The 53,543-nt window shown below is 43.3% G+C and overlaps 2 protein-coding genes across 3 annotated transcripts; one reads left to right on the forward strand and one right to left on the reverse strand.

Moving 5' to 3' along the window:
• Nucleotides 1-8,342: 8,342 nt before the first annotated feature.
• Nucleotides 8,343-10,690, reverse strand: LOC147364992 (seminal ribonuclease). Its single transcript, XM_086322163.1, has 2 exons — nucleotides 10,639-10,690; nucleotides 8,343-9,176 (listed from the first exon to the last, which is right to left on the reverse strand). The coding sequence occupies exon 2, from the start codon at nucleotides 9,149-9,151 to the stop codon at nucleotides 8,699-8,701; it is 453 nt and encodes a 150-aa protein (XP_086178289.1). The 5' UTR covers nucleotides 9,152-9,176; nucleotides 10,639-10,690; the 3' UTR covers nucleotides 8,343-8,698.
• Nucleotides 10,691-32,350: 21,660 nt separating this feature from the next.
• On the forward strand, nucleotides 32,351-33,423 carry LOC147364993 (eosinophil cationic protein-like). 2 transcript variants are annotated; one of them, XM_086322164.1, is made up of 2 exons: nucleotides 32,351-32,580; nucleotides 32,755-33,423. In XM_086322164.1, exons 1-2 carry the CDS (start codon nucleotides 32,508-32,510, stop codon nucleotides 33,234-33,236), a joined length of 555 nt encoding a protein of 184 aa, XP_086178290.1. In that variant the 5' UTR covers nucleotides 32,351-32,507; the 3' UTR covers nucleotides 33,237-33,423. The 2 variants fall into 2 exon arrangements, with proteins under 2 accessions (XP_086178290.1, XP_086178291.1); XM_086322165.1 differs by having other exon boundaries at nucleotides 32,450-32,587.
• Nucleotides 33,424-53,543: the final 20,120 nt, after the last annotated feature.

Consider the following 53,543-nt stretch of genomic DNA (forward strand, 5'->3'; position numbering starts at 1 on the left):
TTTTCATTCTAATTCCAAAGAAGGGCAATGTCAAAGAATGTTCAGACTACTGCACAAATGCACTCATTTCACACACTAGCAAAGTAATGCTCAAAATTCTCCAAGCGAGACTTCAACAGACATGAACTGAGAACTTCCAGATGTTCAAGCTGATTTAGAAAAGGCAGAGGAACCAGAGATTAAATTACCAACATCCATTGGATCATAGAAAAAGCGAGAGAATTCCAGAAGCATGTCTACTTCTTCTTCAGTGACTACACTAAAGCCTTTAACTGTGTAAATCACACCAAACTGTGGAACATTCTTAATGAGATAGAATACCAGACCACCTGACCTGCCTCCTGAGAAATCTGTATGCAGGTCAAGAAGCAACAGTTAGAACTGGACATGGAACAGCAGACTGGTTTCAAATGGGAAAGGAGTCCATCAAGGCTGTTTGTCACCTTGCTTATTTAACTTATATGCAGAGTATATCATGCGAAATGCTGGACTGGATGAAGCACAAGCTGGAATCAAAATTGCCAAGAGAAATATCAATAACCTCAGATAATGCAGATGACACCACCCTAAGGCAGAAAGTGAAGAACTAAGAGCCTCTTGATGAAAGTGAAAGAGGAGAGTAAAAAAGTTGGCTTAAAACTCAACATTCAAAAAACTAAGATCATGACATCCAGTCCCATCACTTCATGGCAAATAGATGGGGAAACAATGGAAGCAGTGACAGACTTTATATTTTGGGCTCCAAAATCACTGCAGATGGTAACTGCAGCCATGAAATTAAAAGACAGTTGCTTCTTGGAAGAAAAGTTATGACAAACCTGCAGAACATATTAAAAAGCAGAGACATTACTGACAAAGGTCCATCTAGTCAAAACTATAGTTTTTCCAGTAGTCATGTATAGATATGAGAGTTGGACCATAAAGAAAGCTGAGCACTGAAGAATTGATGCTTTTGAACTGTGGTGTTGGAGAAGACTCTTGAGAGTCCCTTGGTCAGCAAGGAGATCAAACCAGTAGATCCTAAAGGAAATCAGTACTGTATATTCATTGGAAGGACTGATGCTGAAGCTGAAGCTTCAATAATTTGGCCACCAGTCAAAGAATTGACTCCTTGGAAAAGACCTTGATGCTGGGAAAGATTGAAGGCAGGAGAAGAAGGGGATGACAGAGGATGAGATGGTTGGATGGCATCACTGACTCAGTGTTCATGAGTTTGAGCAAGCTCCTGGAATTGGTGATAGACAGTGAAGCCTGGCATGCTGCAGTCCATGGGGTCATAAAAAGTCAAACATGACTCAGTGACTGAACTGAACTGCTACCTCTAACAATAAATATGCTTAAAGTGTTGTTAGATTTTGTGTGTGTGTGTGTGTATGTGTGTGTGTGTACATGTACTATATATATATACACATACATACATATATTTGTTACTTGGCCTATGGGATCTTAGTCTCACAACAAAGGGTCAAACCTGTGTCCCCTCAAAGTGTGGCATCTTAGTCACCATTCGTGACTAAGCATGCTAAGTCGCTTCAGTGGTGTACCATACTTTGCAACCTTATAGAATGTAGCCCGCCAGGCTCCTCTGTCCATGGGATTCTCCAGGCAGAAATACTGGAGTGGGTTGCCATGTCCCCTTCCAGGGAATCTTCCTGACCCAGGGATGGACCCAGGCAGATTCGATCTTACATCTCTGAGTCTACCCCCATAAGAAGGTGGGTTCTTTACCACTAGCGCCACCTGTAATCCTAGGGAAGTCCTTAGAACTAGAATTATATTTTCAATTGTTGGTTTCTAAGTAACTGACCAAATTTTAGTTTGTTCTTTTTAATATTATTAGTTTGTATGGCTGTATCAAGTTCTTACTTCTGGCATTCAAGATCTTCATTGCCACACATAGACTCTCTAGTTGCAGTACGTGGGCTTAGCTGTCCCCAGCATGTGGGATCTTAGTTCCTCAACAAGGGATTGAACTTTCATCCCCTGCATTGCAAGTGATAATCTTAACCACTGGACAATGAGGTTCTCCGTGACTAAACTTCAGTTCAACTCTTTGCGACCCCGTGAATTGCAGCACGCCAGGCTTCCCTGTCCGTCACCAACTCCCAGAGTTTACCCAAACTCATGTCCATTGAGTCAGTGATTCCATCTAACCATGTCATCTTCTGTTGTCCCCTTCTCCTCATGCCTTCAACCTTTCCCAGCATCAGATTCTTTTCAAATGAGTCAGCTCTTCGCATCAGGTGGCCAAAATATTGAAGTTTCAGCTTCAACATCAGTCCTTCCAGTGAATACCCAGGACTGATCTCCTTTAGGATGGACTTGTTGGATCTCCTTGCAGTCCAAGGGACTCTCAAGAGTCTTCTCCAACACCACAGTTCAAAAGCATCAATTCTTCAGCACTCAGTTTTCTTTATAGTCCAACTCTCACATCCATACATGACTACTGGAAAAGCCATAGCCTTAACTAGACGGACCTTTGTTGACAAAGTAATGTCTCTGCTTTTTAATATGCTACCTAGGTTGGTCATAACCTCAGGTATGCAAATGATACCACCCTTATGGCAGAAAGTGAAGAGGAACTCAAAAGCCTCTTGATGAAAGTGAAAGTGGAGAGTGAAAAAGTTGGCTTAAAGCTCAACATTCAGAAAATGAAGATCATGGCATCCGGTCCTATCACTTCATGGCAAATAGATGGGGAAACAGTGGAAACAGTGTCAGTCTTTATTTTGGGGGGCTCCAAAATCACTGCAGATGGTGACTGCAGCCATGAAATTAAAAGATGCTTACTCCTTGGAAGGAAAGTTATGACCAACCTAGATAGCATATTCAAAAGCAGAGACATTACTTTGCCAACAAAGGTCCGTCTAGTCAAGGCTATTGTTTTTCCAGTAGTCATGTATGGATGTGAGAGTTGGACAGTGAAGAAGGCTGAGAACTGAAGAATTGCTGCTTTTGAACTGTGGTGTTGGAGAAGACTCTTGAGAGTCCCTTGAACTGCAAGGAGATCCAACCAGTCCATTCTGAAGGAGATCAGCCCTGGGATTTCTTTGGAGGGAATGATGCTAAAGCTGAAACCCAGTACTTTGGCCACCTCATGTGAAGAGTTGACTCATTGGAAAAGACTCTGATGCTGGGAGGGATTGGGGGCAGGAGGAGAAGGGGAGGACGGAGGATGAGATGGCTGGATGGTATCACTGACTCGATGGACTCTGAGTGAACTCCGGGAGTTGGTGATGGACAGGGAGGCCTGGCGTGCTGCGATTCATGGGGTGGCAAAGCGTCGGACACGACTGAGCAACTGAACTGAACTGAACTGAATCCCAAATTTTCATTTATTCCTTCCCCAACCCCTTTCACCACAAGTTTGTTTTCTATGTCTGTGAATCTGTTTCTGTTTTCTATTATATTTTCTATTCCACTGTTTTACAATTTTTATGCATCAAGCACCACTATTCACAAGAAGGCCTCCCCTTGCCTGCTCTCCCCCAGATTGCTGGTATCTGCATATAGAGGCCCTTGCGGCTATGGAACCTTAAGGAGAGGCTTTTTAGACATGGAATGCTCTCTGGCATCAGGGAATAGAGGCACATCAAGAAAGAAGGTTCTCACAAATTTTCACATGGGCTAACTTCCTTCTGCAACTTCACTCACAAGTCCCCTCAGTTCAGACTCTGACTCCCATCATTCTAACAATCTGCATCTCAGAAGAAGCATGAGACTTCTATGAGGAAAGGAGTGGGAGTAAGCTCTGACATTTATACTAGAAAAGGAAGGCTATAGGAAGTTTCTTCCTGCTTTTTTGTAGGTCCTTGTGCCATGAAGGTAAATGGCATGGCATTTCCATCAGTATTTGAAAGCTTCTATCTGGCAAGGCTCTGTGACCTGTGGGCACCATCAGTTCTGTTCAGAACTGTGTGTCCTCCTGATTTTCAACCCCGAAATAGCAACCCACTCCAGTATTTTGCCTGGTGAATTCCATGGACAGAGGAGCCTGGCAGGCTACAGTCCATGGGGTCACAAACAGTCAGACACACTAAACGACTAACACACACACACACACACACACACACATCACTCTCAGGACAATAAAAAGTGGAAGAAGTGAAGGTCAAAGAAGAAATGGCTTTATTTCCTTTACATCCTCTGAATATCCTTAACAATGGTTTTATATAAAGTCTTAACCTGTAACCATTGACTAATGTGAATCAGTCAATGTGTTTGATCCCTTAGAGGACCTTGTGGAATCTTCCTTCCTGCAATGTTGATCATCTAAGATAATGGGGGAATTAAAGACATTTGAGATAGACTCTTCCAGAGAAGAAAAGAAATGCAAACCAAATGAATGTGACAGTTCCATTTTTTACTCTCATGAATGGTGTTACTAACTTTTTAGATACCTTTCTAAAGCCTTGTTAACCATAGTAGCTGAGCATTAATCTGGGTTAGAATCAAGCATTCCATCACAGCATCAGTTTTCAGAGGATCCATTATAATGCCTAACCTAACCTCAAGCAAAGTGCTTGTACTTTTTTTTGGTGCTTGAAAGACCGTCTGTAAGGACCCCTCTGTAGCTAATACAAGCTGCTCTGGGGTGACTCAGAAGAAGATAGAAGTACTTTGCTTGAGGTCACACAGCTTAAAAGTATCAGAGCTTTTAATGAAACTTTAAAAAATTAGTATTTACCATCTTATTTTCTAGCTGTGCTGAGTTTTTGTTGCTGCATGTGGGCTTGCAGTGAGTCCACTCTACTTGCAGTGAGCAGGAGTTACTTTCTAGCTGTCATGCATGGACTTCTAACTCCACTGGCTTCTCTTGTTGCAGAGCACAGGTTCTACGGCCTGGGCTTCTGTAGTAGCGGCTCTCGGGCTCTGGAGGGCAGGCTTTGCAGCTGTGGTGCACAGGCTTATTTGTACCCTGGCATGTGGAATCTTCCTGGACCAGGGATAGAAGTGGTGTTCCCTGCTTTGGCAGCCAGATTGTTAACCACTGGGGCCACCAGGAAGTCCTTAATAGAACTTTTAATTATACCTTTATATGTATTCACACAAAGATCCTGCTTTCTTGCTGACATCAAGCTTCTTTGACTTTTCTTAGAGTGGATGGCAGGACACCAAGGGAGAAGTCAGTGGCAATTCTTCTTAGAAAAAATATTGTTGCATTAAAATAAAGATACCCTGGAAGGTATATGTTACCAATCAGTCTTCTGAAGGACAACAGATGGGAAACTGCAGTTATAAGGAGGGGGAAACATTTTACCTGGAGGGTTCTTGGGAGAAAGGTGTGGATTGACCACATAAAAAGTAGTCAGGAATTCTCTGAGCAGCCCTGGAATTCCAAACATTCCCCCATCCTTATCACCTTCCTGAGGAGGAGTCCAGAATTCCAGGTAAGTGTGCAGTCTTCACTGCAGCAAGCAGAGGACTGGAGAGAACCTCAGAATGTCTGATTTAAGGGGCAACTATTTTAAATGACATTTTAAATTTGTTTCTAGTTTTAAAAAGTAGCACATATTCAGTAAATAAACGTTAGAAAATTTGGAAAAATTCCAAATCTAGTCAGTTGTAATCTCACCAACCAAAAGACAAATGCTTTTAGGTATTTGCAAATTTCCAACCAGTACTTTTCCTGATTACACTTAGAAGTAAAATGTGTGGGGAGATACATACTATTCCATGTTCTGCTTTTTCACTCAGCAACATAAAAGGAATGTTTTCCACTCCTATGTAGTTCTCCTAGGGTAGAATTTATGGCAGCAAAATGTGCCATCCTGCATTGGTGCCATCACTTGTTTAACCTGTGTCCTCCTGCTGAATATTTCAGTTATTTTCCCTTTTCAGGATGGCAGCCTGAGAGCTGATAACTTTGAAATGTTGCCCTCAGTGGTGAACTATCCTGATGAGCCCTTTCAAGTGCACCTGATGAGAAGGGTAGGGACTTGTCCTTAAAGTTCTTGGGTTTTGTTTCAGTTTAGAGCGTCAACTCTAAAGCGCCACAGTGGCTCAGACCGTAAAGTGTCTGCCTGCGGTGTAGGAGACCTGGTTTCCATCCCTGGCTTGGGAAGATCCCCTGGAGAAGGAAATGGCAATCAACTCCAGTACTCTTGGCTGGAAAACCCCATGGATGGAGGAGCCTGGTAGGCTACAGTCCATGGGGTCGCGAAGAGTCAGACATGACCAAGCGACTTCACTTACATTACCTTACCTTAGAGTGTTAACACATCTCACTGCTGGTGAAACAAAATGCACATTCTTCTAACCAAAGGCCCTTATTTACCAATCCATGGAGGGATATCTGGGCCAGCCTCAGTGACTGTTGGTATTTCATAGACAAAACCCTGAAAGCTCAGGCTTGACTTCACCTACTTTCTAGTTCATTTTTCTAAAACTTTTCTCAAAGTGATCAAATTATGAAATGGATGACTGTTCCAGAATTTTCTATTATTTATTTTATAAAAATGGCTTTTATTTTTCACTTTCTACCAGATTCCAGAGATGACAGCACAGTTTGACTGAGTGAGGGGTGTCCACCAGTGTAGCAATATTGTTGCAGGGCAATCCCTCCCATCTTAGAAGAATCACAGGATATAGTCATTTCTGTCTTTGTACAGATGCCCATCTTCACAGTTAGCACCTCAATTTTAAGATTAATCTGCCTGAGTTAGTCTCCTGGAAGAGGTTAGTACTCCTTTATTTGTGGGGCAGCAATACTCTCTCCACAGAAGAGAAACCTCTGGTTTTTGTTGGTGGTGGTGTTTGGTTTTTTTGGTCCCACCATGTGGCCTCTTAGTTCCCCAACCAGGGAGGGAACACTGCCCCCTGCAGTGGAAAAGTGGAACCCAAAGAAGGAGGCTCACATGGTCCCCTGGCCCAGAACATGCAGAGAACCAGTAGCCAGAACTGGTGACTCTACAGAGTAGGTGCAGCAAAACTCCAAGTGAGTGTTTGAACCTCCACTAAAGTGCTCTCTTAGCTCTAGCTCAGCAGGATTAATGAGGAACTTCCAGTTTGGAAGCAAGAGTTAAATGAACTTAGGGAAAATTCTATCTACAGAAAATAGATCTAGAAACAGCTTCCCTTTTTTTCCCTCCTCCATCCTCACTGTAAGTAGTGAGATCCCTACTACCACTGAATCAGCTGTCCGCCCCTCACACCACAGACTCCAAGGTTAAGCACTCACTTTACCTAAAAACACACAATTGATTCCACTATTTATAAATGTACACATGATGACAGCACTGGTTAAATTGGTTGGCAGTAGGAAGGCAATGGCACCCCACTCCAGCACTCTTGCCTGAGAAATCACATGGACAGAGGAGCCTGGTAGGCTTGCAGTCCATGGGGTCACTAAGAGTCGGACACGACTGAGCGACTTCACTTTCATTTTTCACTTTCATGCAATGGAGAAGGAAGTGGCAACCCACTCCAGTGTTCTTGCCTGGAGAATCCCAGGGACCAGGGACCTGGTGAGCTGCCGGCTATGGGGTTGCACAGAGTCAGACATGACTGCCGCGACTTAGCAGCAGCAGCAGCAGGATCTCTCTCTGGTTCTGTGAACTTGTCTAGAACCGGATGCAAGTGTGCACAGAGGATCATATGAAAGGATTACATGCTGACAGAAGCCGAGTCTAGTCTTTTCAATGATGTAAGCAAGGGTTGTGGAGAACTGAGTAGCCTCACAGGTGCACTGGGAACCTGTGACAGCTACCAACAACTCGGGCAAAGAAAGCTATGACTCCACAGCTCTCCGTGAAGGAGGGAGACTGGGGGATTTCCCCCTTGTGGCAGACTCCAGTACTGGAAGGAGCAACAACTGAGTGGTCAGGACACCCAGGGTCTGGTCTCAGTCAGACGCTAACTAACAGATGCCAGGAGCAGGTCACTTAACCTCTCTAAGACTCAGGGTGCCCTCCTGTAAAAGGCAGGGGTTTCATTAGCTCAGGGATTGCCAATGGATGACACGAACACCCTCCCCTCCCTTAAGCCTTTGGTGGAGACCACTGCTCCATCACATCACTGTTTAGGCATTTTTCTACAACATTCTAGGCAGGCATTTCCACTTAGAGTTGGTCCACAAGCTGAAATCTACTTATCACCCCCTCATTTGGTGATCTCTGAAGTCCTTTCTAGCCTCTGAAAGGAGAGTTCCAAGTTTCCAAGTGAGAGCGAAGCATCTTTCTGATTTGGCAATAGCTCCTCAAAAAAAAGTAAAATGGAGACATCCCTGGTGGCACTGCCTGTCAATGCAGGGGATATGAGTTCAATCGCTGGGTCAGGAAGATTCCACAAGCCCTGGAGCAACTAAGCCTATGCACCACAACCACTGAAGCCCTCATGCATGGGGACAGCATCAGTAATTCAGGTGGTTGCAAGTGTGTTTTATTGAAAGTAGCAGTGATTAGGTTAACATGGGTCCCATATTACAACCCACTTCTCAATCCCCAAACTACACAGGGGCAAGCCTCAGGCCAGGGGAGCATGTGTATGTTGGATAAGAGCCCTAACTAGCTTGAGTTATTGCCCTCATGCCAGGGAAATATGGGTGTGTGTGTGTGGGTGGGTGTGTGTGGTGGGGGTTGCAGGGATAAAAACCTTAACTAACTTGAGTTATTGCCCTCAGGGTAAGGAAACAAGAGGGAGAGGCAGATGCCTTTGTGATGAAGCGGTGCATCTCACTGTTCTGGCCTCAGGTGGAGATCTACTCTGAAGCATCGAAGTGGACTGGCACAGACGGTTTACCACCACAAGCCACTATGATGTGTTTCTCCACCTGGGTGGTCTTGTAGGCACAGTTGGGGTACTTGGAGCTGCCAGTCTCGCGGCAGTCTGTGATGCGCATAGTGGATTTGCTCTGGTAGCAGTTGGTCTGCCCATTCTTGCAAGTGACTTTCTTCTGGGAGCACACGGCCTTAACATCGGCCAGGGACTCATGCACAAAGGTGTTCACTGGCTTGCATTTCCCCTGGGTCATCTTCCGGCAGCACATCATCAGGTTGCAGTAGTTGGAGCTGCTGCTGGGGGAGTTGCCAGAGTCCATGTGCTGCCGCTCAAACTTGGCAGCTGCAGATTCCTTGCCCAGGGAAGGCTGGACCCGCACCAGCAGCAGCACCAGGACCAGCAGTGGCAACAAGACTAGAGACTTCAGAGCCATGATGACCTCACTCCACTGGAGGAATCTGAATGAGAAAAGGGGGAGAGGAGGAAAAGCATCACCTTAGAAAGAGAACCCCAGCTCCCACCTGTAGCCTCCCTGGCTTACAGTCAACCAGAAAGATGTCTGTCCTCCTAAGAGTTTTTCTAAGTAAGGAGATACTCACATATACTCTTCCCACAAACATTTGACCCCCACTTCCTACAGAGGGGTCGTCCGCCTCTCTAGGTGGTGACCTCAGAAATGACCTAAAATCCTAGAAGTCCTGTCTTTGAATATAGAAAGTCTTTTGATATGAAATATATTTGGAAAATAAAATACACTCATGCAGCTCATTAGGTGATCCTTTTGAATAAACCATTAATAAGAAAGATTTTGAGTAAGACAAGCTGTACCCCTGAAATAACCACCCAGTATTCACCCAGGATCACAGTTGATAGAGCCCTCTTGTCCTCCAATGCAAGGGAAGCTCAGCTCCGTGTCTGACACCACAACATAGGGACGCCATTGTGTTCCTAAGAGAGATTTGAGCCTCCCCAGCCAGAGTGCTGTCCCTTCTCCAGCCTCATGGGTTCCCTGCAGCCTGCGTCTTCCTTTCCTGACCCCAGCTCTACCCACTGCTCATGTCTGCCCATCCTGATTCTCAGGCTAGTCTCGGTCATTCTGGAACCCCCTTCTCAAACCCTCAAGCAGAAGCAGCCTCTGAAACCAACTCTTGGGCTTCTTACCTAAGTCTCTAGCTTGGTCTCTGAGGGAGAAAGCAGTTTCTGCAATCAGTCTATCCCAGGAATGTGGACCTTATACAAATTAAAAGGGGATTGGGTTTCAAGAAGAGCAGGGTGGGAGGAACATCTTGGTCTCAGTCCACAGGAAAACAAGGTCATGTTAGGAAGGGATTGGGAATTGCCCAAGGCACCCTCTTTGGGGGCTGCCAATAAGAACCTTTCTTTCTATAAGCAGCAGAGAAAGTCACTATGGCACTGATGCTTGAACCCCAACCAAGTCTTTGTTCTGCACTAAATAGCCCTTGCTGCTGGTGCTAAGTCACTTCAGTCGTGTCCGACTCTGTGTGACCCCATAGACCGCAGCCCACCAGGCTCCCCCGTCCCTGGGATCCTCCAGGCAAGAACACCGGAGTGGGTTGCCATTTCCTTCTCCAATGCATGAAAGTGAAAAGTGAAAGTGAAGTCTCTCAGTCGCGTCCGACTCCTAGAGACCCCATGGACTGCAGCCTACCAGGCTCCTCTGTCCATGGGATTTTCCAGGCAAGAATACTGGAGTGGGTTGCCATGAGTTTAGCAAAAGGCACATCACATATGATCACAGAAAGGGGAGAAAAAGGAAGGTCCTTTCTCTCCCCAGAAGTCCTGGAGCTGCTTTGGCCAGAATTCCACATCTCCTGCCAGCACCTCTGCAAGGGGAAAGGCAAGAGGTGTCCAGTTGCCCCCAGCTGGAAGGATCCCTAGATCTGGAGAAGGGATGATTACCTGAACACGGAGGAGAAGGAAGCCTCTGTGTGACTCACCCAGTTCTGGCCAATTCTATACTCCTGGGATGACGACAAACAGTGTGTGGCCGATCTTATCTACACTGACCTATCCTTCCACAGGCCAGAGTAGAGGAAAGGAACTTGAGAAAAGCCAAAATGCAAAATCCCCTCTAGAGAAGAAATAGAGAACTGCGGGGAGCCGGCGGGAGGACCTCCACCCGTGGCAAAGGTCATGAGGAAGGAGGCTCGACATACGCAAAGGCGGGATCGAGCCTCAGGAGTCCCCCTGGAAATTCCCGAACATCTACCCCCAAAACCAGAGCCTGCCTACTTTACTACTTTGTGCTCTCACCTACACCTCTGACTTTACAGGGACTGTCCCCCACCACCTCTTTCGGATAAGGAGTTAACTTAGAGTTCCAGTTAATAATAATTCCTGGGTATGACAGGAGTGTTCCAAACTTACAAACTCCTCTGAAGGTTCTCTAGCCTACCTGACAGGCTTGTCCGGCCACATGTGATTGCTCACAGCCTCCCAACCGTGAGAGGCACGAGATGCTTTAAACCTTCTAAAAACAGGTTCTTTAGAGAAGTTAGAAAACTATTAGTATAGTATAGTGGGCTGATTAGAAATTGTATTGGTGAAGGGTTTTTCATTTGTTGAGCCAATGTTTGTTGCTAAGTCTCCACATCCCCTGCCCTTACACACATTAATGAATATATACAAGAAATAAGTATTAACCTTTGATATTAATCACGTTAGACCTTAGGCTAAGTAAATTCTTTCCTTAATTAAAACACACTACACCCTCACCCTATAGGAATGTAACTTTATCTGGTACCTTCGGAAGGTGGAGTCTTTTTTAAGAATAATCACCCCTGGAGAAATAAGTGTCCTGGTTGACTGACCACTGTCACAAGGAGAGGGTCATAAATTGTCAGCAGGCCCCCCTGGCCAGAAGATGATGTAACACCCCTAAGACCTCTGTAGACATTTGTATGAAGCACCTGACTTTGATAAACGTCAGGACGGCTGACCCCGCGTGACTTTTGTATAACACCTCAGTGTATAAAAACAGACTCTGGAAAATAAAGAATTGGGATCAGTTTCTCGAAATACTGGTCTCCCCATGTCACTCTCTCTCTCAAACTCTGGCTGAGTCTCCATCTGGAGCGCGGAACCCACCAAGCTTACTAATTTTGCCTGGGCTTCTAAGATCCAACTGGGGAGGCCTCAGAGTCTCCTCTCCTTCGGGAGAACGGAAGGATGCCTGCGGCCTACGTAAGTGGTGCAAACTTCTTGTCTTGAAGTTTTATTGGTCTCCTGCGTAAACCAAGCTACTCAGCCTCTTTTCTCCACTGAATTTTCCTACTGAGCTATCCTCATTCTATTACTATTTATATCTCTAATTAATATCTAATTGAAGCTATTGTATCCTGATCCTTGCCGACGCCGTCCCCGCTTCGAACTCCCTGGATCAGCCAGGGCTGGACCTCGGCAGAGAACATCATATTTCTTGGCAATAGACTTTCCTCCCAGAAAGAGACCTGTATTTGCTGGAAGACAATTTTATTTTTATTATTTACTTTTAAGATACAGTTGATTTACATTATGGTGTTAGTTTTAGGTGTATAACAAAGTGACTCAGACATATATGAGTATATATATATGTGTGTGTATATATATATATTCTTTACCACTAATGCCGCCTGGGAAGCGCACACACACATATATATTTGTTGTTATTATCATTGTTTATTCGCTAAGCCATGTCCAACTCTTCTGTGATCCCATGGTCTGCAGCCTGCCAGGGTCCTCTGTCCATGTGATTTCCCAGTCAAGAATACTGGAGTTGGTGCCATTTCCTCCTCCAGGGTATCTTCCCAACCCAGGGATCGAATTTGCATCTCTGACATTGCAGGCGGGTTGTTTACCACAAAGCAACCAGGGAAACCCCCTACTAATATATATGTAGGGGGCTATGTGGTAAGAATCTGCCTGCTAGTGCAGGAGACGGGTTGGATCCCTGGGTCAGGAAGATCCCCTGGAGTAGGAAATGGCACCCCACTCCAGCATTCTTGCTGAAAAATTTCATGGGCAAAGGAGCCTGGAAGGCTAGAGTCCATGGGGTTGCAAAGAGTTGGACATGACTGAGCACACTATGCCTATATTGCAAAGTTACAAAATATTCACAACCTAAAAGTTGAGAGCTAAGTTTAATTCAGCAGAAATATTTAGGACTTCAAGCCCAGGAGATAGTATCCCAAGTCACCCTGAGAGAACTACTCTGAGGAGGCGAGGGGAAGAGCCAGGTTGTATAGAAGTTTTGCAGCAAAGGGCAGGTAGTGTGAACATGAAAAGATTATTGTTAATTAAAGAACACTGGATGTCCCAAGTAAAGGAATTTAGTGCTTTTCTATGTGTAGGAAGACTCAGAGTGGGCTCGCTGACATCATTCCTTTCATAAGCATCTCAGCTATCCTGGGCCAGTATCTTATGTTGTTCACATCCTGAGCTCCCTTCAGGCTCACCGTAGGGAGTGGCTTCAGTCTGATGGCTACCAGACCGCAGTTATTCTTCTCCTTGCTGGGTGCCCTTAGGGCTCACCAGCTCATATTGGAGAGCTAAAATCACTGGTGACTGTGACATCCATGTTTACTGAAATATTTCATTTCTCAATATATAAATATAAATATATATATATATATATATATATATATATATATATATATATATATTGCAGGGAAAAATCAATTCAAACTCCATGTTGGAACTGTTTCTTCGACTTGTTTTTGTTGTTATAATCATATGTAAAGGCCTGCCTCAGCGAATCCTGCCCCTCTGCCTGACTGTTAAAATAAAGTGCCTTGTTCAGAACCCTGTCTACCTACAGATGGCAGGAAGGAAGAAATTAACACATCACCCTGCCTGAGACTTGCCGTTCTAGAAACACTTGCAAGATTAATGGCCTTTTTACCTTGTTTATTCACCTTCCCCCATCTCTGATCCATAAAGAAACCTGACATCCAGACCAAAGGAAGATAACTGTTTTGAGACATTAGTCAGCCAACTTTTCAAATAAAGTCATATTCTTTGATTCAATGCCTCAGCTCTTGGATTCATTGGCCTGTCATGCAGTGAGCTGGATGAAGCACAAGCTGGAATCAAGATTGCCAGGAGAAATATCAATAACCTCGGATACGCAGATGACACCACACTTATGACAGAAAGTGAAGAAGAACTAAAGAGCCTCTTGATGAAAGTGAAAGAGGAGAGTGAAAAGTTGGCTTGAAACTCATCATTCAGAAAATTAAGATCATGGCATCCACTCCCATCACTTCATGGCAAATAGATGGGGAAACAATGAAAATGGTGGGAGACTTTATTTTGGGGGGCTCCCAAATCACTGCAGATGGTGACTGCAGCCGTGAAATTAAAAGACAGTTGCTCCTTGGAAGAAAAGCTAGACAACATAGACCAACCTAGACAGCATATTAAAAAGCAGAGACATTACTTTGCCAACAAAGGTCCATCTAGTCAAGGCTATGGTTTTTCCAGTAGTCATGTATGGATGTGAGAGTTGGACTATAAAGAAAGCTGAGCACAAAGAATTTATGCTTTTGAACTGTGGTGTTGGAGAAGATGCTTGAGAGTCCCTTGGACTGCAAGGAGATCCAACCAATCCATCCTAAAGGAAATCAGTCCTGAATTTCATTGGAAGAACTGATGTTGAAGCTGAAACTCCAATACTTTGGCCACCTGATGTGAAGAACTGAATCACTAAAAAAGACCCTGATGCTGGGAAAGGTTGAAGGTGGGAGGAGAAGGGGACAACAGAGGATGAGATGGTTGGATGGCATCATTGACTCGATGGACATGAGTTTTAGTAAGCTCCAGGAGTTGGTGATGAACAGGGAAGCCTGGCATGCTGCAGCCCATGGGGTCACAAAGAGTTGGACATGACTGAGTGACTGAACTGAATTGAACTCAGTGTGTGGGGGGGAGCAAATAGGGATTCTACAGGAAATAAATGAGATTTTAAGGGAATAAATGGGATGGAAAATAATTTGTGATAATGTCTGTCCATGCAAATGTGAGAGGTCTATCTTTTCCCAGGCTGTAAAACTCCCATGAGTAGATTTATAGCAACTTTACCCTCAGAAGATTCTGCTTTTATTCATATACAAGATGCTCCAAAAAAGCTTCTTTCTGCATCTGCTGGGTCTCAAATATCTTGTTTAAAATAACCTTCATATCACCTCTGTAGATCTGAGTGGGTACCCACACTAACCAGTTTAGAATTTGATCTTTCATTCATTCATTCAACAATGGGAGTACAAAAATAAGTTAGAGGGCCTGCCCTAAAAGGGCCTCATAGGATGCTTTGCATTCCTCAGGTGAGTCCCACCAAAGCGTTGGGCATGGCTGCATGAAAACGGTCATTCTTGTGGCACTTTTTCAGTGCCAGAATTTCAAGGAGTTGGTCCAACAAGAACATTTCAGGGTCACAGCTCAAGTATGAACAAGCTTTCTAAAACCCAAAGAAGATTCTTCAATAGCCTACCATGTAGGTATCTCTAAGTATTGTTACCAAAAAGTGAGGTTGGGCTGCTCACCACCCAAGAGGCATTAAAGAGGCCCAGGTTGGTGAAAGGAAAGTTTGTTCTGTTGCCAGTGCTGGCAACTGCGGGGTGGGGAGGGCAGACATCTGTCTAAAGGCCAACTCCCCCACTGTCAATCAGTGGGCAGGAACCTTTATAGGCTGAAGGGGAGGGCTACCTGTAGAAACATTTATGCTGTCAAGGATATTATTGGGCCAACTGATAAATTTGTATACAAAAACAGGAAGCAAACTAACATGGGGTACTGTGTTTTGCTTCCTTTCACCTCCTTGACTTCTCTTAAGACAGATGTTCACTATAATTAACTTCTTTGACAATTATTTACCATGCATCTACTACACACTAGTTCTTATTACCACACAGAGATGAGACACAGTATTTGCCTTCAAGGTACTCACAGTTCTATGCTGCTGCTAAGTCACTTTAGTCATGCCAAACTATTACAAAAAGTTTTCAATGTGCAAGGAGCCTAAGGAAAGGAAGAGGAATTGTTCCAAGGAGGGCTCCGCAGAGTAGCTGACCTTTAAACTGAGACTTGGAATGTGTGTAGGTATTCACAGGTGGACAGGTCTCCCTATGATACACAGCTGGGAGGGCGTGGATGGCACAGGAAAGGAATCTGTATAGCCTCCAGGTCCGCGACTCTAGACCTTTGCATGAGTGACACAAGCCTCAGGCTGCGCCATGGAGACAGCTGAAAAGCACACAAAAGAGAGGAGCAGGTGGGTGACCTCAGGAGACTGAAGCCTTTGCTGGAGAAACTACAGTGGGGGCAGGGGTTCAGGGTTTGCACCAGGCAGGGAAATGAGAAGGAAGCCTTGATATTGATCAGGAACATGTAAAGGTCTGTGAGATAGGGTTCAATGAATCCATCCTGAGAACAAGCTATCAGGCACTTAGGCAGGCTGAACCCAGTAGCCATGCACCTAGAGAGGAGGGGCTGACTGCTCCCTGCACAGATAGATTGATTGCCGCTGCTGCTGCTAAGTCACTTCAGTCATGTCCAACTCTGTGCGACCCCAGAGACAGCAGCCCCCCAGGCTCCCCCGTCCCTGGGATTCTCCAGGCAAGAACACTGGAGTGGGTTGCCACTTCCTTCTCCAATGCATGAAAGTGAAAAGTGAAAGTGAAGTCGCTTAGTCGTGTCTGACTGTTAGCGACCACATGGACTGCAGCCTACCAGGCTCCTCTGTCCATGGGATTTTCCAGGCAAGAGTACTGGAGTGGGGTACCATTGCACGATAAATGATGTCAATAAAGGAAAAAAACTGGACCACTGATAGAGAAAGGGGAAATCAAATGGAAGTTCTTTATTCTATCAGTGATCTCTCATTGCCATTAATGTATGGGATAATTGATTAATTTAGAGATTGGTCTACCTCTTCCTCTTTTTTTGCAAAAAGGAAACCTACATAGGAAACTAATGAAATGAGTTTCAACATCTATACTTAGTAATCCAGCAGACCACTTCACATCCCTTTTTGGCAGCTCGGTAATAATGTTAAATCTCTGTGTTTGCATTCTGCTTTCTCCCTCTCTTTTTGGCCAAGAACTGTGATCTTAGTTCCTTGACAAGGGATGAAACCTGTGCCTTCTGCAGTGAGAGCATGGAGTCCTAAATATTGGACTGTCAGGGAATTTCCTCTGTTCTTACTACTTATGAGAAAGTAACATCTGAATAGAATTCATCATTACTTAATACAGTCTGTTGTGTGGCTGCTGCTGGTATTTCAATGAATACTCCTCACGACGGCCACTGATGTTAGAAATGTTAGCATGGTCCTCCATGGAAAGTATCACTCAACTTCTCTGTCAGTAATGAGACTCATTACATCACTCTTTCCTCTGAAGAAGGACCTCAGAAGCTCATAAATACACTCCCAACTTTGAGGGGCCCTGTGGACAGAGAGGGAGAAGACAATGGCACCCCACTCCAGTACTTTTGCCTAGAAAATCCCATGGACGGAGGAGCCTGGTAGGCTGCAGTTCATGGGGTCGCTAGAGTCGGACACGACTGAGCGACTTCACTTTCACTTTTCACTTTCATGCATTGGAGAAGGAAATGGCAACCCACTCCAGTGTTCTTGCCTGGAGAATCCCAGGGAGGGGAAGCCTGGTTGGCTGCCATCTATGGGGTTGCACAGAGTTGGACACGACTGAATCGACGCAGCAGCAGCAGTGGACAGAGAGCTCCTCAGCTGCTGTGCACTAGTTTGGGTCACATCTTGCATAGCTCCTTCTTGTGAGCTGATCCCTAATTCATTCCAATGATAGTCTGCAGTCAACATTGTCTCTTTCTTTAAGAAATTGGGGATTTCTCTCTATCATTTTCCTGAGGCCAAGCCAACTCTGTGACAGGAAATCTATTCCCTGGAGAATCCCCTGCTAACCCTTCTGCTGACTCTTCTATTACGTACGTCTTCTCTTTTCATATCTCCTTCATCATTTAACACCCACTGACTTCACCAAAAGATGAGAAGCTTTTGCCTGGCTCTGGACTTCTGCACTTTCTGCATGAAATGTTCTTTTATATTTCTGTTTGAATATTTCAGGTTATATTTCAGGTTTCAGTTTAAATTTCCCTTCATTAGAGGTTCTTTTCTGACCACCCTCTCTATAGTCCTTGTCTTAGGGCCTCCAGATGGCTACAAGAAACTTCCACAGACTGGGCGGCTTATGAACAACAGAAATTCATCTCTCATGGTCCTGAAGGCTGAGAAGTCTGAAATCACGGCACCAGCACCTTTGATGTCTAGGGAGAGCCTGCTTTCTGGTTCATAGATAGCTCTTTTTGCCAGGGTTTTCTTGGTGAAAAATGAAAGTAAAGTCCCTCAGTCATGTCTGACTCTTTGCGACCCCATGGACTGTAGCCCAGACTCCTCCGTCCATGGAATTTTCTAGGCAAGAGTACTGGAGAGGGTTGCCATTTCCTTCTCCAGGAGATCTTCCCAACCCAGGAATCAAACCTGGGTCTACCGCACTGTAGGCAGATGCTTTGGCTCAGCAGTAAAGAATCTGCCTGCAATGTGGGAGGCCTGGGTTGAAGACCTGGGTTCGATCCCTGGGTTGGGAAGATCCATGGGGCGGGCATGGCAACCCACTCCAGTATTCTTGCCTGAAGAATCCCCATGAGGAGCCTGGTGGGCTACAGTCCATGGGATCTCAAAGAGCTGGACATGACTGAACAACTAAGCACACTGCGCACATAGTAGAAGAGGCAGGGGACTCTCCAAAGTCTCTTTTAAAAGGACACAAATAAAAAAAAATAAATAAAAAGACATTTAATATCATCCGTGAGGGCTCCACCCTCATGACCAATCACCCTAAAGGCCTCACCTCCTAACACTATCCCATTTGGGATAGGATTTCAGCATAGGAATTGGGGGAGGTTGAAAAACTTCAGTCTGTAGCAATTCTCTTCTTTTCATCCACCAGCTCCTCAATCCAATCATCTTACTTTTTCCTTCATAGCTCTTATTAGAAACTTCAATTATTTATTTGTTACTTCTTTAACATTTCCCTGCCTCCACTACTGTTCAGTTCAGTTCAGCTCAGTCGCTCAGTCGTGTCCGACTCTTTGCCACCCCATGAATCGCAGCACGCCAGGCCTCCCTGTCCATCACCAGCTCCTGGAGTTCACTCAGACTCACGTCCATCGAGTCAGTGATGCCATCCAGCCATCTCATCCTCTGTCGTCCCCTTCTCCTCTTGCCCCCAATCCCTCCCAGCATCAGAGTCTTTTCCAATGAGTCAACTCTTCGCATGAGGTGGCCAAAGGACTGGAGTTTCAGCTTTAGCATCATTCCTTCCAAAGAAATCCCAGGGCTCATCTCCTTTAGAATGGACTGGTTGGATCTCCTTGCAGTTCAAGGGACTCTCAAGAGTCTTCTCCAACACCACAGTTCAAAAGCATCAATTCTTCGGCACTCAGCTTTCTTCACAGTCCAACTCTCACATCCATACATGACTACTGGAAAAAACCATAGCCTTGACTAGACAGACCTTTGTTGGCAAAGTGATGTCTCTGCTTTTCAATATGCTGTCTAGGTTGGTCATAACTTTCCTTCCAAGGAGTAAGCGTCCTTTAATATCATGGCTACAATCACCATCTGCAGTGATTTTGGAGCCCCAAAAAATAAAGTCTGATACTGTTTCCACTGTTCCCCATCTATTTCCCATGAAGTGATGGGACCAGATGCCATGATCTTCGTTTTCTGAATGTTGAGCTTTAAGCTAAAAAAGCTTTTTTTAGCTTTTTGTACTTTTTTTTTTTAAGTAAAAAAGCTTTAAGCTTTTTTTACTCTCTTCTTTCACTTTCATCAAGAGGCTTTTTAGTTCCTCTTCACTTTCTGCCATAAGGGTGGTGTCATCTGCATATCTGAGGTTATTGATATTTCTCCCTGCAACCTTGATTCCAGCCTGTGCTTCTTCCAGCCCAGCGTTTCTCATGATGTACTCTGCATGTAAGTTAAATAAGCAGGGTGACAATATACAGCCTTGACATACTCCTTTTCCTATTTGGAACCAGTCTGTTTTTCCATGTCCAGTTCTAACTGTTGCTTCCTGACCTGCATACAAATTTTTCAAGAGGCAGGTCAGGTGGTCTGGTAGTCCCATCTCTTTCAGAATTTTCCACAGTTTATTGTGATCCACACAGTCAAAGGCTTTGGCATAGTCAATAAAGCAGAAATAGATGTTTTTCTGGAACTCTCTTGCTTTTTCAATGATCCAGTGGATGTTGGCAATTTGATCTCTGGTTCCTCTGCCTTTTCTAAAACCAGCTTGAACATCAGTAAGTGATTATACACCCACTCTTTACAAAAGAGTAGATCTGGGGCAAATGTCTTTTTCTAAAACTTTCCTTGGAAGTGAAATGCTAAAGGGAAGAATGAGTGGATATCTGTTGGGAGTTCCCATATAGAGGCCCTTCAGGCTATGAAAACTTAAAGAGACACTTTCTGGACTCAGAATGCTCAGTGGCATCAGGGAATAGATGTACATTAAGAAAGAAGGTTTTCTCAATTTTTCCTTCTGCAACTTCATTCACAAGCCCCCTCAGTTCAGACGTTTCCTGCATTCCAACAATCCACATCTCAGAAGCATGAGGCTTTTATGAGGAAAAGAGTGAGAATATGTTCTCGCATTTATCCTGGAGAAGGAAGGCTACAGGAAGTTTCTTCCTGTTTTTTTGTAGGTCCTTGTGTCGTGAAGGTAAATGGCATGACCTTTCCATCAGTGTTTGAAAGCTTCTATCTGGCAAAGCTCTGTGACCTGTGGGCACCATCAGTTCTGTTCAGAACTGTGACTCTTCCTGATTTTCAGGTTCACTGCCTAGTGGACCAAGACTACAGTGACACTTAAGAGCAAACATGAGAAGGTAAAGACTCCCAGCACCCAAAGGAGACCATAAAATATTTCAAGAGCATTTTTCAAAATTTATCAGGAGCCATGGGGAAAGGGGATAAACATGTGAGGATAAAGAACAAGTGAAGTGAAAGTCACTCAGTTGTGTCCGACTCTTTATGACCCCATGGACTAGGCCAGAATACTGGAGTGGGTAACTTTTCCCTTCTCCAGGGGATCTTTCCAACCCAGGGATTAAACCCAGGTCTCCCGCATTGCAGGCAGATTCTTTACCAGCTGAGCCACAAGGGAAGCCCCTTATAAGAGCTTTTCATATTCTAACATGTATTGCAAATATCTTAGAACCAACTATGATAAGCAGATTTCTTAAAGTCTCCTCAACCCATAGGAGCTATTCTTTCTCCCCAGGAAAGCATCTGATCAGACTAATGTTTCTGCAGTACTGATCTTCTAAAGTACAAAGTGATTAGAGATCCTTACATGTCACTATCAAGATAATCAAGAACAAAAGAAATGAAGGTCAAAGAGAGAAATGGCTTTATTTACTCTTACCTCCTCTGAATGGACTTAACAATGGTTTCAGTTATAACGTCTTAACCTGTAAGCATTGACTAATGTGAATCAGTAAACATGTTTGATCCCTTAGAGCACTCTGTGGAATCTTCCTTCCTGCACTATTGATCATCTAAGATAATGGGGGGGATTGAAGATCTGTGAGATCAATTTTTCAGGAGAAGAAAAGAAATGCAAACCAAATGTATTACAAGTGATGGTTCCATTTTTAACTCCCCTGGATGGTTCTGCTTTTTAGATACTCCTCTCTAAAGCCTTGTTAACCATAGGAACTGAGCGTTAATGTGGATTACAATCAGACATTCCATCACAGCATCAGTTTTCAGAGGATCCATAATCTAATCACATTTGCCAACTTTCCCTCTGTCATGTCCCTATTTGACTGTCAGTCACTCAGAAACCCCTGAGTTAGGCCACTGAGTAAAAGAAGAAACTGGTATTTTCCAAATATATTGATCTGGCTAAAGAGCTAGTTCCCAAGGAGAGGCACCAGGAGTCCAGAGTAAAATGCCCAGTTGATTCAGGCTGATGTCAAAATTCTAGAAGAGCCAACACAGTGGAAAGGCAGATCCGTGTGTCACTCCTGACTCTTTGTGACCCCATGGCCTTTAGCCCTCCAGTCTCCTCTGTCCTCTGAATTTTCCTGCCAAGAATACTGGAGTGCATTACCATCTCCTTCTCCAGAGGATCGTCCAGACCCAGGGATCAAATCCGCTTTTCTTGCGTCTCCTGCTTTGGCAGGGAGACTCTTTACCACTGTGCTACCTCAGAAAGCAGGTACCACTGGCTGTATTGGTCAGGTGGTAATGTTTGCATGAACAGTGGAGAGAAGGCTCTTGTCTACAGCCAAAGGGGCTAGGAAACAAGCCAGCTCTCGATGGGAGAGTGCTGGTGAGACATATGAATCTCTGGGGTTCCAGTCATGGTTCCGATCCTAGAGGACAGCTAAAGTTCAAAGCAGAAAACCCAGACAGATGATCACTGAGATCATAACAGAAAGTAGGATAACATGTGACTAGTAGAATATTCTGACCCATATATTAAATGACTTTTATGAAACTCGGTGTTTGGAAGGACAGGGCATCCTTCCATTCACCCATCAAACATTTCTGAGCATGGACTGTGTGCCAGGTATTGGGGATTCAAAGACACACCGGTCCCAGGGAGCCCCCAGCAGATGTGACCACTCATCTGTCTCCATGCCTGGCCAACTTTCTGCCCTGGGGGGAGAAAGAGAAGCTTCTAGAAACTTCACTTTCTCATGAAGTCTTCACTTGTCTCCCCTTATACTCCTGCCCTTTCCTCCTGCTTTTTTCTTCTTCTTGACTCCTTTTCTTCCTTCAGATATTCCATACCCTTGTCACCATGAACTCACCTAACTCCAGGTGTCAGGTGTCCTGGTTGAGGTTAACTGACGACAAGTTTAGTTCCTCTGGGCACTCAGTTCGGTGTGCATTTGCATGTGTATTTGCATATGCATGTGTATACGTGCACACGTGTACGTGTGCATGTGGTTTGAGATAAGACTGTCTCTCTAGCTGGACAGGAATACAGGGAAATTCACTTCCGTAAATAAATGTGGAAGTCTGCCCTGTGTCAAACACAGATCTAAGTACAGAGGATAACTGTACAAATATGCATGGATCTTTCTCCTGATGGTTTCTCAATTAAGCTGAAGCTGAGAGTCTGGATATGACAGACCTAATGAGAGTGTATTTTCCGTAGAATAATGGGCAGACCCCGTAGTTACCGCTCTCTGTCCCATAACCCTACATAAGAGAAAGTTCTTTTTTTTTAATAAGCATTTAATGGTGAAAATACATCAAATCTGACAATAATTTTAAGCAATGTTGCTTAAAAGAGTTAATGTCATGTTTACTTTTTCACAGGTATAATGTTGATTCCATCACATAATGTGATATTTGCACAGATGGTTTTATTTCCCATATAGCCATGGGAAAGGAAGGTAATCTGGATTGGGCTCCTGTTCTTTCATTTGTTAAGCAAGAGCTTAACAAATTCCCTTCCTTTTTGCGGTGCTTGAAAGACTTTGTCTGCAAGGACCCCTCTGTAGCTAATACAAGCTGCTCTGGGGTGACTCAGAAGAAGGTACAAGCACTTGGCTTGAGGTCACACAGCTTTAAAGGATCAGGGCTTTTCATGAAACTTTTAAAATTTTTATATTTATTTACTTATTTTATTTTGGGGCTGCATTGGGCTTTTGCTGCTGCATGTGGGCTTACTCCAGTTAGTGAGCAGGAGTTACTTTCTAGTACTCATGCATGGACTTCTTACTGTGCTGGCTTCTCTGGTTGCAGAGCACAGGCTCTAGGGCCTGGGCTTCAGTAGTTGCGGCTCTCGGGCTCTAGAGGGTAGGCTGTGTAGTTGTGGTGCACAGGCTTATTTGTACACTGGTATGTGGAATCTTCCTGGACATGGAAGCCATGTCCCCTGCTTTGGTGGATTCATGACCACTGAACCACCAGAGAAATCCTTTATGGAACTTTTCATTATACCTCTATCTGTATTCACACAAAGCTCCTGCTTTCTTTTTTACCTTGAACTTTGCCTTTTTTTTTTTTTTTTTTAAAGAAAGAATGTCAAGAGACCAAGGGAAAAGTCAATTCTTCTAAGAAAAACTATTGTTGCATCAAAATAGTGATTCCCTGGATGCTGTGTGTTACCAATCAGTCTTCTGAAGGACAACAAAGGGGAAATTGCACTTATTCACAGGGCAAAGCATTTTACCTGGAGGATTCTTAGGAGAAAGGGGTATTGACCCCATGAAAAGTAGTCAAGAATTCTCTGAGCAGCCCTGGGATTCCAAATACTCCCCCATCAATATCACGTACCTGAGAAGTCCAAGATTCTAGACAAAGGCGCAGTCCCCACTGCAGCAAGCAGAGGGCTGGAAAGGACCTCAGAATGTCTGATTTAAGGGACAACTATTTTAAATGACATTTTAAAATTTTTCTAAAGAAGTAACATACATTCAATAAAGAAACGTGAGAAAATTTGGAAAAATCTGAAATCTACTCAGCTGTAATCTCACCAACCAAAAGGCAAATGTGTGGTGTGTTCTGCTTTTGCACTCATTATAAAAGGAATTTTTCCACTCCCGTATGGTTTCTCCTAGGGTGGACTTCATAGCACTATAGTCTGTCATCCTACATGGGTCCCATCACTTGTTTAACCTTTCTCCTATGAGTATTTCAGTTACTTTCCCTTCTCAGGACAGCAGCCTGACAGCTCATGGCTGTTTGAAATGTTGCCCTCAGAGGTGGTGGCCTTTCCTGATGAGCTCCCTCAAGTGCACCTGATGAGAAAGGTAGGGACTCGTTCTCCTTGAAGTTCTTGATTTTTGTTTCAGTTTAGAGTGTTAACAACACACCTCACTGCTGGTGAAACAAAAATACATGCTTTTCTAACCTAAGTCTCTTATTTACCAACCCATGGAGGGAGATTTGGGCTAGACTCAATGACTGCTGGCATGTCACAGACAAAACCCTGAGAGGGCAGGATGAATGGAGCAAAAGAACCTTGGACTTACTATGTGCTTGCTGACTTCAGCTACTCTCAATTTCATTTTTCTAAAACTTTTCTCAAGGTGTTGTTCAATTGCTTGGTCGTGTCCGACTCCTTGTGACCCCATGGACTGCAGAACTCCAGGTTTCCCTGTCCTTTACTGTCTCCCAGAGTTTGCTCAAACTCATGTCCATTGAGTCAGTGATGCTATCCAATCATCTCATCCTCTGTCATCCCCTTTTCCTCCTGCCTTTAATCTTTCCTAGCAGGGGGTCTCTGCCAGTGAGTCAGCTCTTTGTATCAGGTGACCAAAGTATTGGAGTTTTAGCTTCAGCATCAGTCCTTCCAATGAATATTCAAGATTGATTGCCTTTAGGATTGACTGCTTTGATTTCCTTGCAGTCCAAGGGACTCTCAAGAGTCTTCTCCAGCACCACAATTTGAAAGCATCAGTTCTTCAGTGTTCAGCCTTCTTTACAGTCCAACTCTCACATCCATACATAACTACTGGAAAAACCACAGCTTTGACTATATGGACCCTTGTCAGCAAAATGATGTCTCTGCTTTTTAATATGTTGTCTAGGTTTGTCATAGTTTTTCTTCCAAGGAAGAAGCATCTTTTAATTTCATGGGTGCAGTCACCATCTGCAAGGATTTTGCAGCCCAAGAAAATAAAATCTGTCACTGTTTCCATTGTTTCCCCATCTATTTGCCATGGAGTGATGGGACTGGATGCCATGATCATAGATTTTTGAATGTTGAGTTTTAAGCCAGCTTTTTTACTCTGCTCTTTCACTTTCATCAAGAGGTTCTTAGTTTCTCTTCATTTTCTGCCATAAGGGTGGTGTCATCAGCATATCAGAGGTTGTTGATATTTCTCCCTGCAATCTTGATTCCAACTTGGACTTCATCTAGCCTGACATTTCACATGATCTACTCTGCATATATAACAAGCAGGGTGACCATATACAGCCTTGATATACTCCTTTCCCAATATGGAACCAGTCTGTTGTTCCATGTCCGGTTCTAACTTGTTTCTTGACCTGCGTGCAGGTTTCTCTGAAGACAGGTAAGGTGGTCTGGTATTCCCATCTCTTTCAAGAATTTTCCAAGGTTTGTTTTGGCCCACACAGACAAAGGCTTTAGCATAGTCAGTGAAGCAGAAGTAGATATTTTTCTGGAATTCCCTTGCTTTCCCTATGATTCAGCTTAACCATCTGGAAGTTCTCAGTTCACTTGCTATTGAAGCCTAGCATGGAGAATTTTGACCATTTGCTACTTTGCTAGCATGTGAAATGAGTGCAATTGTATGCCCTTCTTTGGGACTGTAATGAAAACTGACCTTTTCCAGTCCTGTGGTCACTGCTGAGTTTGAGTGCAGCACTTTAACAGCATCATCTTTTAGGATTTGAAATAGCTCAGCTGGAATTCTATCACCTCCATTAGCTTTGCTCGTAGTGATGCTCCCTAAAGCCCACTTGACTTTGCACTCCAGGATGTCTGGCTCTAGGACAGTGACCACACTATCCTGGTTATCCCAGTCATTAAGACCTTTTTTGTATAGTTCTTCTGTGTATTCTTGCCACCTCTTCTTAATCTTCTCTGCTTCTGTTAGGTCCATACCATTTCTGTCCTTTATTGTGCCCATGCTTTGCATGAAATGTTCCCTTGATATCTCTATTTTCTTAAAGAGATCTCTGGTCTTTCCAATTCTATTGTTTTCTTCTATTTCTTTGCACTGTTCACTTAAGAAGGCTCTCATCTCTTCTTGTTGTTCTTCAGCACTCTGCATTCAGATGGGTATCTTTCCTTTTCTTCTCTGCCTTTCACTTCCCTTCTTTTCTCAGCTATTGGTAAGGCCTCCTTGGACAACTATTTTGACTTTTCGCGTTTCTTTTTTTTGAGGATGTTTTTGATCACTGCCTCCTGTACAATGTTACAACCTCTGTCCATAGTTCTTCAGGCACTCTATCTATCAGATCTAATCCCTTGAATCTCTTTGTCTCTTCCACTGTATAATCACAAGGGATTTGATTTAAGTCATATCTGAATGTCCTAGTGGTTTTCCCTGATTTCTTCAATTTAAGTCTGAATTTTGCAATAAGGAGTTCATGATCTCAGCCATCGTCAGGTCCCAGTGAGCATATTACAAAATGGATGACTGTTTCAGAGTTTACTACTACCTTTTTTTTTTTTAATGGTCTTTATTTTCACTTTCTGCCAGATTCCAGAGATGTCAGCACAGCTTGACTCAGTGGGTGGTGTCCCCTAATGTAGAGACATTCTTGTAGGGCACATCCCTCCCATAAGCACTCCTTGTGTTATTTTTTTTTGATTGGTGAGTCACTGCTCTAAGTCACTCACATCCCATCACCTTGCTTCCTTTAGGTTAGTGACAGGGAGCAGAGGATATTAACTCAGTTCCCTTTAAGGAATCTGGTGAACCCAGGCTGTGGTCCCCAGTTGATGAAACAACTGAGTAACAAAAGAAAGGGACAATGATGGGACATAGCAAAGAATATTTAACATATGGATAATAGGAATTTCTGAAGGTGAAACATATGCAAAGATGGAAGCCAATACTAAAACTATAATTCAGTAAAACAACTGAAAGTTTAAAAAAAGGTTTGTGAGTGCAAAATGAAAGTGAATACACTATAAGTGAGAATATCAATGTAAAATGACCAATACCAAGACATAGTTTAGTGAAATGACAAAATTAATGAAAAAGAAAAAAATCATTTGGGTAGCTAGCAATAAATGTGACCTATATAGAAAAAAAAATTTTAGTCAAGGAAAAAATTTTAAAGCAAGAATTTTATTTATTTAAGAATTTGTTTTTAATTTGGAGGCAGTTTTACTGTTTGACATTTATTAGAAGGGTTTAAAAAAAACTATGGTTTCAGAGCTTCTGTTTTAGAAAATAAACTTACTCTTTTATGGAGAACAAAACCCAGTATTTTAGAGTTATAACTCAAAACTTTCAAAGTTATTTCCATGGCCTATTCCCAGGAGTTAACATATACTGTGATGTAATTACAATTTCCAGTGTCCTTCATTTCTGTGTAGGTTCCTGTTTCCACCTGGTATCATTTTTCCCCTGCCTTAAGGACTTCCTTCAGGCAATGAATTCTTTTAGCTTTTGTATGTTTGAGAAAGTCTTTGTTTAGTAAGTCTAATAAATGACAGCTCTCAAAAGCTTTATCCATTTTGAAAGGTATAAATAAATGTCAGAATAGAAATAAGATGTAAATACAGATGTTACAAATATTTTTTTAAAAAAGAATATGAAGAAATTTGTGCCAATATACGTATTTTCAATGAAATGGATAAATTCCTAGAGGAAAAAACAACTTGTCAAATATTATCTCGAGAAAACCTAGAGATATCACTTTTATGTGAAATCCTAAAAATAAGACAAATGAATGTATATATAGCAAAACCAAAACAGACTCACAGATATAGAACACAAATCTGTGGTTACTGAAGGTGAAAGAGAAGAAGGGTAAGGACAATTTATGGGTATGGGATTAACAGACACCAACTATTATGTATAAAATAGGTAAGCAACAAGGATATAGTGTACAGCACAGGGAATTATAGCCTTTATCTTGTAATAACCTATAACACAGTGTAATCTGAAAACATACTGAATGACTATTCTGTACACCTGAAACTAATATTGTCAATCAACTATACCTCAATTTTAAAAAAGAAGAACTAGAAAACTCAGCATGTCTGTAGTCATTAAAGAAATTGAAATAGAAGTTTAAAATAGTATTAAAGGGACTTCCCTCGTGGTCCAGTGGCTATGATTTGGCCTTCCAATACGGGGGACGTGGGTTTGATCCCTGGCTGGGGAACTAAAATCCCACATGCTGTCGAGCAACCAAACCTGCGTGCTGCAACCAAGACCCAATGCAGTCTAAATAAATAAATAAAGTTTAAAAATAAATAAAATAAAATAGTATTAAAGAAAATATCAGGGCCAGATGGCCTTTAAATTTTATAAACAATAAAATAACATATAATTCCAGTTATAGAAAATAAAGAAGGAATATTCCTCGCTTCTGAAGGTGAACACAGAATCTGGACACCAAAACCAAACAAGATAGTACCGAAAATTTTTCTGACCAATTTCATTCATGAATATAAATTTTTTAAAAGACTTAACTTTAAATATTAGCAAGTTAAATTCTGTTGAAAACATTTTTATAGCAAGTATTTAAGTAAGGAAAGTCACAATAGACTATCACACCACAACAGATCCTGACTTCAGGGAAAAATATGAAAAATAAGAGTATCCAGTTTTGTCACCATGATCCCATGAGGGTAAAATCCCCACATCAGTTTACACCGTGAGCACCTACCCAGTCAGTACATGGATGGCTGCCTAGAGTCAAGTGTCCTCCTTTGATGCAAAACCCTGTTGCCATTTTGATGGAGTCTCAGAGAACATGGTCACCTATCGCTGCTCTTTCTTATGGGTAGAAACACTTCCTTCAGAAGGGGATTGTGTGTGTGTGCACGCACATATACATATATATGATGGGCTTCCCTGGTGGCTCAGTGGTAAAGAATTCGCCTGCCAATGCAGGAGACACAGGAGACACAGGTTCAATCCCTGGGTTGGGAAGATCCCCTGGAGAAGGAAATGGCAACCTGCTCCAGTGGTCTTGCCTGGGAAATTCCATGGATAGAAGAGCCAAGCTGGCTATAGTCCACAGGGTCACAAAAGAGTCAGACAACTCAGTGACTAAACAACAACAACACATATAAAATACATATATATATGTATCCATTATATATAAAAATATAATTATATATAATGAAATATATATACAGTGGATTCCAAGAAAGACATAGACTTTTTTTCCAAGGCAGCCACACTGCAAAGCTTATAACCCAGGTATTCTGTACAGATCTTCCTTTATGCCTGTGGCATTAGAATATTAAGTACTAAGAAGCACAAGAGCAGGAAAGTTATGGTAAACTCATAAGTCTCTGGGGGTTTTTGAAAGTTAGTTTGTATTAATATTTCTGCTGGCTGAATTTTCTATTTAATCACCTGTAATCCTCCATTCCTATGTGGGTAACCAAGAAACTTCCAACCCATCTCTCCCCGTCTTGAGAGAAACCCAGAAAGAAGCCTTGGTCTCTGCTTGACCCCGGCACAATATACAGGCTAGACGTACTTCTTTCCTGATATATCATGTGAAATGCAGGGCTGGATGAAGCACGAGCTGGAGTCAAGATTGCCACGAGAAATATCAATAACCTCAAATATGCAGATGACACCACCCTTATGGCAGAAAGCGAAGAACTAAAAAGCCTCGATGAAAGTGAAAAAGGAGAGTGAAAAAATTGGCTTAAAAATCAACATTCAGAAAACTAAGATCATGGCATCCACCTCCATCACTTCATGGCAAATAGATGGGGAAACAATGGAAACGGTGAGAGACTTTTTTTTTTTTTTTTTTGGCTCCAAAATCACTGCAGATGTTGACTGCAGCCATGAAATTAAAAGACAGTTGCTCCTCTGAAGAAAAGCTATGACCAACATGCTGCTGCTGCTGCTAAGTAGCTTCAGTCGTGTCCGACTCTGTGTGACCCCATAATCGGCAGCCCACCAGGCTCCCCTGTCCCTGGGATTCTCAAGGCAAGAACACTGGAGTGGGTTGCCATTTCCTTCTCCAATGCATAAGAGTGAAAAGTGAAAGTGAAGTCACTCAGTAGTGTCCGACTCTCAGTGACCCCATGGACTGTAGCCCACCAGGCTCCTCCCTCCATGGGATTTTCCAGGCAAGAGTACTGGAGTGGGGTGCCATTGCCTTCTCCGTGACCAACCTAGACAGCATATTAAAAAGCAGAGACATTACATTGCCAACAAAGGTCCATCTAGTCAAAGCTATGATTTTTTTCAGTAGTCATGTATGGATGTGAGAGTTGGAAAGCTGAGCGCTGAAGAATTGGTATTTTTGAACTGTGGTGTTGGAGAAGACTCTTGAGAGTCCCTTGGACTGCAAGGAGATCCAACCAGTCCATTCTGAAGGAGATCAGCCCTGGGATTTCTTTGGAAGGAATGATGCTAAAGCTGAAACTCCAGTACTTTGGCCACCTCATGCGAAGAGTTGACTCACTGGAAAAGACTCTGATGCTGGGAGGGATTGGGGACAGGAGGAGAAGGGGACGACAGAGGATGAGATGGCTGGATGGCGTCACTGACTCGATGGACGTGAGTCTGGGTGAACTCCGGGAGTTGGTGATGGACAGGGAGGCCTGGCTTGCTGTGATTCATGGAGTCACAAAGAGTCGGACACGGCTGAGCGACTGAACTGAACTGAACTGAGTCCTATCTAGGTCACCATTATGTCAATGTTTATTTAAAGACATCAATGGTGAAATAATTGCATTTCTAGATGACAGAAATATAGAAAGACAGTAAAAATAAATAACCTGGATTAATTTTCGTGGCAGACTGTACAGTACCATTTAAGGACCTAATCTAGTTTTCTAACTTAGAGGTTAGACCAGAGATTTAACATCTCTTACCTGAAGGCTCTTCATACCTTACTACATTTTTCCTGTCTGTACAGTGTCCCACACCATCTTCTAAGTCTAGAATGCTCATTTATTCCCTAAAGTCCCTAAACGCTACTTATCCTTTATAACCCTGCTCAAATGGACATTTCCTCTGGAAACCTTCCTATCCCTTTGTCTGAAGTGCCCCTCAAAAAATGTCTTCACACAATGTTTTTACCTCTATCACACTGTAATAAAATCACGGGTGTACCATAATTTTTCTCTGCTTCTCTGAGGACCAAGAGTATGTTTCATGCATCAAGTTATACACTATGACTTCCATAGTTCCAGGAAGGCAATGTCTTATCCACTAATGCTCATTTTATAAATTAAAAAAGTTTTTTCCTGTTAACAATGAGAAATGAAATGTACTAGAAAGATAAATGGTGGCTCTAAGGCAGACTGTTTTGTAGAAAATATCACAGATTAAAAAGAATGCAAGAATTCAAGCTCTAGCTTGGAATCCCCTCTTTAATACTAAATGTTCATTCTCTGGTAGATCTTACAGACTTTCTTTTAGGTGTTTAAGGTTATGCTACTTCACAGGAAGTGAGAGCAAAAATCAGGCCAGGGTAAAAACAAAAGAAAGTGAATTCAGTGCATGGGAAGCAGGAAAAAAAAAAAAAGACAACAAGAACAGAAACTCATAGATGCAAACTAATTGCTTATAGGATTTTGTGCAATGAGAAATCCAGAGCTCAATTTTCCAGCACAGGGAGGTGAAGAGATAAAGAATATTTGGGTGAGAGGGAACCGGGACGATTACTAAAAATTAAACGGAGACCTGAATTCCTCTTGTGCAAACAAGCCTCCCTGACCCTTATTTGCTGAGTACTGGGCCTGCCTTTATGTACTTTAGTCTTTCAATGTGTTGCCCCCAAGCTAAGTTATAAAATCTAAGGCCATTCTGCAGCCAGTGATACTTTTTATCTGAAAGTCCAGACCCAGTGGCAGAGCTGGGCCCTGAACAATCCTAGATTGTTCAATTCTAGGCATCTGCCTAGAATTAGGTTTCCTACAAGAGAAGCAGCAGTGGTGTGTCCCTGGGGACACACAGATTGGCAAATGATGAAACAAAGAGGCTCATTGCATGAGTGGGCCCTGTGCCAGTCTGTGGGTTTCTTCATGCCCTAGACTCAGAACCCTCATGCTTCTGCTGGCCCCACCCACAGGGACTGCTCTATATCACCAGTCCCAAGGATGGGGGTACACCAGCTGCCCCTGAGCCCCAGGACATTCAGCTGGATCTGTTCTCACAGGAGCCACAGCAGAGGTACTGGGTAAGACAAGGAGCCCTAGGGCTTAAGTTAGAGCCCAGGGCACAGGACAGACTTTGGGGTGAGGAGAAAGGAACTAGAAACACAGTGACAGCCGGGGTCTGCTGGGTGAGTGAGGAGGGACTGTACTATTAGTTGCTGGGATGCAAAATATACCCTTCTTTTCACAGGAAACATGGTTCCAATACAGCAGGATTCTCGGCTTCGTCTCATTTTGCTGCTGGGGCTCTTGGGAATGGTGATCTCACTCCATGCCCCACCTCGTACTTTAACCCGGGCTCAGTGGTTTGAGATTCAGCACATAAATATGGCCCACCCTCAATGTAATGCCGCAATGAGAGTGGTTAACCGTTACAGAATGGTATGTAAAGGTAGAAATACTTTTCTCCACAGAACATTTGCTTATGTAGCTCGTATTTGTAACACCCCAAATGTAACCTGCTCTACATCAGGCAGGATGAACTGTCATAATAGCTCAGTCCAAGTGCCTATAACCTACTGCAACCTCACAAGAAATGCAAGGAACTACACAAACTGCCGTTACCGACGGACAAGGGCACGGAGGATCTTCATCGTTGCCTGTGACAACAGATCACCTCGGGACAGTCCCAGGTACCCTGTGGTTCCAGTTCACTTGGATAACATCATCTAAATTTGGGGTCAGAACTTTGGCCTGTGCTTACCTGCCAAGCCCCATGGTCATAGCTGCAGTCCTATCTCCTGATCTTCCCGGGAGACCAGCATCAGTCCTCATGGCACCAGCCCCCCTGTGCCCTTTAAGCTTTGCTCAGCTGAAGCTACATATGTACCCACAATAAACTGTACAACATTACACACAAGGCTCTGTGTGTCTGCTTGTGCCCTTCTGTCGTGTGGCTACATCCTGGTCTAGAGGCATTTCTCCTTCTCAACAGAGATTTGTGGGAAAATGAGAGACATGAGGATAAGAGGTTCCTGTGTCTTGAAGTTGTGCAGACTTTTCCTTCTCTCTGCTGTAGGGCAGGAAACCGAGGCTTCCATTCATAGCTGACTGTTTCAGTATCAGGGGGCACAGAGTCCTCAGTAACTAGAAACAAATGTATTTTATTCTGATCGAAGAATCATACACTAAATGATAGCAGTAAACTATATGGTGTAAAAATGAAAAGAAAGGGGAATATCATAATTGTGATAAGACCAAAAGAATAAAGCAAATTTTAGGCTCAGAGATCCATTTTTAAATAAGTATATCAAATCTTCAGGTATGTATGGTCATCCTAGGGGTGGATCCAGTTTGAGTCGAATGTGGAATGATATAAAGTGTTCGGGTAGTACATGATCAGATTCTAGTACTACCTGGAGAAGGGGTGACACCCTTTTCTGAGAACTTCTATGCCCTGGAGGAGGCAGCAGCCTGTCATGTGGTGGAGAAGGTCAGGAAGGAGACCTGGAATGAGGCCCTCTCCCAAGGATCGGTCAGTGGCTCATTCACATTCAGGTCAGGAAGGGGCACAGGCTCCAGGACTCTGGAAATAGACTGACAGAAAGGGAGGCCGACAATGACAGCCCCTACTCTCCCTCCATCCCAGAGCTGCACTCAGGAATCAGTGAGGAGCAGGAAGGGAAAGCTCCTCACACACTGGGGTCAGGAGCAGCATTCAAGGGATTGCTTGGGAGACAGGCTGAATCTTTTGCAGGACTTCACGCAGAATAAAACAGAGGTGGCTTGTCATCAAATCTGTACCTCTGTCCTTGAGTCTGGTGTTTCTGACTTCCTTTATATCAGCTCCTTTTCCAGCTCCAGATATATAGCAATTTCCTTTCCTCCCACCCCCCTCATATGATCATTCATTCTTGCTCTTGGTAGTACTACACACACCAGCTGCACTGGAGCATCTTCTCTGGAGAAGCCATTGGAAGATTTGTTCCTCTGGTTGGAGTTATTGCATGGAGACCCTAGGTCTGGAAAATTCTGGAGCTCAGCAGAAACCACTGACTTCAGGTTAATAAACAGTGGAAAGACATGATCTCACTCTTCCAAATGCTTTGGAGTAACAGAAGGAGGAGCTGGAATACCGCAAGGCTGGAGTCACATTGGCCATGATGCAGGATGCGGTGAACCTTCTTGTCTCTACAGAGCATGTGTCTCTTCCCAGACATGGACACAGCCTCTCTAACAGTTAACTCAGCTGCCCCATCATTCTCTGCCTTGTGTCGTCTTCCCCTCACCCATCACTCATCCCTTCATTCACTCAACAGATAACCGATGTGCAGGTATTGTCTTCTAGGTAGTTTTCTAAGGTCGTGCGGATGCAATGTAAACAAAGATACACTCTTGCCCTTATGGTGCCTCTTCTACTGAGAAGAATTGAACTTACAAAATTACTTTTTTCAGGTGATAGGTGTCAGGGAGGAAAACTATACTGAGGAATACAATGTACAGCTATCTCTCCGTATCTTCAGGGAATTCGTTCCTCAACCCAGAAGATTTCAAAATTCACAGATGCTCAAGTCCCTTATTAAAAAAGGGTAGGACTGTTGGCCCTCCACATCCACGGGTCTCACATCCATGCAGCAGGCCACCTGTAGTGGGTCTCAGTTAGTTCATAGAAATCAGTCTGCAGTGTGGTTGTCAGGGACCCAAAAAGGAGTAAATTCTGAGCAATATGAGAAGTTGGTCATTCAGAAACTAAGAGGATAGTCACTCCGAGAGAAAGCATTCAAAGGGCCTGACATGAATATAGATTAGTCATGTTAGAAAAATAAAAATTGGTTTTACAGGACAAGAGCATTTTAATCATGAGCATTAATGATAGAGGGAAATGAGGCTCAGGTGCTTCATACCTGTGAAGATAGGTAAAGAGCAATTTCTTATGGGGTACCAATGGAGCATGTCAGATACTCTAATAATGTGACCTGAAGACGAGTCTGCCAGCTGTGCAGGAACTGTGGGACAGTCAGGAACTCATGCTACCCAGGCCAAATCCCAGAGGCAAGGGATAAGGTAATGGCAACACAGCAGAAGAAAAAGTGCAGATTTGGGATTCTGTTTTCAACTTCAAATGATCAGATTTTAATGAAGGATTCAAAGTGGAGGGAGAGGGGAACAGAGGAGACTTCCTTGTGGCAGGAAAATGTACCTTCATCCTCTCACAAAGCCCCTATTGTTCTCCCTCCCTGAACCACACTCTCCCTCCTGCCCTTAGGCTTCCCCACCTTCTTCCTGCTATTTCCCTGTTCCTCAGCTTCCCCGGTTCCTGTGCTGAAGGTTGGGTTGGGGTCAGAGGGAGGTGGTGGCCCTAAAGCTTAAAAGTAGCTCATCTTTCTTAGGAGGCGTGAGGATTCAACGCAGAGCAAGGAAGGCTTCGCTTCCACCACCCTCTGTGATAGACATTCAAGATCTGGCTGCATTAAACCTGAGGCCAGCAGCACGGTGGCCACTATTAGAAAAGTTAATTGTCCACATCAGCATATTCCAAGGACACGTTCCTTGGGGTCCACTAGGCCTCCATTTCCAATTTTGTAAAATGCTCACAATAGTACCCAGTCTCAAAGAAGTCTTGGAGGAGTGAAAGTCGTTAGTGATAGCAACACACTCTGTAAGGTCCAGCATGAAGTGAACGGGCAGTTCACATTGTTACTGCTTGTGCTTTATGGTCTAACATCAGGAACATTGCAAAGCAAGTTCCTCTGGAGGGTACAAAGAGGGTTGTCTCAAATGACCCTCAGATCAGAGCAAGAGGGTCCCAGGGTCAGGTCAGGAGATGTGAGAGGAGAGGAATCTGATCTAAACCCTGTGATTGGTTTTTGTCTGGAACTGAGATTTTACACACCGTGTTTCCACTTGAATCACATAAGGGAGAGAGACGGTGACAACATGGATGGACCTAGAGGGTATTACGTTTGGTGAAACAGCAGAGAGTGAAAGACAAATACTGTATGATGTCACTTATATGTGGAATCTAAACAGCAGATGAGCAAGCATAACAAAACAGAATCAGAGTCATAGATACAGAGAACAAACAGGTGTTTGCCAGAGGGGAGTACAGTGAGGAAATGAAAGAGCCAGGTGAGGGAGATTAAGGTGTACAAAATTCTAGCTATGAAACAAATGAGTCTCAGGTGCACATTTACGGTGTGGGGGAATATAGTCAAAAATTATGTAGTATCTTTGGTAACAAATGACAACTAGATGTCACGGTGTCCATTTTGAAATGTACAGAAATATCGAATCACTCTGCTGTGTATCAGGAGCTAACAGTGCTATAGGTCAACTATACTTCACAAACAAATGAAGCAAACTCATAGAAAGAGATTAGGTTTGTGGTTACCAGGGGTAGGGGATGAGAGCGAGGAGGAATTGGATGAAGATAGTCAATCTTCATCTTCAGGTTAAACTATTTTCAGATTAAAAGATAAATAAGTGCTACAGCTGTAATGCACAACATGATAAATACAATTAACACTGCTGTATGTTACATACGAAAGGTGTTAAGAGAGTAAATCCTAACAGTTCTCATAAAAAGGACAATTTTTTTCTATTTCTTTAATTTTGCATCCATATGAGATAATGAATGTTCACTAAACTTATTGTGATGATCACTGCATCACGTTTGTAGGTCAAACCATTGTGCTGTACACCTTAAACTTACGTAGTGCTGTGTGTCAATTGTATCTCAGTAAAATTTAAAGAAATAAAAAAGAGTGAGGCAAGGAGTAGGGAAGAGAGCACAGAAATTCTGTTCTCATCCCCAGTTCAAATTACCTATGAAACATAGCCTTTTTTGACACTAAAACTTTACTTATGTTATTAAACATAACTGTTTAAATGGATAACTGTTACTTGTGTCTGAAGTCTGAGTTACAATAATTTCATAAGGACAATGCCTACTTCAAAATTCTTAGTATTTCAAGGTATATTGAACTCAAAACTGGTGACATGAGAGAACTTAGTGAACAGGAACAGCAGGGTGATTAAAATGGAAAAGAATACTGAATAGATCAAATCATTCACATACTCCACTGAGTTAAAAAATGCGACCCACAGCACACCATATGGACATTACCAAATCTGAACTTATCAAAAATTCAGTCTCACCTGGAAGGTGAAATTTGTCTGGAGGGGAATCAAGAGCTTTAGTGGCAACTGATAATGAGAAAGAATGAATTCTTCATTTCCTTTTTAACAAAATGTGAGAGCCTTTTGCCACAGTTCTTTCATTGTGAGCAGTTATCTCAAAAACAGAGATTCAAAACCAAGTGGAGGATTAAATAAATACATTCATTCATCTACTTTAATACCCTCTACACCTTCCCCAAATTTTGGCCAGCTTCTGACCCACAGGGTCCTCCACAGCTTTGACTGTTCAGGAGTTCCTTTGGCCACAACGGTGTGCTGAAGGCCCTTCCCTCCACGTACTTGGCCTTGCTGGTGATGTCCTAACAATCTGAAAGAGCAGTTACACTGTCCCGAGAAACAAGGAACCGTTATGGCTTAATGTGCAGCTTATCAGAACTCTGATGATGAAAAGAAAACCGAAGTTTCCCTCTCTTTCTCCATTTCCATCTCTCCAAGATGCTGGTGCACACATCAGGCAAATTTCTCTCACATTTTTTTAAGGTGACTGCAACAACTCCAAACCTTTTACCACCTCAGGAATAAGTCCAGCAGAACATAGCCCTGTCTTCAACTGTCAACATTTCCATCAAATATATCTGGTTGTGTAAAAGGTTGACCTCAGAATCAACACCTGTGATCTGAGAAATGGAATGCATGCACTGATTAGGTCAAGAATGGTTCAAGGACCCTCATGGTCCTTGAACAAACCATTTTGCAGTATCTATTAGGGTCTTACCTTTCAAACCATTTAACTATATGAGGCAGGATTCTCTTTACATAATTTAGCAAACTATCATAGTACAATGGATGAATGCAAAAGCAGATATAGAATCCAATTGTCAACACAGAGTCAGCCAGTAAAGAAAATGTGAAACAACGGTATTCTGCTTATAAACTTTTTTTTTGTTTTAGAAAATAGGCTTTTAAAAAAAATACATGATATATATCAACATTTAATGATTCACTATTGCTATTATTAAATGAATTTTGAGTTAATGGTTAAGCATTCTAAAATTTCTTGGTCCTAATTTATAATAAAGTACATATAGAGAGATATAATCAAATAAACAAAAGCTCTTTGCTGTTCTCAATAACTTTTATTTCTTTTTTTAAATATTTATTTACTTAGGCTGCACTGGGTCTTATTTGCACATGGGATCTTCCCTCTTTAGTTGCAGCAGATCTTTAGTGTAGCATGCAAACTTTTAATCACAGCATGTGGGATCTAGCTCCCTGACCAGGGATCAAACCCAGGCCCCCTGCAGTGGGAGCACAGAGTCTTGACAACTGAGCCACCAGGGAAGTTCCTTCAATAACTTTTAGTGATACTGAGAGCAAACATTCTGAGTCCTGCTGTTATGGAATACTGGGCAGAGGTTGGGGTGTGTGGTCGAGGTGAGGTTGTCCCATTCTGAAACTTGGGTTCATACCCACATTGCTGCTCTCCCATAACATTTTGTGAGGCCAGAAATCCAACTGTGGTTTTTCTGGTATCAAGCTATTATTCTAGGCAGTGGGAGGTGGATATTGGTTGTAGGTGATCTATCAAAACAAACAGTAGTGTTTGGTCAGTCATCATGAATTCCACAGGGTCTTAAAATGGGGACTGTTTTACTGAGAGGTCAAATGAGGTTGAATTCTGTGGGCACTTTCCATGGTCTTTATTAAGATGCCTTAGAAGAAACTATGGCACTGTGGTGATCACCAATACCTAGTCTTTGTGTTCCACTCAGTCACAAAGTGAATCTTGCCTATGCCTTTGTTGCATTTAGAAAACGACAGAATTCAGGAGCTCAGCAGTCAGCACTTCCAAATCTTCCTTCAGGTGATTCCATCATCACCTGTTCCCACCCTGGCATTTGGGACTCACTTTAGCTGACTCTGACTTCATAAGCCTATGATGGAATTCGATAGTGTCTCGATATTGGGGCTATTCCAAGGTGAGAGGAAGTGGAGGTACCATTTGCCTTGGGAGCCCAAGACAACTCCAGCTACAAGTACTTCTAATCAGGGATCTGCATCTTAGCATAAGCCTGTGTTCACCTGACCCCATCACCACCTGAGTGCACACGATTAACCTACTGTCATTTTGACATTTTCCCATTGAATAAAGGGAGAAATGATCAAAGGTTTTGGCTGAGACCCACCACGTGAAATAGAAGGCCTCAGTTCATCGTACTTGTGTCTCAAACAGTCAGATGCTTAAGTAAATTTTTTGAATGAAAATAAATATAAATATAATTCATAAATATGAATATAAATATATTCCTATAAATACCTTTTATTAAGGAAACAACATTTTTACCTTGGAAACAAAACCCTGATAAAGCAGGTATTTCAGCCTGGATGATACGCCCTCCTTAGACAAAAGACTCAGAGGCAACCTACACGGATGACACTTACCTTAAACCTACTGTGCATCCTGCCTCCCTCTAAGGAGCAGCCACAATGAAGGAGAACATCAAGCTCTGTTTCTACCTGCTATTATGTCACTCTCAGGGCCTCAGTATACTCTCTAAAATGGGGATAATTATACCTGCCTGATGGAATATTGTGAGGGTTGATTTAAATTTTAAAATTCTTTTACAAATGAGAACAATCAATATGCTCTTAAATATGTTCAGTGTGAATATAAAATAAGTTATCTATCCTGGTATCTTAGTTTGTGCTTAGTCGCTCAGTCGTGTCCGACTCCTTGGAACCACACGGACTGGGGCCTGCCAGGCTCCTCTGTCCATGGGGATTCTCCAGGCAAGAATACTGGAGTGGGTTGCCATGCCCTCCCTCCAGGGGATCTTCCCAACCAAGAGATTGAACCTAGGTCTCCCACATTGCAGGTGGATTCTTTACCATCTGAGCCACCAGGGAAGCCCAGTATCTTAGTTTATCCTCCATATATAAACATGGTTATTATTTTAACGCTCTCCAGTATTAAAAGCACTTTCTAAGTGCAGTGGGCAGCGCGTCAGTCTCATAAAAGACCAAAGTTTGACCCAATTGATACTGACTCCTCAGATTCCTGTTACAAGAAAAACCAACTGAATTGTGCCAAAAATATTCACTTTTCCCAGGCTTCACTAGGTTCAGCAACACCATGTGTATTTGGAAGGGTTTTCTGTTGTCAAGCCACAGCATCTCCCACCCTACACCCACATAGGACATAAGGCCCTAGGAAAACCCATAGTACCAGAGGTAACCCGCCAATAGCAGGGGCACTATAAATAAACACATGATGCTTAATATTGCTGCTTTTGTTCCAGTATATTCATTCCAATTTGTTTATACTAGTAAAACTTTGAAAATAAACAGAATATCCTGAACATGGGGCTGTATAAAATACAATAGTATATCCCTACATACCGGGGTCCAGCCCCGGTTGGATCCAGGGATTCCCTCGGGAGGACGGCGTTGGTGAAAAGGATAGCAAAGCAGAGAGATTAGAGGCTCATTATAACTGGTTTACGCGGAAAGTCAATAAAACCCGTGACATCAGGTTTGCTCTGACCACGGAGGCCGCAGGCGCCCTCTCGAATCGCTGAAGGTGCCCCACCTTAGGCACCTTCTCGAGTGGGTCTTAGAAGCCCAGGCAAGTAAGTGGTCCCAGAGGACCCCCACACTCCAATTATATGTCCTGAAGGAAGAACAGAAAAGAAAAGGAGAGAAAAGGAAGCAAGAAAGAACGACACGGGGAGACCAAGCTTTGAGCAAGGCCCGTAGCTTTATTTTCAAAGGGAGCTTATATACCTTAAGTTGTGCATAGAGGATAACAGGGGGTGTAAAGTCATGCAAAGTCAGCAGTCTTTGATCCTTATTGAGAACAGGCTTTCTTTTCTGCAAACTTAACGTATACAAATGGTTTAGGTGATTTACATCATCTTTTGGCCAGAAGACCTGTTAACATTTTATGATTCTGATAAAGGTTTGTCAGCCATAGACTTATTTTCTCTAAGAGTAATTATTTTAAAGTTTGGCGCCATCCTCCGAAGGTGTTAGATAAAGTTGCATTCCTTTAGGGCAAAGGTGCAGTGGGCTTACAACAAAGGAAAGAATGTATTACCTTAAGGGTCTAAAGTTGTTAACACCAAGGCCACTACTTATTTTTTCTATATACCAACTATATTAATTAATATACTTCCAAGGATACAATACAGGGGATGTGGAAACTTGGCAGCAAGCATTGGCTCAACAATGAAATCTTCTACTATTTCTATTCTGACAATTTCTAACTCTCCGAGAGGCTCTATACTATTTGAATATCTTAAGCTTCCCGTGCCTCTCGGTTGGGAGACTGTAAACAATCGTATGCTGTAGGAGTCTGGGTAAACCTGTCAGGCAAATTAGAGAGCCGTCTGAGGGGTTTAGATTGAAACACTCCTATTATGCACAGGAGGCTAATTAACTAGAGCTCCAAATTGATTTCCTTCAGAGAAAGGTGGTCGGGGATAGCCCCGCATTAATGTCAGAGGAGTTGGTGAAAGTCGTAAAATAGTAAAACAGACAGATTCTGGTTTTGGGGTAGACGCTCAGGCAGGTCCACGGCGGGGGAGCCCCTCGAGTCCTGACTCGCCTTTGCATATCAGGCCTCTCCACATGACTTTGTCATGGGTGGAAACTCCCATGCTGGCTCCCGGCCCTTACAAAGGAATACTATTCAGCCATTAAATAGAAGGGGCTTCCCAGATGGCACTAGTGGTAAGGAACCCACCTGCCAATGCAGGAGACTTAAGAGATGCGGGTTTGATCACTGGGTTGGAAAGATCCCCTGGAAAAGAGCATGGCAAACCATCCCAGTGTTCTTGCCTCGAGAATCCCATGGACAGAGGAGCCTGGGGGGCTACAGTACATAGGGTCTCAAAGAGTTGGACACAACTGAAGCAACCAGTACATTAAATAGAATGAGGAACACTCTTGCCACTGGCATGGAATATGTCCAAAATATATTGTCAGTGGGAAAGAGATATTCAATGTAGAACACTGAATATAAAATGTTACTACTTATGGGGGGGAGGTGGGGAAGAGGCATCTATCCACATGTCAACAAACTTATAAATGCCTGTAACATGTAGATGATATAAAGACTGTAAAAGTATACCCAAAAAACTGAAAAATTATTGCATCTGGAAAATAAAATTTGGACCAAGAACCAAGAGGACAACATTCTTTTTACTAGGTTTGCTCTCTTAGTATGTTTGAATTTACATCTGTCATTTACACGCATCTGTGTGTTTTTAAAGGAAAAAGTCAAATAGACTACTTCACTATAGTCCCTTCTCAGTCGAGGGACCCAAGGAAGAGTCCCTGGTAATAGAAAACTCAAACAAACTTTTCTATTTGTTTTGAAATCGAAAGCTCAAACAAAGCTATTTGCTTTCAAAGCTCATAACTCATATTTATGACATAAAACATAAACTACCATGGTGATGCAGCACAGAGCTGACCTCGGAAAACCCAGCTGGGAAGCTGCAGATATTCCCTCCTTCCTCCACCTGCCTCCCTCAGCACATCAGCCTCCTTCGTGATGGAGAGTTCCTGGTACACAGTAGGCGCTCATAATCTGAAACCTACTTGCTTACTATCCTGAGGTTTTCCTCAGTGATTAAAAGAGCCTTTTGAAAGTTCAAAGCCAGGTTAAAGAACCAGAAAGTCATTAAGTTTTGGTCCCACTCGGCCCGCAAGTTCCAGGCGGCGCAGCGCCCCCTGCCGACCGAGGAGGCGGCCGTGGGAACCCTCCCCCGAGCGCAAAGGCCCTGAGCCTGTATGTGGGGTCTCCGCAGCTCCAGGCCCCCTCCTCTTCTAGCAGGGCTTCCTCCTCAGGCTGTGCTTGCAAGTCTAGGGTTTGTTCCTAACAAGGAAGCGGAGGCCCTATGGGTAGAGCATCGAAAGCCCTGTCAAGAGTCCTTGATCTGCGCCTCAGTGGCGGAAGCTCTGCGGGTGAAGAGACTCGAAGAAAAACGCTGTGGGTCCGGTCACCCGGGCCTTGGGTCAGCGCCATCGGAGTTCTATTCGAGCTGCCGTGGGCCGATCGATCAGTGAGCCCAGAGAACATCATCCCAGGGAGGGAACATGACTTTCCCGTATAGATGCCCACCATCCTATCAGCACATACGCGCGCACGCAAGAACTTGCTGGCTCTCCGGGCCCCTGTGTCCTTCAATCCCGCCCAGGAAGAGGGCGAGGAATTCGAGGAACAGGGGAGAACCAGCCAAGAAAACAGGCCAGACTGGAACGAGGCGCAAGCCCAGCACAGAATTTCGCAGCAGCTCCTGCCCTCTGCTGGCGGAAGGCTGATTTACGTTGTGAGAGAGGCAGCTGCGTGGGGTCAGCGAGGGGTGCGGATTTGGGACCCAGAAGCATTAGAACGGACTGAGGGTCCCCATAGATAAGAAGGGGCTTGTATCGCAGCACATGTCCTACTAGGAAAGGGGGAGTCTATACCAGCCCCCCCATTTGACCTCGTGGGTAACCGGCATGGAGCTTTAGTTGCACAAAAAATGGTAAAGGTTGGCATGGAGCCGCTATCCATCAGTGACCTTGGCATCTTAAGAATGTTGTGTAGTGGCAACTGATTTGAGGAGCCTTATTCAGCAAACATTTCTTGAGTACCTATGTGTGAGACGCTGTTAGAGGTATGTGGGAGTCATCAGAGAATACAGCGGACAAAAAGAGAGAGAGAGACAATAAACATAATAAAGTATGCAAGCTGTATAGACGGGATGATGAGCTCTGTGGGGAAAATACAGCAAGAAGGACAATGAGGCGAAGCTACCAGTAGCATTTTAAACTAAGGGTCATGACAGAGCCAGGAGACACCGGTGTCCCAGACCCAACATGCCGATTGACAGGTCTGTCTGTCTTGAGGGCACCGAGACTGATCTTAAAGGCTTTTCACGCTTGTTTCTGTCACAGAAGCCCCACTGCCAGGTCAGAATCATCAAGGAGGAGGGAGTGATTGGCCATACTTGATGCTGCTGAGCCTGGAGAATCAACTCGGCTGGGGTGGGGAGGTCTCATTTCAAGTGCAAGGAGTGCCCCCTAACTTCTACTTATGGAGCTAAGGAGTCAGTTGAGGAGACTGACAAAGTTCTTGGCCTAGAAGAAGACTGTCTTGTTCAGGTGTGAGTCGGAAAAGGATCTGAGTCGTGTTCTCTGTCCTAGAGGAGGGAATGAAGAGACAGAGAGGAGGAGATCTCTATCTCACTTTCCCCAAATTACCAGTCCTTCTTGCCTCAGACCCCAGACCTTCAGCACTCTCACCTTCTCTTTCTCCTCCCTTGTCTGAGTACTCACGTGATAGGCTCACTTTGTCTTCCCTTCCTTTGTCTTGAGCATCCAGTTCAAGCTCCTCCCTCTTCTTTTCCCTCCATCCCACTACCTTGACTCTGCACATTCTTCTAGAGATCTCTACAGGTAGCACACCGATCCACCTCATTTCTAAATAACCACATGGTACTAATGGAATCCTTGTATCAAGGAGCCACGTGTTTGAAAGTCAAAGTTAGTCACTCAGTCGTGTCCAACTTTTTGTAACCCCATGGATTATAGCCCCCCAGGCTCCTCTGTCCATGGAATTCTTCAGGCAAGAATACTGAAGTGGGTTGCCATTTCCTTCTCCAGGGGATCTTTCCGACCCAGGGATCAAACCTGGGTCTCCTGCATTGCAAGCAGATGCTTTACCAACTGAGCCACTAGGGAAGCCATGTGTTTAATTCCCACTTTTATCTCTACTTTTCTGTGTCAGCTAGATAAATCACTCCAGGATTCTAGTTCTCAGATGTTAATTGAAGGATTTGGAACAGAACAAGTTCTCTTGTAATTCTCTGAATTCCTGATAAAGGAATTCCTGATAAAGGGTGTATGTGTGGGAGAGGAATGTCTACAGAAAGTGCAATCCTCATTTCTGAATTTTTCTACTATGTAAAGCTTATTTTCTTAAAAGATTATGCCTAAATCCATAGGAAATAAGTCGATACCTGAAATAAAATAATCGTAATATATATACATACATGTGTGTATATGTGATGGTTAATTTTCTGTCAACTTGACTGGCCCATGGGGGGCCCAGATGTTCAGTCAAACCTTATCCTGGGTATTTCTGTGACAGTGGTTTTGGATGAGATTAATATTTAAACTGGTAGACTAGGGGGACTTCCCTGGTGGTCCAGTGGCTAAGACTTTGTGCTCCCAGTGCAGGGGGCCCAGGTTTGATCACTGGTCAGGGAACTAGATCCCACATGCTTCAACTAAGAGTCTACATGCTTCACCTAAAGAGCCCTCATGCCATAACAAAGATTGACAATCCCATGTGCCCCAACTACGACCTGGCATGGCCATATAAATAAAAACAAATATTAAAAAAATTAAAAATTGGTAGACTGAGTAAAACAGATTCCTCGCCCTGACGTGGGTGGCCCTCATCCAGTCAGTTGAAGGCCTGAATAGTTTGCTGTCAGTCAGCGTACATTAGCAGAGTAGTTCCATTCTTCGCTGTCTCCAGCAAGGTTCACGAGTCTCTGGTCGAATAGGAAAGCAAAAGGCCTGGAACTCATTAAACCTAACCGGAAGCTTTGATGGGTGCTATGCAGCAAAGAATTGATGCTTTTGAACTGTGGTGTTGGAGAAGACTCTGGAGAGTCCCTTGGACTGCAAGGAGATTCAACCAGTCCATTCTAAAGGACATCAGCCCTGGGATTTCTTTGGAAGGAATGATGCTAAAGCTGAAACTCCAGTACTTTGGCCACCTCATGCGAAGAGTTGACTCATTGGAAAAGGCTCTCATGCTGGGAGGGATTGGGGACAGGAGGAGAAGGGGACGACAGAGGATGAGATGGCTGGATGGCATCACCGACTCGATGGACGTGAGTTTGAGTGAACTCCGGGAGCTGGTAATGGACAGGGAGGCCTGGCGTGCTGTAATTCATGGGGTCGCAAAGAGTCGGACACGACTGAACGACTGAACTGAATTGAACTGAACTGATGCAGTGTAAAATATCTGTGCATCATTCACAATTTTTATGACTCTTGGTGTGCTGAAAATAAAGGCAAAATATGTTGAAAATAATAAGAAAGCCACCACCTCTTTGATGCACCCATTTCATACATGGCAGTTGGAATTAAGCCTCCCAATAAGGCTGCCCAATAGGTAACACTCCCTACACTTTCTAGTGTTTTCTCACCTGTACTCAAGACCCAGCATGACCCACTAGTAGACCTAGGATGTCTGTGGACAGTATGCAGGAGGAATTTTACTCTTTCTCTGGGATAAGGGAAGGTAAGCTCCTTGGCTGAGGTCTCATGGTTGGTGAGGGGCAGAGCTGTGAGTCAAACCTTGTTCTCTGTTTTTAAAAAGCCATGCACTTTAACAGACAAACAACCTTGTTCCTCTCACATAAGACCAAGAGGAATCATGGGATAATACCCCACACAGGAAAATATCCTGGCTTTGGAGGAAGAACATACGTTAACAATTAAGAGCCCCCAAATTCCTCTATAAATGGCATCAAAGGGAAAGCCTTACTGCTAGAAATTATCAGCAGTAACGTCTATTATTTTTTTTTCTAATTTTATTTTATTTTTAAACTTTACATAATTGTATTAGTTTTGCCAAATATCAAAATGAATCCGCCACAAGTATACATGTGTTCCCCATCCTGAACCCTCCTCCCTCCTCCCTCCGCATACCATCCCTCTGGGTCGTCCCAGTGCACTAGCCCCAAGCATCCAGTATCGTGCATCGAACCTGGACTGGCAACTCGTTTCTTACATGATATTTTACATGTTTCAATGCCATTCTCCCAAATCTTCCCACCCTCTCCCTCTCCCACAGAGTCCGTAAGACTGTTCTATACATCAGTGTCTCTTTTGCTGTCTCGTACACAGGGTTATTGTTACCATCTTTCTAAATTCCATATATATGCGTTAGTATACTGTATTGGTGTTTTTCCTTCTGGCTTACTTCACTCTGTATAATAGGCTCCAGTTTCATCCACCTCATTAGAACTGATTCAAATGTATTCTTTTTAATGGCTGAGTAATACTCCATTGTGAATATGTACCACAGCTTTCTTATCCATTCATCTGCTGATGGACATCTAGGTTGCTTCCATGTCCTGGCTATTATAAACAGTGCTGCGATGAACATTGGGGTACACGTGTCTCTTTCCCTTCTGGTTTCCTCAGTGTGTATGCCCAGCAGTGGGATTGCTGGATCATAAGGCAGTTCTATTTCCAGTTTTTTAAGGAATCTCCACACTGTTCTCCATAGTGGCTGTACTAGTTTGCATTCCCACCAACAGTGTAAGAGGGTTCCCTTTTCTCCACACCCTCTCCAGCATTTGTTATTTGTAGACTTTTGGATTGCAGCCATTCTGACTGGTGTGAAATGGTACCTCATAGTGGTTTTGATTTGCATTTCTCTGATAATGAGTGATGTTGAGCATCTTTTCATGTGTTTGTTAGCCATCTGTATGTCTTCTTTGGAGAAATGTCTATTTAGTTCTTTGGCCCATTTTTTGATTGGGTCGTTTATTTTTCTGGAGTTGAGCTGTAGGAGTTGCTTGTATATTTTTGAGATTAGTTGTTTGTCAGAGTAACGTCTATTATTGAGAAACAAGTGGAATAGCTCAAACTGAGAAGCCAATTAGGGCATAGACCCAGGTAAGCCTGACTTTATCTCAAGCTTTCCCAGACATCAGATATCCTGCATGATAGCTCCATTCCAATTGTATTATTCATTAACATTTCCCTTTTATCAACTCAGTTTTTACACAATTTTGTTCTAAGCCAGAATACATATGAAAACACAGATTTGACACACTGATTATTCCTCACATTAAAATAAATCCCTAACAATTAACACCTTAAATATTTATCTGTGTACTCCTTGACATCAGTGAGCTCACTTCTCGCCAATTGTACACATTTCATATTTTTACAAACAGTTACACCTACAGAAGAATAAAAAACCCAAAAACCCAAGCACAGTAGGAAAAAATGAACCCAAAAATCAAAGATTTGGTCATATTTAATCAACTCTGTTCAAAAGAAAAGGTACTCCAAGCAGTGTTCTTAATTATAAAATGTTATTACCACAGTCCTTCTTTCCTTGCCAGCAAGCAGTGTTCATTGTTGCCCCTGTAACAGCCACTGCATTAGGAAAGCTGTGTCCAGGAATGTATTAACAGTTGGCAACTGCTTATCAGCAGATTAAGGGCACACGTTGCAAGAGCTCCTTAGGGCTGAAGAAATTTCAAGTACCAAACATCAAGATGGCTTTGAGAAACCCTGTGGCCAAAGCCCTCAACAGTTGTTTTTACCACAGTGCAAAAGACTTTTTTCCCAAGACTATATCTTACAATGTCCCTCAACTACAAATAATAGCATAATGACATTGGCTGCTACTTCAGTGGCTGTTGGAATACAGATGGGGTGATTAAGCTAATGAAATAATAGAATGAGCTCACATTTAGCAGTCTTTTGATACTAAAGAAAAATCATCCTGAGAATTCCAGTTTAATTATGGGTTTATATTAATCCCTTTTCAAAGAAACAAATCCTCAGCCCAAGATCTTTCTTGTCAGCTGAATCATTTGGGTTTGATTGGAAGGAAATGGAGGGCAGTTAAAAATGTGCAGCGAAAATCTATAGAAGAAACTATCAGAAATTATGTTTGGGGATGTTCTCTGAACACAATCTAAAGAAGAATGGTCAAGGATCAGGCAGAGTATCAGCCAGACTCCTCTTGGGACACTTAACAAGTCTGACAGCTTATGAACCCAAATGTGTGCAGGAGTCGGATAGGTATCATCCCTGAGTGAACAGACAGGATGGGAGTCAGGAGGGAGGAATGGAGCCAGGGAAGATTTCTTGAGCTTTTTAGAAGTGGCCTATTCTACTCAGCTCTGGCTGATGGTTACATGGCCACACTTTGAGGCTATTTTAAGGCAAGCCAAGGATCATATTTTCTATATGAAAATCCCTCTTTGGAAAGGTTATCATGGACTCCAAAAATTAGTTTAAACATTAAAAAATAACATCATCAACAAAACCCACTGACTAAGCCAATCAGATCGGCTTTTGAACCAGACAGACCCCTATAACTGGAGTATATGGGTTTGCCTCATATTATAGATGCTTGAGTACCCTTGTGGCTCAGCTGGTAAAGAATCTGCCTGCAATGCGGGAGACCTGGGTTCAATCCCTGGGTTAGGAAGATCCCCTGGAGAAGGGAAAGACTACCCATTCCAGTATTCTTGCCTGGAGAATTCCATGGACTTCCATGGAAGAGTCATGACTCTTTGCAACACGACTGAGCGACTTTCACGTTCTACAGCCTTGCTGCCCACTGAGACTCTAAATCATTGCAGAAGGGCTACATTATTCTTAATTCACTTTTATACCCTTTTCATGTATAAAAGCTGGTTTTAGAAAAGGCAGAGGAACCAGAGATCAAATTGCCGACATCCTCTGGATCATCAAAAAAGCAAGACAGTTTCAGAAAAACATCTATTTCTGCTTTACTGACTATGCCAAAGCCTTTGACTGGGTGGATCACAATAAACTGTGGAAAATTCTGGAAGAGATGGGAATACCAGACCACCTGACCGGCCTCTTGAAAAATCTGTATGCAGGTCATGAAGCAACTAGAACTTAGAACAAGTTAGAACTGGACATGGAACAACAGACTGGTTCCAAATAGGAAAAGGAGTGCATCAAGGCTGTATATTTTCACCCTGCTTATTTAACTTATATGCAGAGTACATCATGAGAAACGCTGGGCTGGACTGGAAGGAACACAAGCTGGAATCAAGATTGCCGGGAGAAATATCAATAACCTCAGATATGCAGATGACACCACCCTTATGGCAGAAAGTGAAGAAGAACTAAAGAGCCTATTGATGAAAGTGAAAAAGGAGAGTGAAAAAGCTGGCTTAGAGTTCAATATTCAGAAACTAAGATCATGGCATCCAGTCCCATCACTTCATGGCAAACAGATGGGGAAACAATGAAACAGTGGCTGACTTTATTTGGGGGGGCTCCAAAATCACTGCAGATTATGACTGAAGCCATGAAATTAAAAGACATTTACTCCTTGGAAGGAAAGTTATGACCAACCTAGACAGCATATTCAAAAGCAGAGACATTACTTTGTCAACAAAGGTCCGTCTAGTCAAGGCTCTGGTTTTTCCAGTAGTCATGTATGGATGTGAGAGTTGGACTATAAAGAAAGCTGAGTGCCGAAGAACTGATGCTTTTGAACTGTGGTGTTGGGGAAGACTCTTGAGAGTCCCTTGGACTGCAAGGAGATCCAACCAGTCCATTCTAAATGAGATCAGTCCTGAGTGTTCATTGGAGGGACTGATGCTGAAGCTGAAACTCCAATACTTTGGCCACCTGATGCGAAGAGCAGACTCATTTGAAAAGACCCTGATGCTGGGCAAGATTGAAGGCAGGAGGAGAAGGAGACGACAGAGGATGGGATGGTTGGATGGCATCACCGACTCAATGGACATGAGTTTGGGTAAACTCCAGGAGTTGGTGATGGACAGGGAAGCCTGGTGTGCTGCGTTCCATGGGGTCGCAAAGAGTCAGACACGACTGAGCGACTGAACTGAGCTGAACAACCTATAAAAAGGGCTTTCCAGGTGGTGGTAGTGGTAAAGAACCTGCCTTCCAATGGAAGTAGACATAAGAGACACAGGTTCAATCCCTAGGTTGAGAAGATCCCCTGGAGGAGAGCATGGCAATCCACTCCAGTATTCTCGCCTGGAGAATCTCAAGGACAGTGGAGACTGCGGGCTATGGTCCATAGGGTCACAAAGAGTCAGACGTGACTGACACAACTCAGCACACATGCACGCACCTATAAAAATATTTCACACCCAGTATATATACAAAAAGCTACTTGATACTCAAAATAATTAAGGAATTCCACAAAATAAGATGACACAGCACAGTGCTAATAGCTCAGCCTTCAGTCCTATCCAGGTCAACATTTGTGTCCAGATTTATAGAAGGACATCAGTGGTAACATGATCACATTTGCAGATAAGAATACAGAAAGGGACTGAAAAACTACATGAATTCATTTTGTTGAAAGATGATATTATGCCAGTTTAAGAGTCTGATCCCAATTTTTCTCACCTAGAAGCTGGACCAGTGACTTAATGTCTCTTAGCACTTAGGCCTTCCCTGCCTTTGTGCACTGTTGCACATCAATTCCTTTGTCCAGAATGCTCATCCTTACCCTAATGCCCAGCAAACTCCTGCTCATCCTCATGACCCAGCACAGAAGAGGCTTCCAGCCTCCTCCTAGAAGCCTTCCTGGACCCATCAAGGAAAGTAACTTCCTCCACCTCCTGAACTCCCATTAAATCATGCTTACACCAGCGATATTATTGTCCTTCTATCACAAATTCAGTTTCTCTACTTCCCATAGGTTACTTGGGAATCTAGACTACATTTCATGTATCTTGGTATACCCTGTGATTAACACGGTTTCAGGAAGAGTGCACTGTCCTTAAATGACTGATTTACAAAAAGAAAATTCCCAATTTACATAATGAAATATAAGCACTGGGCATGTACATGAGAGTTGTGTAGAAAACAGCCTGTTCGTGCATGCTCAGTCGCTTCAGTCATGTCTGACTCTTGGCGACCCTATAGACTGTAGCCCACCAGGATCCTCTGTCCATGTGATTCTCCAGGCAAGGATATTAGAGAGGGTAGCCATGCCCTCCTCCAGAGGATCTTCTCAACCCAGGGATCAAACCTGCATCTCTTGCATTGCAGGTGAATTATTTACCGCTGAGCCACTGGGGAAGACCAGAAAACAGCACAAATGTGAATCAATGCAAGATCCTCGAAACCGAGATTGTATTCTTTTACAGAAAGTCTTCTGTGTTTTTTCGGATTGTTGGCTGACATAGAGTAGGAGCAATAATCAGGTTCAGACTGAAAATTAATAAATCCAATACAAATGAAACAGAGGGAAGAGCTCAAGAAGCACTTAACAAACTGTACTAACCTCTGCACAATTTTGAACAGCAAGAAGTTCAAAGGCTTAAGTTTCTAGCATCAGGAAATGATGAGATGGAGAAAGCTTATGTGAATTAAAAACAAGGAACATTACTAAAAATAAAAAGGAACCTGGGTTCCTCCTTTGCAAACAGCCTTCCCTGGCTCTATTTCTCCTGAGTATTAGGTTGTTTTTTGTTTTTGTTTTTGTTTTTTGTGGTGGGGGGAACACATTTGTGGGATCTTAACCCACTCCAGTGTTCTTGCCTGGAGAATCCCAGGAACAGGGGAGCCTGGTGGGCTGCCATCCATGGGGTCGCACAAAGTTGGACACGACTGAAGCCACTTGGCAGCAGCAGCAGACCTGCTAATGAGGGTGGGGGAGGGGCAGCTGCAGGTTGTAGTGTAAGTAGATTTCATAGATCTTATATTGATAGGTCTTCTTGGTAGATAAGCCTCAAAAGCCTTTTGTCTATTTCGGCAACAAGGCAAGAGCTGATAACAGCAGTCAGGAAATTGAGTTGGGATATCATAACTAGATTTCAATATCTTTTAACTTCTGCTTGATCATTAGCCAAGAAAAGAGGACTGTCTCTTTTTTTAACTTTACTATCCTTAGCTACTCTTGTTTAATTCACACAATAGTTCTGACAAGTATGTTATTATTTACAGAGTTCACAATTTCCTGTGTTCATGGCCCTGCATAACTGGCCATATGGCTTAAACTAGCCCACCCTCTGGTGTGTTCCACGTGGCCAAGTGTCAATAGTACGTAGAGCATATCACTTCTCAGAAGCAGTAGAGATCTGATTCAAATCAAGATCTTTTACCTGACCACAACTTTTTTTT

This window comes from Bos grunniens, chromosome 10, assembly GCF_055505025.1.
Source record: "Bos grunniens cultivar Pamir isolate PY7600 chromosome 10, Bosgru_T2T1.0, whole genome shotgun sequence".
NCBI lineage: Eukaryota > Metazoa > Chordata > Mammalia > Artiodactyla > Bovidae > Bos > Bos grunniens.

Bases quoted from the DNA above. Each gene is read 5' to 3' on its own strand.
- LOC147364993 (XM_086322164.1), top strand. From the start codon at position 32,508: ATGGGGGTACACCAGCTGCCCCTGAGCCCCAGGACATTCAGCTGGATC. The intron at 32,581-32,754 runs GTACTGGGTAAG...TTCTTTTCACAG, and splicing joins TCACAGGAGCCACAGCAGAG to GAAACATGGTTCCAATACAG.
- LOC147364992 (XM_086322163.1), bottom strand. From the start codon at position 9,151: ATGGCTCTGAAGTCTCTAGTCTTGTTGCCACTGCTGGTCCTGGTGCTG.